This window comes from Tamandua tetradactyla, chromosome 8, assembly GCF_023851605.1.
Source record: "Tamandua tetradactyla isolate mTamTet1 chromosome 8, mTamTet1.pri, whole genome shotgun sequence".
Classification (NCBI taxonomy): Eukaryota; Metazoa; Chordata; class Mammalia; order Pilosa; family Myrmecophagidae; genus Tamandua; species Tamandua tetradactyla.
In genome coordinates this window covers 15,931,954-16,001,755 of record NC_135334.1, presented here as the reverse complement: position 1 = coordinate 16,001,755, position 69,802 = coordinate 15,931,954, and the positions used below count along the sequence as shown (strand labels likewise).

The 69,802-nt window shown below is 35.7% G+C and overlaps 2 protein-coding genes and 2 pseudogenes across 2 annotated transcripts; 1 reads left to right on the top strand and 3 right to left on the bottom strand.

Moving 5' to 3' along the window:
* Nucleotides 1–14,108: 14,108 nt before the first annotated feature.
* On the bottom strand, nucleotides 14,109–24,801 carry LOC143645011 (olfactory receptor 8B3-like; annotated as a pseudogene).
* A 1,154-nt stretch (nucleotides 24,802–25,955) lies between these two features.
* Nucleotides 25,956–26,901, bottom strand: LOC143645010 (olfactory receptor 8D2-like). The gene is given in 2 exon segments (XM_077114676.1): nucleotides 25,956–26,615; nucleotides 26,617–26,901. Coding segments are annotated over 2 exon segments (945 nt in total).
* A 4,636-nt stretch (nucleotides 26,902–31,537) lies between these two features.
* On the top strand, nucleotides 31,538–32,945 carry LOC143645009 (mortality factor 4-like protein 1 pseudogene; annotated as a pseudogene).
* A 31,602-nt stretch (nucleotides 32,946–64,547) lies between these two features.
* Nucleotides 64,548–65,480, bottom strand: LOC143643254 (olfactory receptor 10D1B-like). Its single transcript, XM_077112001.1, has one exon. It carries the CDS (start codon nucleotides 65,478–65,480, stop codon nucleotides 64,548–64,550), a length of 933 nt encoding a protein of 310 aa, XP_076968116.1.
* Between the last annotated feature and the right edge of the window lie 4,322 nt (nucleotides 65,481–69,802).

Sequence of the window (69,802 nt, the reverse complement as noted above, 5' to 3'; positions counted from 1 at the left end):
GCAAAACTAAAATGTCAATCTCATATCCCTACTATCTTCATCTCTGAAGGGAAGTCTGCTTATTTTATTCTTTTCTTTCTTTCTTTCTCCTTGCATTATTATGATTATTTCCACATGGATTCTGCCTACAGTCTTTTTTATTTCTTTATTAGAAAATTCTCAAGATTTCCAGTAAATATCTTCACATATTGTCTCTTTCTAGGATACTTACATATATGTTTAATGAACTGCTTCCTTCCAATGTATTTATTCCTAAACACTTTCAGAATATTTTCACATATTTATATGCTAAGGAATAGGATCTGACAGGACAATGTCCTCTACCCATTCCCACAGCCACTGCCCAAATTTAGGAACTTTTTAGGTTTTAGCTGACCCGTATTATTGACTTGTCAGTTGGCTTCTAACCATTATTCTAGAATTTCCCACATACTCTAATTCAGCTTTTGCACTGCTGCTAAAATAGCTTCTGAAAATACAATTCTGTCTCTTCTTAGTTCAAGATCGTTCAGTGTTTTTCCATCACCTACCAAATATTTGAAACTTATAAGTTTAAGTCTCCAAAGCTGTCATTCTGCCTTGATTAAATTTTAAGAAGAATTTGAGTTAGAGTAGAATCCATGACAGAAAAATTTTCATTAAGTGTTTCAGCAAATTAGGTATTGTGAAAATTTGAAAATTTTCAGAAAATATAAGAAACAGAATTTAGGAGAATATTTACATTTCAGAGAAAATATTAGTACAGTGAACAATGAACCCTAGCCAGGTAAAACAGGTGGTATTTCAATTTTAATTTTCAATCTGCATAAACTATACTTCTCATAATTAATTACAGATTTTCACATCAATGTTTATAGCATGTAGTAAGAAATTCCCCCTAGGCGTTTATCTACTAAAATAATGTAATTTTATAATTCTGTATCTTATGAATTACCCCAAATCTATGCTAGCACTTATAAGGTTTCTAGCATCAAGTACTGAATGTTCAATTAAAAACTCAATTAAATAGGAGCTTATTTTTCTCACATGACCAAATATCTGGAGGTAGAGTGTCATGGCATTGTTTCAATGATTCAACATTATCATCAAGGTACAAGTTTCTTCCTTTCCACTGTCCTCAATCTCTTGGACTTATACCTCAGGCTTTGGAAAATAGTCTAGCAATTCCTCAAAATTGTAGATATAGAACTTATATATATAAGCAGTAATTTCACTCCTAGGCATATGCCCAAGAAAAATGAAACAAAAACCCTTGAATAAAACTGGCATAAGAATATCCATAGTATATTTATTCATAAAATCACCAATAATCCATCAGAATATCATTCAGCAATAAAACAGAATGAACTACTGATGGATGCTGCAACATGAATGGACTTTGAAAATATTACTTTGATTGGGAAAAAAATACAGTTACAAAATACCACGTAATCCATTATCCCACTCAAATAAAATTCTGCAATAGACAAATCTGTAGATACTGAAAGTAGGTTGCTGGTTGCCTAGGGCTGAGTGGATGAAAGGATTGGGGATTAATAGCTATAGTATATGGGGTTTCTTTAGTAGATAATGAAAATATTCTAAAATTGTTTGTGGGAATGATTGTTCAACCCTAGGAATAAAGAAAAAAAACACTGAATTGTATACTTTAAATTAATGATCTGTAGGGCATTTGAATTGCATATCAACAAACTGTTGCTGGCTATTTCAAATGGTAGTAACATTCACATCACCACCAAAAAACACGAAATACTCATGTATAAATGTAATAAGATATGTACAAAATCTGTACACCACAGAGTGTAAAATGCTAATGAAAATAACCAAAGCCAACATAGAAATGGAAAGATAAACTATGTTTATGAACTGGAAGATTCACTACATGTCCATGCTCTTAACTGATGCACATTCCATGCATTACATTAAATTCCCAACAGGATGTTTCGTGGAATGCTGACCTCAAATTTATGTGTAAAGCCAAGGAATAAGAATAGCCAAAACTATTTTGCAAGAGAACAAAAATGAAGCACTCACATGGTCTGATTTCAAGACTTGCATTACATTAATGCTACAAAAATCAAGGCAATATGGTAGTGGCAAAAGGACAGAGAGAGGACAAGGCTGAATATCGAGTCCACAAATTGAACCCACACATATAGAGCCAACTGAGTTTGAAAAAAGTGTAAAAGCAATTTCATGGGGAATAGATAAACTTTTCAAACAGTGAGGTTGGAACAAATAGATATCCAGGCAAGATGAACAAGAAAGAAGCAAAAAGAGGAGGAGGAGGAAAGAAAAAGGAAGAAGAGAAGAATGGAGACCCCATTCATACTTAACATTAACAAAAATGAATCACAGATCTAAATGTAAAGCATAAAAGATTAATACATTTAGGAGAGAATAAAAGGGAAATGTTTTGTCAGATGCTGCTGTGATAAATGCCTAAAACTTTGGACTACATTTGGAATTTGGTAATAGGTAGAAGCTAGAAGATTTTGAATCATTTGATAGAAAAGTCTGATTAATCTTGAAGATACTGTCAAACACAGGGATCTGAAAGGCAATTCTGGTGTGTGCTCAGAAAGAAGTGAGAAGAGAGGTAAAGTTTCTGTCATTTGAAAAATAGACATTTCATAAACAGAAAGTCTGAAATATGAATGGCAAAGGTGCTATTGGTGAGGCCATAGAAGAAAAGGATGAATGTGTGATTACAAACTGAAGGAGAGGTGGTCCTTGTTGTAGAATAGAAGAGAATATTGTAGGATTGTATTCTGATGTCAGTTGAAAGGCAGAAGCTTGTAAGCAACGAATTTTATATTTAGTTAGTGCTTCACTCAGATTGAACTTAAATCCAGACCTCTTCACTTCTTAACTGTGGGATTTTGGACAAGTAACTTAACATCTCTGAATTTTCTATCATCACCTATAAAATGGGGCTAAGCTAAGATCCATCTCATAGGATTGCTGTGTAGATTAAATGAATTATTTCACACCAAGTACTAGTACTGGGCTGGGCAGGACAAAAAGTGCCTGAGAAGTATTAGAACTCTTTCCCTTTCTCCTCTTCCATACTCATATATATCTACATTTCTAAACCTTGGCACTACTGAAATCTGGCACTGTTTGACATTTCTAATTTAGGCAGGAAACTGCCTTGTGTATTATATATGCACAGTGTCCTGACCTCTATCGACTACATGTCAATACTACACCCCTGCCCCATTTATGGGAATAAAAATATTCTGCCCTAAATTAAACCATGGAATATAGTTAATAGTGCAATTATAAAAGTATGCTACATCAAATGTAACCAATGTTCTACACTAAATTAAGATGTTAGTAATAGGGTGGTGTGTGGGAATTTGGTGTTTTATGTATGATTGTTCTGTAAACCCATAACTTCTCTAATAAAGAAAAAAAAAATTCTAGACTATCAGGAACAATGTCAAATACTCCAGAGAGCCAAAATCACCTACATTAGAAAAGAGCTGGTCTCTATGGAGAGCCTGGAACTCGGCCCTACCTGCCTCTCAGACAGTTCTGTTTATCTCTTAACTGCTGCTTCAAGCTCAAATTGACCCTAACTAAATTGTGCATTTTCTCTGATTCCCAGCTCTGATTATCCTCTAGTCCTCTTTTTCTAAGTCCTTTTCACCTCCTTCAGGGCATCCTATCCTTAAACATAGGAGCACCGCCATTCTATGTTTTTCCTTTTCACTAACAATCCTCATTCAGTCTCCAGGTCTTGGAGAATCCATTTCCTTGAAATTCTGGTCTCTCTGTTCATCTCACTCGTATAGCATCTCAGGTTCATATTACTTCAATGGTTTTTCTACCTTAGAGTCCTACATAAAATGAAATTTTGGCTGTTTTGTCGTTCCCCTATCCTCCTATTGCATGAACATGTGCACACTCACACACCTTCTCTTTCTGGTCCACATTTACATTTCTACCAATATGGTTTTAATCATAAATTAATTTAGATCAATATTACTATGTTACAGTATAAAGTCTACTCTTAAAACCCAATAGGATATGCTCTCATTGGGTTGCTTCATAATATATGTCATCTATTGTGCAATTTTTTATACTTTCATTTGTTTGTTATCCCATAGACTTTCACTGATCCATCCCCAATTTCTACCCCATTATTCATAAATCTTCTCTCAGTACATCCAACCACTGCCATACAATCAATTTCATCTGTTTACATAAGTCATTCCAAGAGACTCCCGACCACTCCAGGATTGACACGTTGCTCCCTGGTTGTGATGCAAATCTGACATCTTAAGATCATTTACCATCATTCTAGGGATTCCCTCTCTTTTTTGTGCTGGGTCCTCTACTTCCTAGGTCACATCTCTGCCGACTTTTAAATTTCTTACCCATTTTGATGGCACATATATCACCTTCAATTCTTGAAAAAAAGTGCATGAGATGCTCATTTTACTGATCATGTATGCCTGAAACTGCCTTAATTGTACCTTAGGGTTTATTGGACATTTGCAAGGGAATAGACTACTAACTTGTAAGTCATTTTCACCTCAATACCTTGAAAACACAATCCATTAGGGAGCAGGTCAATGCCTTTCTCATTCTTGATACTTTTTAGGAGTATCACTAGTTGCTTACTTTTCTCCATTCTGAAAGCTTGTTTCTGAGTATATGCAATGCTTAGTATGTGCCCATTTTTATACATTTGGAAGATAATTAATTAGTTCCATTTTGGACATGTAAGTCTTTCAGTTCTGTAAAATGTTTTTAAAATTATACAAATTAAGATCATCCCCTCATTTTCCTTCCTGTTCTCATTCTCAACTATCCATTATTAAAATGTCAAATTCTGGAACTTCTTCTTTCTGTATTTCATTTTCAGTTCTATTTTCTCTTACTTAATCTCACCAGCACACAGTCTCAAATTTGCCTTCTAGGATGTTTATTGACTTTGGTGTTAGTATCATTTTTAATGTTTAACAGTATATTTTGTCTCTTTATGAAGCCTTTATCTTTTTTTATAAGTCAAGAACTTATTTTATTTGAAAATAAACATTGAACATCAACCCTATAAAACTTCTGAATGTGGAATGTGAAACCTTTATCTTGAGTTTTATTCTCCTTGCATTGTCTGTTTTCTTAAAATTGTTTTTCTTTGTTCAGTGTGTTTAATTTATGTAAGAGATTTCTTTGAATTTCTCAGCAGTTAGGGCATGCCTTAATATTAAGAAAGGATTCTGAATGAGACCACCATCTCCACGATGGGGCATATGCTTGGAAACTGTTACCCTCTCTGGCCAGTTCAGTATATGACCCTAGCAGCAATGCCATTAGATCTGTTATTGATTTGTTTGAAACGCTGCAAAGGGCTTTTCTGGATGGAAAATCCAATTTTCAGAAACCTGTTAGCAGTGCTGAGTAGAATAAGAAACCTAGGGGTATCAATATTCATTAGGTAAAACTGCAATTGAATTGCCCTACTTTCAGTGTGGGAAATCCTCTCCATATATGCTTATAGTCCATTTTGTCTCTGAACAGAAATCTGTCCATTGCATTGTTGCTTCCATCTTTTGATTGTGGGACTGGTTGTACAACTCCGTAAATATCCTAAAATCATTCCTTTATACATGTTCAATGAGTACATATTCAATTATATCTCAGTGAAATGGTTACCTGAAAATAATAAAATTATCTCTTTACAAAAAGATGAAACAGAGAGGAAAATAAGAAAGTATTTTAAAGTCAGTGAAACTGTAAATACAACGTATGAAAATGCATGTAGTATCATTATTTCACTGGGAAATTTATGGCTCCTAAGTACCTATACTGAAAAAGTAAAGAAGTCTCAAGTTAAATATATAAAGTAAGGTTTTTTATCAACATGTATAAATAAATGTGTTAAACCCAAAATAAGCAGAAAAGGAAATAAAAACAATGACAGCCAAAAGCGGTAACATGGGGTACAAAAACGTTACATAAAATGAAAAAAAAAGCTGTGATTTTAACATCAACAGCAGTGATAATGCTCTACATTGACTGATCAGGCAAAAAAGAAAAGACAGAAATGATCAAATATCAGAAATATTAGAGGACATTACTATAGATCCAAAGGCATTAAAATGAAATAAAGGTAATATTATAAACACATTTTTGTTAATTATCAGTCAATAAGTTATATGAATAAATTTTTTCAAAGGCACTAATCATCAAAGTTCAATTAAGAAGAAATGGCTGTGCAACTATTACAGAAATTAAAATTTTATTTTAAAAGCTTCTTAAAAAGAAAACTTCAGGCTCAGAATATTGCTGTTGAATTCTACCAAACATTTACAAAATAAAAAATTATCTATTTGGCACAAATTCCTTCAAAACATTAAAAAGAAGGGAAAATATCACAATTATATCCATGAAGCAAGCCTTATCCTGATATCAAAGGCAGGTAATGCATTTACAAGAATGAAGGAATGAAAACTCTTCATTAATGTAAATTCAAAAATTAACAGAATTTTACCAAAATGAATCTACCAATAACATTAATGCAAATTAAAGTGTATTTCAGAAATGAACACTTCATTTAATTTAGACATGTAAATCAGTGTTATTAACATCATAAAACAAATCTGGATATAATTTGACACTTAAAAGAGAAAGAATCATTTACACCAACTTCAAAAATATAGAAAGACTTTCTATTCCCACTACTTATATTTCGTTTTTTTGCCAGACAGTCCAATACGGCAAGGAAAAGTACCAAATGCCATAGAGGTTATAAAAGAAGAAATAAGATTATATTTATTAGCAAATAAAATGACTGTTCATGAAGAAAATCCCAAAAATTTTTCTCAAAAACGGAAAGTTCAGAATATTATATCAATCATATTTTATATATGAGTAGTGAAAATTTTGGAACTTAAATGTTTAAGAAGCAATACCATTAGAAAACCACCAAAACCATGAAGTACTTAGGTAAAATCTATTAAAGTATGTACATAAAATATCCACCGCAGGAGGAAAAATGCTTATAAAAATAATCGTAGAAGTTTATATAGATGGGCAGAAAACTATTACAACAGATTGAAAAATACGCTATTGTTAAATGACCATCTGTGGCATTTTGAATATATTATGGAGCCCAGAAAAGCCATGATTTAATCCTAATCCACTCTATTGGGGGCAGCTGTTACTTTTAATCCTGATTGAATATTGTAGGGTGGAAACCCTTTCGATTAGACTATCTCCAGAGAGATGATGTTGACAGTTGTGGGTGTGGCCTTCTGATTAGATTATCTCCACAAATATGTGGCCGATGGATATGTGACTCCGCCCATTCAAAGCAGGTCTTGATTACTTTACCGGAGTCCTTGAAAAGGGGAAAGATTTTGAAGAAACTTCAAAACAGTGTGACATTGGCAAAAAAAGATGGCTCGATTGATCAGATGGAACCTAGTGTCCATACAGGAACCTACAAACACAGAGTCAATATATTTATACTAATTATATAGGTAAATTCAAAGGAGAAATAATGCACCTCTAAGATAACGAGGCTGGAATAATAATAATTATAATAATGGATGTTCTTTTCAGACGTCCATGAAAAGAAGAAGGACAAAGAGGAGGACAAAGAGGAGGACGAGAACATAGACAGTAAGGAGAACGATGATAGAATAACAACCACCTCCACCAACAAAAATGAAATATAGACAAAAAGAATTGAAGTGAGATTTCACGAACAAACCTTCACATCGATGAACAATTTACTTTTGAGAAAGGTGTCAAGTCCATTCAATGGGGAAAGGTGCTGGGAAAGTGGTGCTGGGAAAACTCATTATCTCCATGCAAATAATAGAGATATCTCACCATATACAATAATTAACTCTGAAAATGGATCAAATACTTAAATATAAGAACAGAACTATAAAACTATAAGAAGAAAATGCAGGGAATCATCTTCAAGACCTTGGCTTAACAATATATTACTTAGATTTTACTCAAAAGCACAAGTAAAAACACACACAAAAACAGATAATGGGACTTATCAAAATTTAAAAGCATTTGCAAATGAAAGACTTCATTATGAAAGTAAAAAAACAACCTACAGATTGGGAGAAAATATTCGGAAATTGCATGCCCCATAAGTTTTTAATATCCAGAATATATAAAGAATTCCTATACTCAACAATTAAAAGACAAACACCCCCCCCCAAAATAATGGGCAAATGACTTGAATATTCATTGCTCAGAAGAAAATATACAAACTCCCATGAGCATATAAAAAGAGGCTCAACATCCTTAGCCATTAGGTAATGCAATTCAGAACCATTTCACACCCACTAAAATGACTACTATTAAAAAAAGACATAATTACAAGTGTTAGGGAGGAGGTGTAGGGAAAGGAACATTAGTTCATTGCTGGCGGGAATGTGAAATGTTGCAGATGCTGTGTAAAACCATTTGGCAGTTCCTCAGAAAGTTAAGTATGGAATTACACTTCAATGTATATACCCAAAAGAATTGAAAGTAGGGACTTGAACCAATATTGCACACAGTGTTCAGAGCAGCATCATTAGCCAAAAGGGGAAAACAGTAGAGAATTCCTAAACAAGCCTCTCTGGCCCCAATGCCTTAACAGTAATTTTTGAGAGCAGCCCTCACTCCAAGAAAAGCAAAAATTATTGGCCCTGTGGCCAAAATAAATAAATAAATAAATAAATAAATAAATAAATAAATAAATAAATCAATCGTGCCTTTCGGGTACTCACAACCCTAAAAAAAATCCACTAGGTGTTCAAAACAGTTGCCAGCCATCCCAAACCAGAACAATTTGGCAATATGTTTCTCAGGGAAATCCATATGTGGGATCTACAGCTGAGCTTCCCAGAGGTGAATCATGGCACCTCTACTGGCAGCAATGTCAAGGATGGCTTCTTAATTGGCTCATCTCTGACATCTCAGGACTCTCATTGATGCTGACATGATGCATCAGTGCAAAAAGGAGAAATACACTCCAAACCTTCAACCATGGCCTGACTGTTGCTTGACAGGGAGGTCCAATATCATTCCCAGGAACTCAAGGACAGAACAATTCCCTGTTCACCAAGCTCTTGTTATGTTGGGAATCCCCAAATCCACAAACTTTCATGACCTTATTAGACACTGGATTATGGGCCAATCTGATCCTTCCTTCACCAGTGCAATGTCCACCTCCACAGAGCGGTGGACTGAGAGGGGGCAACTCTGAGACACCGGGCATTGTCACCTTGAAAGAAATATCTACTTTTCTCCTATAACCAAATATTCCTGTTGCCCACCTCTCAGCTGACATTTTCTAATTTTGACAAGAATATTCTGACACTTCAGTTCTCTACATATGCTAAGCCCAAATTCTTTGAGATGATATCAAGTATGCCTCTGAGGACCAATAATGTGCCCCAAATCCTCCATGCAGTTAACACTGTACCCTATTGAGTCAAAGAGCAAGCTAAAAGTAATATGACCAGTTATATGCAACATGGTAGAAGCATGTATTCTAAAATGTGCCATCTTACCATTTCACTCACCAGCCTGATTTGTAATTTAGACACAGGTAAAAATGGAGGCTGATGATTAATTACACCAATCCCAACAAGGATATGCTTTACAAAGCCCTTCTACTAGAAAATCAAAATCCTTCCAATTAATTTTCCATAAATTAAAAGTTTAAATGCATCCCAATTAATTTGCTATTATTTATTTAGCCAACATGTTTTATTCCATGCCAAGCTACAAAGCAAATCAAGCTCAGTTTGCTTTCATTTTCAAATATGACATTCAAAGTGTCAGTATACTATTATGACACTCTCAATTGGCTACTTCAACAGGCCACCACTGACCCATGAAATCTGCCAACAAAATATGACATTCTCTGTCTGTTTTCTAATTTCCACCTGTAAATTGTAAATGACTCCCTTGGCTGCTAACCAAAGGATGAAGTAAGACAGGACCTCATATTAACCACAGACCACTCTACTCAGCAGAGATGTACACCTCACCCCTCACAAATACAGGTGCCCTTCACCTCCATCAAATTTCTGAAATATGATTAACACTAAAAAGAAGTCAAAAGACCTCACACTCATTCTTTCTTTGGGGAGAAGAACCTAAAATCATTTACATTAATAAGGCATTTTTGATGTTTTACAAAATCAAAGGCCCAATATTTTAGTTCCTTGGTTTTGGAATTTACTAGGTTAATTAACCAGCACCATTCCATAATCACCAATGTAATAGGTTACTGAAATTTCTAACCTCATGTTTTCCTTGAAAGTTCAACCTGCAGATCTTGCCCTTTTAAGTTAATGTTATTTAAACTTTTCAAAACAAAACTATAATTGATGTAATTAAGGGTATATGTAAAAAATACTTTATATGCTTTGGCATATGTTAATATGGGCTTGAATGTAAGTAAAACACAGTTTTTTCAACTTAAATTGTTTAGTGAGTATATATGATACAACAATGAGGATAAGAAATAGTCATACGACAATATTCATATATTGAAGGAACACACCAATTTACAGATAGAATATTTCCAAACATTCAATAGTTATAATTAAACTTACATATTCTGAATAATTTTACATCTTCTTTTCTTATTATATTAACTTTAGAAACATTAATATTGAATCCCATCAATTTTATTTATTAATATTATAAAATGTGATTTTAATTTAAAAACGGAAGTGATTAGATTTTCAAGGTCAATAAAGAATATAAACTCACTCTGTAAAATAAGCCTGTGGATTTCACAGGCGATCTGGACCCAAGCCAGGCGATATACTGACTCACATTTCATAGGGAATGCTAATGAATATGATCTAGTACTCAGATCACAAGATTTGTATAATATCTGCCACTCAAGAGACATTTGTGGTTAATTACCAAAATTTAAGAATTTGATGATACAACCCTTAGTTTATGTATTTATGAAAACATGTAAAATTTTAAAATATGTGCCATAGAGCAAAAACCAAATCAAACAATTTTAAGCTATTACCCAGACATTTTAATAGGTATAACAAAAAAACGAAGAGAAGTAGATACTATACATTCAGATTCTACTTGGAGAGAAACAGTTTTATAAAATTATAAAGAATAAATATTATAGTACATGTATATATCTGATGCTTTGCTCTTAGAGTAATAAATGTAATTTGAATTAAATTATGTTTTTAATTGTCATCACTATATCCTAAATCCATTTTCATACATCAGTGTTTTCAAACTTTTCAAAACTCATGATATCTTTGACAAACAAAGAAATTGCACACACACTGAAGTTGTGCTCTGACAGTTATATCCTGTGAGGGGAAACTTTCCCTAATCTCATTGAAAGTAGTGATGAACAATTTATTTTCTGTATATCACACAAAACAGGAAGATGGAGAAATAAAATGTGTATTTTGAAGGAATATATGCCCATAGGACAAGATAATTTTCATATTTTGGTTTGTTTTTTAAATGAGTAAACATTCTTCCTTTGCAAAGAGGAACACTTGATACTTGGCTGGGAAAGCAAAGAACCTTAATATTTTGTGTGACATTCTAGTCTGCAGCCAAGAATATCATTGTGCGATATTTTATGACACTCCTTATGAATTCCGGGAAACTTATAGAGAGGTAAATATTTCATGTAAAATAACACATCTTCCACAGATAGATGGAGAAGTTGATGAAATTTCAATTCTATATAGCAATGTATCATTTAAAGAATGCAATAAAATACATGCATTCACAAGAATTATCTGAATCTTTATCATTGCTGGGATTTTAAGAAGTTGGGCAGAGTGGTAACCTTCACCTGTTCTCATAAATGATGAAAATTAATGGAAAAAACACGAGTCCAAAAAGAGAGACCATTCTTTTACAGACATGAGGCTGAGAGTCTGGAACAAGAACCATTCCTAATAAAACCCTCACAAATTCTAGAAATTTTTACACGTGTATCATGTCCACAAATTTTTTGCCAATTACTTCTGTGTTTTAATGAAGTTACAAGTAATACAACACTTGAAGTAGAAAGGGCCTTTTGTAACTTTTTCAGAGAAAGAAAAGTAGAAATGAACTGGTCAGACAGAATCCCAATCTGCAGCTTACCTTGGATGGGAGAGAGTCAGGCACCCAAAAAAAAAAAAAAAAAAAATGGAAAGGAGAATTATCTTTAGACAGGTAACAAAATTAAAGCAGGATGTCCATCTGACAGAAAGGAAGAAGTCAGGTTGGGGCTCCTTGGGACTGAGGATGACTTTGGAACTCGGGAAAGGGCCTCCATGGTTACAATGAAAAGTGAGAAAGGGCATTACATTGAAAATTCTTCTAAGATATATTAGAAAGAAAGATGAAGAGATGTAAAAGGAGAACAGAATGAAGACAATGAGGGGTGGCAGGAAAAGCGATAGACACATAGCAGCAGAAGCAGGCACTATGACAATGCCCCCGGTTCTTCTCTTAACTGACTGAGTCCAAATTTCCTCTGATTATAAGGATGCCAGTCATGTAGATTAAAGCCCACCTCAATTCATCTTGGCTCCTCTAAATAGGATCTTCACAGACCCTATTCATAAATGAGTCCATACCATAGCTTATAATATCTTTAAAGGTCTTATTTACAAATCGGTTCATACCCACAGCAATGTTGAATGAGACTAGAATATGACTTTAATGGGGACAGAAATCAATCCCCAAAGGACCAGACTAAGAACCATTGGAGTAGTTATCTTTTGCCTTTATTCTTGAAATAAAAATAATCCACTATCCAATTCTGGAGAAGACTTTTGTGAAAATTGTGTTCAAAAATGCTTCTTTCGCATTATATTCCTATATCAGCTGCATTTGTGTCTTTATCACTTAAATACGTACAGGTAATAGATGGAAGCTGACAAAAGCAGGTGTTATTTAGTTTTCTTAGGTCCTCCAGCCCTGTGGGTTAAACATTTCCTTAACATCAAATAAACAAACCATCATCCTATTCAGAAAAACCCTGTGATCTCCATAATCATTCTAGGTGTTGCGATAAGGAAGATGGCATGAGTGAGGAGATTTTAATGTCCCATCATTTTACATTCTAAATTTTTAGTTACTTGTTGTTTACTACTTGCTATTTTATCTCCTCTAGTTACTATCCATTTCTACCTGATTCCTAAAAAGGTGATCACAACTTTTTCTCCTTCATTCTGTAAAACAGTACTAACAGTGTATACTCATTATAAATTATACATTTTATCAAAGCTTTATGAACAGTGGACACAAAGACAGCATGCTAGAGCACAGGATACAAATTCAAGTTAAAATGTAGTTTCTAATCCCTCTGACTGTTCCCACCCAAGGGCTTCTCATTATTGTCCATGCATCTCTTTGGGAACTAGCATAATTTCACGTTGCTTGTTAGCAATTTCCTCCAATCACCATATTCTCTGAATACAAGCACCAGGATACATTTCAAATTATTTTTATATTACTTTTTTAAAAAGTCAGTTTCTATGGGTTTCATCTTCCTGTTCTAGCAATATAAGCATATATTAACTATTGAATATGGACGTATATAGGTGTAAACAAATATCAATATTGAAGAAGAATTTACTGCATGGTTTTCCATCAGCAAAGGGGCTCATTGTTGATTGTCTATAAGGGATCTTCTATCTCTATGTAACATTGGCATTTGCAGGAGACATAATCCTGCTTAGTGAAGATGGAATGACAGGAATGCAAACATATTGATTCATGTTCCAAATGACACATTCCAACTTTTGGACAAGGATTGGCCCATTCAAGGACAAAATGTCACCTTAGTCTTACTTTACTCAACCATTGTGCAATAATTGTTCATCATATTTCAGCAGAAAGAAAAGTTTCAATGATAATGAAAAAACATACAGGCAAAGAGGTAGAAGATAAAGATATTGAAAAAATGGTGAGGAAAAGATGACAATATACTTTATCAGCACTGGAAATAACTGATTGAAAGAAGCCTCAAATTTACTTCCTCATAAAAATAAATGGAATGAGAGGCTTCCAACAAATATATGTAAATAAACACATTGAACCTTCTTGTCTGAAAGAGTCCACAGAGGAGATATTATTTATAACAAAAAATTTTTCCTATACAGTGTTTTCCTAAGGGCAAGTTTAACATCTTTATTCCTCAAGCTGTATATTAAGGGGTGCATCATGGGGACCACAATGGTATAAAATATGGAAGAGATTTTTCCCTCATTCATAGATGTGCCAGAAGATGGTTGGAGATACATAAATGAACATGATCCAAAGAACAGGGAAACAGCCATTATGTGAGAACTGCAGGTGCTGAAGGCTTTATATCTGACCTCAGTGGAATTCATATGAAGGATGCTGCAGAGAATGAAACCATAAGAGGAAAAGATGGTGAGACTGGGCATGAAGATGTTGATGTCCACCACAATGAAGACCACCAGCTCATTGACATAGGTACTTGTGCAGGAGAGCTGGAGCACAGGGAGGATGCCACAGAAATAATGGTTGATGGTGTTGGCATCACAGAAGGTCAGTCTCAGCATGCATCCAGTGTGGGCCATAGCACCAGAAAATGCCATCAGGTATGAACCAAAAATAAGGTTTGCACATACTTTAGGGGACATAGCAATGTTATACAAAAGTGGATTACAGATGGCCACATAGTGATCATAGGCCATTGATGTCAGCACGTAGCACTCTGAAATGACAAAAAACAGAAAAAGAAGAGCTGGGCCATGCATCCCTGGTAGGAGATAACATTCTTCTCTGATATGAAGTTGATCAGCATTTTGGATGTAAAAACAGAAGAATAAAAGAATAAAAGAGGCTTTATTCTTCTTTATTTCAAAAGAATTGAAAGACAAGTTAAAGAGGAAAAAGTACATGGGAGTGTGAAGGTGGGAATTCAGGAAAATTAAAGTTATCAAACCCAAGTTTCCCAACAAGGTAAATATATACATTGCTAGAAAAAGTAAGAACAGAGGGCATTGGAGATGTGGGTGTTCTGTTATTCCCACCAGAATAAATTCAGTCACAAAAGAGCCATTTCCAGAAGACATTCTCTTCTGGGGTATCTGTGGGATAAGGAAAAAAAGGGTTACATCAGAGGGCAACCAAGATATTCTCACAATATCCCTTCCCACAGGATGGTGTGTATAAGTAGGACTGAATGAGACTAGCTCAACCTGAACAATAGAATCTGCCTTTACCACTGTCAGGATATTGAGTGACAGTGAGTTCTTATTATATTATTAAGCCAAATATAGCCAAGAGCACCACCAGATTAGCCTGTAAATGAAAACCAGTTCTGCCAGACTAAAGATGAATGATAGATAAACCAAGGAATAGGGGAGAAGGACCAGACAGAATCACTCAATCTCATCTCAGCATCTCTTCCTTCACCTGAACCCATCCTCACCAGGAAAACTGGAGGTAGAGGCCCTAGCAATCTGGCTCTGGCCTCTCTTGCAGGTTAGAACCTGCCACAGCGTGAATCATAAGTAATGTCTCAGGATCCAAACTAAGGGACTAAAGCCTGGGAGAGGTTCAGTAGCTGCCCGAAATAACTGATTAAAAGCCATAAATCTATAAGAGTGAGAGTTACCTCCATGGAGAAGGAGAAAAAGGAAACTTGGCGCCTCTTATGACTACTAACATTCTCTGCTTACCCCAAACAGATCTTTTTTTTGCCATTTTCACTTGAATGACAAGATCGTAAAAATGGGGAAGAAAGCAGCATCCCTTAATCCCTGGATTGGATCATAATATGGAAAACACTTTATTTACTGATTTGGGTTTGTGTGGTTGCTTAGGGGAGTGTTCCTGTTTTGAGGAAATATACACTGGTGTATTTTGTGTTAAGGAGTAAATGTAGTAAAGCTATAACCATTGGGAATTTGAGCAGACCATGGGTTCTCTGTTATTACAAGATTGTATATATAAAATCTCTACATTCAATAATTATTTCAAAATATTATTAATTATCATGTCAATATTATTAATTACCATGTCAATACCATGCCATTAAGGGAGAACATGATTAAATCCTATTATAGAGACTAAGCTACATAAATCCATGCCAATCAAAGTAGGAACACTGAGTTTGAATTTAATTAAGGAGGTAATGAATGAATAGTATATGAATAGTATATGAATGGCCACTTTGTATTCAGTGTTATGAATGATTTTGCGATGCTGTGGTAACAGCACTATGTATGGATTCAATTTTGCACATGAGCTCCATCACCTGGGAAATCTGAAGACTGACTGTCCTTTAGCCAAGGCTGAATGCTACAGACAAAGGTACTTACTTGTTGTCTCTGGTTAAGATACTGAGGAAAGGCTTTCCCACATAGCTGGCCTTCCTAAGGTTTCACTACAGTGTGCATTCTCTTATGTTTTCTAAGTTTAGAATAAGGGAGAAGACTTTCTAACATAAATGACATTCATAAGATTTTCTCCAGTATGAATTCTCTCATGTGTTCTCAGGTTAGAACTTTGAATGAAGGTTTTCCCACATAAATGACATTCACACAGTTTCTCTCCAGTGTGAGTTCTCTCACATACTCTAAGATAAGAACAAAAACTGATGGTTTTCCCACATAGAAGACATTCATAGGGTTTCTCTCCAGTGTGAGTGTTCTCATGCTGCCTAGGGTTAGAATAACGGGTGAAAACTTTACCACACAGATGACATTCATAATATTTCTCTTCTGTGTGAATTCTTTCATGTTCTTTAAGGGTAGAACCTCAAGTGAAGACTTTTCCACATAAATGACATTCATAAGGTTTCTCTCCGGTGTGAATTCTCTCATGTACTCTAAGATAAGAACCAAGAGTGAAGGCTTTTCCACATAGATGGCCTTCATATGGTTTCTTTCCAATGTGAATTCTCTCATATTATCTAAGGCTAGAATAATGAGTGAAGGCTTTACCACATAGATGACATTCACCGGTTTTCTCTCCAATGTGCATTCTCTCATGTTCTCTAAGGGCAGAACACAGTGAAGGCTTTCACACGTAAATGGAATTCATATAGTTTCTTTCCAATATGAGTTCTCTCATGCTTTGTCAGTTCAGAATATTTAGTAAATGCTTTCCCACATAGATGATATTCAAAGGGTTTCTCTACAATATGAGTCCCATTGTAATATATATGGCCAGAATTTTGAACAAAGGTTTTCTCAATTACATGACATTCATTACTTACTTCTAGTGTAAAAATGCTTTTGTTGGTTAAAAGATGATTGGTCTTTTGGGGCTTGTCCAAACAGATTTCTGAGATAGGGTTTCCTTCCCCCTGTGAGTTAATACATGTTAAGTCACTATGGAGTGTAAGCACATTCTTCTGGCAATTCACTATATAGGATGCCATTCTTTTGAGTATGAGAATTCTGCTTAGGTAAGTGATTGTACTGAATTCTTAATGTATTCCACTCCCAGGTATCTATTTGGAAGACCAGGGTTACAGCCATGATGCTTACAAATGATATGATGGCAGATATGTCTTTCCTACCGATATGATGCATGGATAACATCTCTTGTTCTTTAAAACTACTTTCCTTGCTCATTGACAAGTTTCCTCCTTGTCCTGATGCACATGTCCCAAGAACTCACCTGAATTTTGGTTTTGGGACAATTCAATTCCTTCTTCCCACAGTTCCTTTCCTTGAACCAACTTTGAAGCTATATCTGATTTACAGACCTGATATCCCACTGAGAGAAGATGACTGGTATTCTCCAGCATCACATCTCTGAACAGCTTTCTCTGGAATGTATCCAGCATGGCTCACTCTTCCTGAGTGAATTCTATAACTACATCTTTCAAGTTCTCCAATGGCTGCATTGTTAACAGCTCATCTGACAACTGTCTTCTTCTGGGTTTACAATCACAACAAGACAAGCATGATGACACCGTCACCATATTCCAGTGCTCAATTTCTTTATCACACTAGAAAAAGTAGCGTTTTCTTGGAGGACTCTCCTTTATCACAGTTTACAGTGTCATCAGTCATAGATGTGGCCCAAGTACTCCCTGAGCTTTGGGTGCCTTCTCTTGGGAACCACTGGAAGAAATTGTTTTTCCTTCCTGTGGTTGGGGTGCCTGGTGGGGAGATACACCATAAGTTTTGATATATTATGTTTTCATTTTCATTCATCTTGAGATATTTACTGATGTCCTCTGCAATTTCTTCTTTGGCCCATTGTGCTGGTTTGAAAGGAAGCATGTGCCCTAAGAAAAGCCATGTTTTAATATAAATCCCATTTCATAAAGTTAGAATAATCTCTATTCAATACTGCATGTTTGAAAGTGTAATGAGATCATCTCCCTGATTGATGAGATTTAGTTAAGAACTGGATTAGGGGATGACATGTCTCCACCCATTTGAGTGGGTCTTGATTAGTTTCTGAAGTCCTACAAAAGAGGAAACATTTTGGAGAATGAGAGACTCAGAGAGGGCAGAGAATGCTGCCGCACCACGAAGCAGAGAGTCCACCAGCCAGTGACCTTTGGAGATGAAGAAGGAAGATGCCTCCCGGGGAGCTTCATGAAATAGGAAGCCAGGAGAGAAAGCTAGCAGATGATGCCATATTTGCCATTTGCCCTTCCAGTTGGGAGAGAAGCCCTGACTGTGTTTGCCATGTGCCATCTCAATTGAGAGAGAAACCCTGAACTTCATCGGTCTTCTTGAACCAAGGTATCTTTCCCTAGATGCCTTTGATTGGACATTTCTTTAGACTTGTTTTAATTGGGACATTTTCTCGGCCTTAGAACTGTAAACTAGCAACTCACTAAACTCCCCTTTTTAAAAATCATTCCATTTCTGGTATATTGCATTCCAGCAGCTAGCAAACTAGAACACCCATTGATAATGTTTAAGAGTATGTTTTTTCAACCTTCATATATTTGTGAATTTTCCAGTTGTCTGCCTCTTCTTGGTTTCTACCTTCATTCCATTATGGTCAGGGAAAATGTTTTGTATAATTTCAGTCTTTAAAAATATATCAAGAATGTTTTTTAACCCAATATGTGGCCTATCCTGGAGGACAATCTATGAGTACTTGAGAAGAATGTACATCAGCTGTTCTGTAGCACAATGCTCTGTATGTGTCTGTTATGTCTAGCTTATTTTACATATTATTCAAGATTCAATTTCTCTGTTTTATTATGGGTCTTAGGTCTAGATGTCCCATCTATTGATGAGAGTGATGGATTAAAGTCTCCAACTATTATGTAGAGACATTTATTTCTCCCTTAAGTTTTGTCAGTGTTTCCTCTGGAATTTTGGAGCATCGTGGTTAGGTGCATAAATATTTATGATAGTTATTCCTTCTTGGTGGATTACCTCTTTTATTAATATATAGTAGTTAGTCAGAATTCTCTAGAGAAACGGAACCAACAGGAAAGATCTGTGAATACAAGATTTATAAAGGTATCTCATGTAACTGCGAGGATGAAGAGTTCAATATCCATTGGGCAGGCTGTGAAGTCAGAGGCTCCAATGAAGGGTCTGGATGAACTCCACAGGAGAGGCTTGCTGGCTGAAGCAAAGAGTCTTTCTTCTTCCTTAAAAGCCTTCAAGTGGTTGGAGGCATGGGAGACACACCTTAGTTGACTGCAGATGTAATCTTCTACAGATGCAATCAACTGACTAATGACATAATACACCAGCCTTCCAGTTTATTAACCAGCCACAAAATAGCTTTGCAGCAATGGTGAGGCCAGTGCTTGCCTCACTGGACAACTGCTCATAATAACTTTGCCAAGTTGACACCAGAACCTAACCATCACATATACTGTCCTTCTTTGTCTCTTCTAAAACCTTTTGACATTAATTTTATTTTGTCTGATATTCTAAGCAAAATAGCAGCATAAACTATTTTATTTTAGAGATAGAGAGCCCATTTTCTCCTAAAGTCTGTACATCTAAAAAAAGGAAAGCTTTTATGGTCAGTTATCTGAGAAATATGTTCAGAACAGAGTGAGATTGAATGTGACTCAGAATTTTTCTGAGGGTTATGCTTAAAAAAAAAAAAGGTGAGTTGTGGACATGAACTTGAGAATCTGTCAAAAGAAAGAATTACACCGAGAACTTCATGACTTTCACAGGGAAAGAGGATATTTAAAGGCATATTTAATTTCTACCATTTCACTGATCCTCTCTTCCTACTCAGATCCCATTGTAATCTTGTCTTACTCTCCCCACACCTCTACTTTTGCCAGCTGCACCTGAGAAAATGTATTCCAGTCTTTCTGCTCCAATAATTCATAATAATCAGCTTTGCAAAACTGGTCTATCACCTGATCCGTGCCCTAAATTCTAGTAAATACAATTTTAATTCATTCAATATATATTAATTGAGGTAGGTGCAGGCATCCTCATGACACTGTGAAGACAGCAATGAACAAGAAATATGTAGTGTGAGCTTACATCTTAGCCAGATGAGACAAACACTAAAACAAAGTAACAAGAAAATGTGTGGTAGTAATACATGAAAAAATGAAAAGAAAACAGTAGGATATACTATGACAATGTGAGGTTTTTCAAATTGAATGATTGGGAAAGGGCTTTCTGAACATTTGCTATTTAAACTAGGATCTGAGTAGAAAGAAATGACTAGGCAAGTGAGGATCTTGGGGCAGAGTTTTATAAGAAATGAGGATGGTTGGTATAAAAGCTGGAAAGGTTTTGTGTCTGAGGAGCAGAAATTAGGTGTAGGGTTATATACCACCATGAATAGGGAAAGGGCATTGTCAAATGAGAGCAGAAAGATTGACAGCACCAGAAGAAGTGGTATCTAAGATGAAATGAAATGCTGATCATGAATTTCATCTGAAAAGGCTTGACATCTATACATATCAATAGAAAGGTAGTGATCATGAGCTGCAATTTGCATAGTAAGCATAGAGTAGTGGAAGGGTTTCTGGTCTTGATGACAGAAAATCTGGGTTTACATGGCTGGTTTTATGATCTGTCAGGTGCATGCATGCTGGTTTTACTCTATTAGGTAAAATGTTAACCCTTCTGAACCTCTGGTTTTATCATTAGGAAATAATAGGTTAGATTAGATACCCTTCACTAGTATTAAAGATCTTTATTAGTTTTCTAGAATGTTCTGTGTTTTAATAATTTAGGGCTTAGTTAAAAAGCAAGATAAAGAATCCTAATGTTTGAAGATATACCCTAAGTACAAAGAAAGCTTCTATTTCTTTTTTCCCCATGTAGCCTGAGTGAAGAAAATTAACAGTTTTATAGAGGTTCTTCCAAGTCTTAATCAAAACAGTGGTAAAAAGATTGGGCTTTAGAGTCCAAGATTACTAAGTTTGAGTCCTTTCCTGTTCTGCAGATATTAACTGCGAGATTTGGGGTAAGTCACTTATCCTCTCTGATTCTCAATTTTCCTACTATGTACTATAAAAAATGAGAAAAAGAACCACAATCTTAGGAATTTAATTTCTCTAAAATAACTGTGCAATGCATTAGCTACTCATGTTTAAAACTGAATTGTTAGGTGACAGAGTTTATCCTTTTCTTACAGTCTCCCCTTTGCAATGTGGCCAGGAATATTCACACATCTTTGTTCAACCAACTCCTTCACACTTCATTATTGAAGTAGGGATCCTCCCTCTCAGATATTATGGGATGGCTGAACACATGACATCCAAAACTGAACAGAAGAGATTGGCAGCAGTTTGTTGGCCACACATACTCACAACCCAGAGGAGGAGGACCCCACATGCAAGACCCCACAGGGGTTGTCCTAGGGATTAGAGTGAACCAACAGGGACTGTGGGTGTGGGCTTTGTGGTGAAAAGAAGATGAGGTGTCCCTTTGTTCCTGAAGGCATATGTGATTGACATGTTTAAATATTTTCCAGGCCTTCAGAGATGTGAAAGTCATTAGGTTGAGGACTGAGTGATGTACAGCTCTGACTGAGAGGGAAACCAGCCTGATGTAGACACTTTCCGTAGTGAAGGTGCATATCTGGTGAGAACAGAGGAACTCATGCTTAGTCCCTTAGGATCCTGTGAGCATATAAGATGTCAAGGCAGCACTTTAATCTTGCTTCTTAATTTCAGTCATGCGGGGGTGGGGGGGATAGTCTTTGGAGATGTATGAAGGCATGAGAATCAGAGTCATATCAGAGATATTCCCAGATGAGAGCCATACATGTATCTGGAAATTTGGATACATTCCCTAAGTTGTCTATGTTATTTTTTTGTTGTTGTTGCTTATAATTCTTATCTTTAGATATTCATTTATTGATTGATTCAATAAATATTGTTGAACAACCCTGTCATTTACTGTTCTAGGCTTTGGAGATTCAAGGGCATAGAAAGCAGACGTGGTTGCTCTTGTCACAGAGGAGTAAACAGGCATTATTCAACTTTGTCAGCATTGTGTTAACATACTTTTGCAACAAATGGCATGAAGGAGAAATTTGGACTTCCATGTATTTATGTCTGAGGGCCTCAAAGTTTTTGCTTCTAGGAACCTGGAGGCTGGAATGGAATTTACAGAAATTAAGGAAATTATATTCCAAAGATATACAGAAAATTTCCCGTGGTTAACGAGCTATTTTGAAGCTCTGTTGATGGCTTCTAAATCCCAAGACAGTGATTTTCTTCTGATTCCTTCCAGAGTGAAGAGCCAAAATACCTGAAAGTTAGTACATTATTTCAATTTTATCCTTTCCTCCTGTTTTCAACATCAGTTCATTTTTTATGTCTTTTGCTAGTTTTGGTCCCACTCTGTTTGGCAGCAGAAAAGCTGTGTTAAATGCAAAATCTACTTAAATAATATGTTTTTCTCAGAAGTGTCTATCTCTACAATTAGGACTCAGCCAATAACAGTTCCCCTTCTTAGTTTTCTTGATGATGTTTGATACTTTTTATGAAATCTAGACTCTTTCTGCTCTATTTCTCAGATATACATTTTTAAAATAATAAGTGACAGTATGGAAATGAAATATACTAAATTATTTCTGTCTCAAAAGGGTTTTTGGTTTAGTAAGGAAGGCGTGATCATCATGCATGCTATGGAAATATACACAACCAAACTGGCTCCTCTCACAACTTTTCTCATCTTGAAATTGCAACTCTGTACTTCCAGTAGCTAAGGCCAAAATCATCAGTCAGTTTTCCTTACTCTCTTCTCTAGCAACCTGCATCATAACCATGGACAAATATTAATGACTTGATCCTCATAATATATCCAGAATCTCACCTCTGCTCATTGCCTCCACTGTTCCTGCTCTGGTCCAATCTACTCTCATCTCACATTTGGATTAACATAATTGCCTCCTAACTGATCTCTCTTCTTCTTGCCACATCCTGAACAATTTAAAACTGATAGAAAATTTGCAAGAATTTTCAAAAATCATCCAGATATTTTTATGTGAATTAAACAATTGTTAACATATGCCACATTTGCTGTAGATTTCTCTTTTTCCACATCACACTGCACACATGCATGCGCACACATGCACATGCGCAATCACACATACCATGTACACATATGCTGTACCATTTGAGAGATGGTTACAGACATCATGCCACTTCCTCTTTAACTAATTCAGTTGCTGTCTCCAAAGAATTGGAAAATTCCCCTGCAGAACTACAATACAACTATTATATATCATGTCTCCTTGCTCTACATTAATCTTAGCCATTCCTAGCTTTTTTTCTATTTCCTTTTTTAACGCCACTGACACTTTTAAAGAATCATAGACAGTTATTTCACAGATTATACCTTAGTTTGGATTAAAATTATTGTTTCCTTATTATTGGATTCAGGTTGCAATTTTATTCCCCAGATAACTACATAGAAACTACATAGAAAATCATATCAGGAAGCACATAATGGAAATTGCTCCATCATTGGTGGTGAACTTTATTCAGTAAAAATAGTTTCCAGTGAATTCCACCATTGAAAAGATATCCCTCACCCTTTTTTATTAACTAATCTGTAGCATAATACTGTGAGACTGTATGCCTATTTTATCCTTGTTGGCTGATAATTTTTTACACTCTGATTTTAGTTTTCACTGATGATTCTTACCTAAATCAATCATTATTATGTTCCTTGCAATATAATGATGATCTAATGCTGTTGTTTCTTTCTTCTGTAAAGAAAGCTTTCCCTTCTCTAATACTTTTTACTTTATCATTGTCATTATTTTGGGATCAAAATGGATTCAAGGATCTTTATAAGCCATTCCTATTTTTTTTTTGCATGGACAGGCACTAGGAATTGAATGTGGGTCTCCAGCATGGACAGGTGAAAATTCTGCCACTGAGCCACCATCACAGCACCCCCTAACATTCATTTTGATTCTCAGATTTTTCTAAATTTGGCCAGTAAGAACTCCTTCAAGCTGGAATCACTGTCTTTTTGACATGATTCCATAATTACTGATTACTGTCTTAGTCTTTGGAATAATAAAGTGTTCCAGGCTTACCTTGAATTTATGTGACTGCCTTGAAATGGTATTTAGAATCCAAATAACATTGTCTGATAGGTACTGTTTTGTTTTGTTTCTGTTGTCCACTTGGATTTCATTATTTTAGATGCTTTCAATGGGCAGAGTACAAGTCATTCTTCTGTTCAAACCCTCTAGTGGTTTCCCATTTCACTCACAATGACAATCAACGCCTGAAACTTTCCCTTACTACCTTGCAGGTTCTATGCCAACTCCTGCAACCATCTCTTCGATGGCACCTCCTGTGTTCTTCCTTGTGTCTACCATTCTCAGAGTATATCTTCCAACTTGCTGTTCCATGATTGACTATACACAGGCCTGTTTCAGAGACTGAATTTACTGTCTCTGTACCTGAAATACTTTTCTTTCAGACATTCAATTAGCTTGATTCCTCTCCTTTAGGTTTCTACTCAAATATCAGCTTTTTTTAACCCCTCATATGAATATTTAATAGAGCAAGTCTCCTTCTATCATAGTACTCCAACCTCTACTACACTTTAGCTACCATATAGAACTTCTCACCATTGGCTGTATTACGTGTTTCCTTATTCATTTGTTCGTTATTTGCTTCTCATAAGGGTGAGGATTTTTCTCTGTTTATGTTCATTACTGTATTCAGAATATCTGGCATATAGTTGCTCAGTAAATATTTTTGTCTGTTTAGTTGAATGATTGTATGAATCAATGAATTACAATGAAGTACTAAGAATTAGGGATTATTCTGAATAGTTGGAAAATGGACAGCAAACAATTAAAGAACTTATCGTAGAGGAAGTGAGCTTTAGATCTAACATAGAGGAGTCAAAGTATGCAACACGTTAAAAAGAAAAGAGGTTAAATGAAACTACAATGAGAATTAAAATGACTTTATTTCTTTCTCCACCTTCCAGACCAATTTTAATCCATTTTAGACCTTCACAAGACAAATCTAATCTTCAAAAATAATAGCAGGAGCTGAAAGTTTCATGATGATACACTTTTACTAGGAATTATATTCCTTTAAAATTGTATTAAGAAATGTCAATTCCAGAACCTTATTAAGAGGCAAATATTACTGAGAATTTTCACAGTCAGCTATTATTAGACATTAAGACCTTAAAATAGATTTGGCCATGAGATTTTATTAGCAAGAACAATTAGCAGAATAAGGACTTTGAGGTAAAAACATGTGTGTGTGTGTGTGTGTGTGTGTGTGCGTGTGTACACTCACATATATATGTACTTGAAGAGTAGAGAACAGCACAGATAGACTGCTTCCTTAGTGGCTAGGAGGGTAGGGTGACAGAAAAGCCCTTGATTTTTGACTAAAAAAGGAAGTGAAGGCCATCAGAAATAAACCACTCATACAGTTTACTTTATTTTACTACAGCCCTTGACTTGAACCTAGTCACACTTACAAAAAGCAGAGATTAAAAAAAAAGAAAACATGACAGAAGCTTTGAGGGTGCGGTTGTCTACACAGATGTGGAGAGTATCCCACCCGTCAGAGCCTTCTTAAAGGCTTCTTTGACATCCTTGTTTCTAAGACTGTAGATAAGGGGGTTAAGCATGGGAATCACTGCTGTATAGAACACAGAGGCCACCTTCTCCTGGATGGTGCCACTGGGAGATGATGGTTTAAAGTACATAAAGATGATGGAACCATAAAATACCCCAACAGCAGCAAGATGGGAGCTGCAGGTATTGAAGGCTTTAGATCTACCTGCAGCTGAGTGGATGCACAGAATCCTGGAAAGGATGAAGGCATAAGAGATGAAGATGGCCAGAGCACATGCAAATACATTGACGCCCACCAAGATCATCACCAAAAGCTCCTTAGTATAGTCCCTTGAACAGGAGATACTCAGAAGAGGAAGGATATCACAGAAGTAATGCTGTATGACATTAGTTCCACAAAAGGAGCGACTAGATATGTAGCTGGTGTGAACCAAACCCCCTATAGCCCCTACTGTATACACACTGGAGACCAGCATAAAACAGACTCTATGGGACATTGTGGCATTGTAGAGCAAAGGGTTACAGATGGCAACATAGCGATCATATGCCATAACTGTGAGCATGTAGGAATCATCGATACCAAAGAAGCAGAAGAAAAAGAGCTGGAACATGCACTCAGGAAAAAAAGGTGAAATTCTTCTCTGTCACGAAGTTTACTAACATTTTGGGGAGTATGACAGAGGAGTAGCATAGATCTATGAAGGACAAGTTACTGAGGAAATAGTACATGGGGGTATGAAGCTGAGAACTGGTCCTGATTAAAAAGACCAAGCCCAAGTTTCCTGCCATGGAAGCGATGTAGATCAGTAGGAACAGGAGGAAGAGGGGGAGCTGGAGCAGCGGCTGCTCTGTCAGCCCTTCAAGTACAAACATAGCTACTGAAGAATGATTTCTATTATCCATTCTTCTCCCAGTTGTGATAGGTTGAGTGGTTTGAGGAAGAGAGTCTCATTAGACAAACATTGTCATCTGACAACCTTTTGTGAACCAAAATCTGGTAAATGGCATAATTTCCAACTTAGGCAAATTTCAGGAGTCTGAAACAAGAGAATAAAACATACTTTTAATTGAAGCCATTATCCAGAGAGTAATGTTTCATTTGGCTTCAGTTTTTATTATTCCTTGTGGTATTTAAAAGTGATAACCATTTTGTCTCCATAAATTGAGTTTTAGCTTCTGCTATAAAAGAAAGAAAGAATTCTTCAGTTATTCAGTCACCTTTATAGAAACTCTATATGGAGCAGTTATACCATTTTGTTGGTTTTCTATCTGCAACATGTTTTCTCTTGTTATCTTAGAAATTGACTTCGTCCTTAATGATGACCCGTGATTTTTCCATTTAAGCTTGGCATTTTGCATTTGCTCACTCAGTCCCCAACTCCAAATCACAGAGAGCCTTGGTTTCCTTCAAAGATTTTGATATCCCTCTGAGATACTGGTTTTAAATTTGTGTTTCCTTACTTACACCCTTATTATCATAGAGATATGAGAGGAATGAAACATGCTGAATGTCATAAGGTGAAGTAATGGTAGAAAGTAAGCTATTTTCATGTGTTGAAAGAAACTGAGGATAATAGCACATGCTGCTTGCGTGACTGAGCATCCATCATGGGCCAAGCATGATGTAATGATGTTATATATATGTTGTCATTTATTATTATTAAAAGCCTCATGAAAAGATACCACTATTGTCTCCATTTTGCAAATGGACTGATTGACACAGAAAGACAGAGAGAAAGGAGATTAAGTAAATGCTCTAAATTATAAAGCTTTTGTTTTACAAATGAACTTATGTAAATTTTCCAAGGTCACACAGCCACTAAGTATTAAAACCATTGTCTGTTCATTAAAAACTTCATGTGCCCTGTAAACCACTCTTTTTTTTTCCAATCATATTATGGTATCTTCTGTGCAGTATAAGTTATTATGTTGCTCTTATTAATGTTAAATCACTTCACTTAACATTTTCTCCATAATTTTATTGAGGATACTAAAATTGTAAAATGTAAAACTGAATAAATATTAACAAGTTTTTTCCTTGTATTTTAGTAAAATCTTATTGTCCTTTCAATCAACCTTAACACAGAAAAATAGGAAGGATAGATGTGCATGTGCATACTTACACCTACAAAGTTATCATGTGTAAAAGTGATTCCCTCTGCCCAATTCCTAAAATGCAAACTTGCTAGATAAAACTATAGCAATAACACAAAAAAATTGATTATGCAAGCTCTTCCTTTTAATTCTCCAATTTAGGAATATTATGTGAATGAAAACATTGCCTCTTTCAAGACAATAAGAAAAAGATTATTAAAATATACCTCAAGTGGCCAAGGCTTGCATGTAACAAGACTAAGGATACAATGACTAGATGGGGGCCAATGAAACATTGCAGGAAATGGGTAGAGGAACTATGAAATACCATATATTGTATATAGGTTTCTTGGATATTATGTGAACAGACTTACTCCCTACCATTTCTAAAACATTCCTCTGGTCAAATCAGATTTATCAGTGTATCTCAGACTCCCGAACATCCTCTTTAATTTTACTCATATTCTTAACCTAACTGCCATTCTATTACTGGGTAAAAACCCACCTATTCTCAAAGCCATTTATGAGTCTAATACTCCCTCAAATTTAAATTCCATGTGATTTATATTTCTTTGGCTTCTTCTCTCCCATCAAAGATACTTTGAAGCTCTGTTAGAGCATATAGCTTGTAATTTCTTATCTTATAGTTCTGTTTTAGTTTCTGTGAGTGGTAAAGACTGAGGATTTGAAGTCAAATGGAATCTTATTTATTTTCAGGCATGGCCACCTTCTGGCTCTATGACTCTGGATTGGTTACTTTTCCTGTATAAACCAGCTTCCTGGTACATAAATCAGAGGTAATGATTTCTATCTGTAATTCTCACCACAGTTCATTCATTTATTCTCTTACCAGATATCTAGTCTCACTGGTTTGAGAGTCTTCTGTGTGCCAATGATACAATACTGAATGAGACAAATTCTTGTTCTCGTAAAGTCTATATTCTGATGGGGGAAGCTCTTAATCACAGAGACAAATAGATATGGGATTTACTGTCAAACAGGGGAAGTACTGTGAAGTAAATTAATTTGTAAAGAAGTTGGTAATATGGGAGAGTACTCAAGGCTGACTCTCTAAAGAGGAGACAGTTGAGGTGAGTTCTAAATCAAGTAAGAGGAACTGCCAACAGTGTTCTGGTAATAGAGACCATCAAATGCAAAGGCTCAAAGACAGGCTATGCTTAACCTGTCTGAGAAACAGCCAGAAGACCAGTGTGGATGGAGCAGAGACTAAGGAAGAAAATGATAGGAGGGAAGGTTATCAGTTGAGCTTGATATCAGGTACAGACCTTGGTAACAACTATGAATTTTATGTTAATTGTGATGGGACTTTATTGAAGAGTTTGAAGTTGGTAAAATATTGTATGTTCTTATGTCTTTGAAAGGATCGCTCAGGGTTGGAGATGGATTCATGTCTAGATTTTCCTTGACAGATGTAAATAATTAGTACCACACATAGTGACAAAATGTAATTCAGTGCTATGTTCCCAGGTTGATAAACTTCAGAAAAAGATATTAAACATATTCTGTGTGGAATATGACTTTAACAACAGATCATTATTTCCTTGACAAAGTGTTAAGATCTCTTAATATGATAGCAGCTGTGGGTGATGGTGTTTCCAGGAGTGTGACTATTACTAAAGAAGTTTATTTAATATATTTAATAATATATTAAAGAAGTCTTTTTGAGGATCAGGATGTTCAAACCTCAAAAAATAAACATTAGTTGGTTTGGGTTGGAAGCAGCTGATTTAATGGAAATGCTGACTAGGTTTCTCATCCCAGAACCGCAACCAGGACAGAAGGGCAAACCCAAAAGCCAGTTTGTCGAAATGTAGGTTTTAGGGTTGGTCCCTTTCTTTTATTTTTAAGGGTAGGTTTGGGGACTTTTCTGAATCCACTTTTGGAAATGCATGAAGTAAAGAAAGATAGCATTTAAAATCTTCAATATACCTTTATGGAGTTTATGAAGTAGAATAAGATTCAAGAGCATGAGTTTGCTCATAGACTGATCCCTTACTCAATCAGAGCTGCGATACAAATAGGTTAGTTTCAGTGTCCTTTTAGTAAAAGAGACATTTATCTCTCTATAGCATTGTAATGCTATACTATTTAAGTCATGAGAATTGTTTAAACCTCAAAGTTCACTAGAAAGGAAAGACTTTATTAATTTGAATGGGCTTTACGTGGAGAAGAAAGGCAAGAGTGTGAGGCAAAGAATATATCTATGGAACCAGTGGAAGGAGAAAGGGGCCCCACGCATTGCACACTCTGTGCCCACATAACATGAAATGGATACTGTCTGCCTGTTCATTCCTGTCTACAGGGTATAAACAGTAGGTCCATCAGTGACCATCTTTCAAAATTCAGTTTCAACTGCAACGTCTTATCAAAGACAAGTGGAATTTTGTGACTTACTTGAATATTTTCATCAGAGAAAGTGCAGCAGTTTCTACATAATTGTATATCTTCGGCCTCACATAGTGCACACACACAGAATTACAAGAGAATTTTATCATCAAACAGTAACAGCCCTGCATTTTCCAATCCTGGTGGAATGCTGGAGATGATTCTGCTTAGGAATTCAGGGAACATTGATGAAGAATAGCAATCAAAGACCAACCAAGCAAAGTAAAAAAAGTAATCTTACTGACCTTCAGACCTCTAGTATTGAGAGGAAAAATTTTATTTACATCCATTTGAACCTGAATGAGATGATTATGAGCAAATGTTCCCCTTAGGGCTCTTCATCCCAGTAGTTTGAAACTATAGGGAAGGAACAATTACAGAGTACATATTTATTGGCAGTAGCTGCATTCATGTTGATCCCTGGGGTATTTAAAACAAACGTCACACATTTTCCCCTGATTGGTAGGGAGGTTAATAATGATTCCATAGCAAACAGCAAACTTTTGGCACCCTGTGAAAGGTCAAATTGTTTTATCAAAATAATGAAATAGTATAAAATATTTCTTTAGCATTTTCATTGTCTGTACATATAGGCCAAACCCATTTTACACCTCCGCATCCAGGAAACTTAAAAATGTATTTTTTAACACATCTGGAAGTTTTAGAGCATTATGCATGGAGAAGGAGAAGAAGGACATGCTTCCTTTCTTTGAGTCAAAAGTGTAACCTGGGTTCCAGGGCACCTTCTTTACCATATGTCTATGGGAAGCACACATCCATTCAATTTTCCAATTTGGTCCCAATTTCTTACTTAAAACCATTGTTATTTATCTGCTGATATCTTTATCAAGTTTTAACAGCTTTGCTGAAGTATAATTGGCTTATAATATGTAGCATATTTTAAAAATATACAACTAGGTGCTTGACATATGTATTCACTCATGAAACCTTCACCAATATCAAGAAAATTACCATGTACACTCTCCTCCAAATTTTTTCATGCTCCTCTCAGCCTTTTCCCACCCATTGCAAGACAACCATGGATATGCTTTTTGACACTGTGGATTATTTTGCAGTTTCTAGAATGGTATCTTTATAGATCTATGTACTACATACTCTTTTAGTCTAATTTCTTTTACTCAGCCTCTCTATTTTGAGACTCACTCATGGTTTTGTGTGTATTGATAGTTTTGTTTTACTTATGAGTAGTAATCCAGTGTTTGGATATGTCACAATTATTTATCCTCACCTATTCAAGGACATTTAAGTTGTTTCTTGGTTTGGTAGTTATTAATTATAAACAGAAGACGTTGTATGGAAAATGTTTTCATTTTTCTTGGGGTTGTATTGTAGGTGTAAAGTTAATTGTTTGAGACACTGCCAAACTATTTTCCAAAGAGGTTGCATCATTTTGCATTTCCTTCTACTGTGCATGAGAGTTTCAGTTCCTCTACATTTCACACGGGATGTTATTTCTGATGCTGAGTTGGGTGGGGTAGAAAGTAGGGGGTGGTAGTCAGGGTGGAGGGAGAAGGAGGTGGCAGCCAATTGCTTATAAATGGTGCCTAACCAGGATCCAAAGCCTAAATTCCAGGAGGGTTCTGTGCTTTCATGAGCCCTTGCTTTATGAAGCAAAGTGTGTAAAGATTTCCATAAAGGGTAAACATATTAAATAATTTATACATTACAGTGGTTGGAATAAAAACTGGATGAATGAGTTCTAGAAAGCAGAGTACTCAAATCTGTAGAAACAGAGAGAACTTCAAACACGCTAATCAGGAGCAGCATACAGGGGGAAGATGAGAGGGGCTGTCCCAGCAAAGAAGACATCTGGTCTGCTGCAGGAAAATGTTGACATGAAAACAACAACAAAAAGACAAATAGAACCCTCAGAAGAAAAGGGCCCACTGTTGAAAATGAGGAAACATTCATGAACAGAGTTGAAGTTAAAGATTCCTTAAAAACTAAGACCATGGCTTTTTGATTCCTGGAATTTAATCACCAGGCATAAACAGCTGTTTTATATTCCTGCCAAGAAGAATGTGGATTCCATTCTAGAGGAATATGCAAAATAAGAAATCTCAAGGAAACACAGATAATAAGGAATATGCTGTTAATGAAGTTATGGCAGGGATAAAAGAATTCTTCAGTGTAATGCTGGGCACTCAGCGATTCTACAAATTTGAGAGTCCATCATATGCTGAAATCTTTGCAGATCACCTGATGCACCTATGTACCAGGTGTGTGAAGTGCCACACCTACTGAGATTATTTGTATGAATTGAGCAATGTTGGCCTATTCCCCTCTGGATGAGAAGAGCCTTGCTTTATTTAATGCTGAATTGTCTTCATGATTTCCTAAAGCATCTGGCAAAGAATTCCATGACTTTGTTTAGTGCCAGTGATTATGAAGGGGCTCCTCCTGAGTATTATCAGAAAGCTGTGTGAGACTGCCGACACTCACTTATGTTCGAGTCTCTGTTAATGCATTGTGGCTCCTAGTCCTCTTGTACAAATGACGAAACTTTGAAAATGTTAGTGTATACCAGAATTGATGTATGTTTATTTTTGGTTTAATTTTAAACAGAAAATAAAAGAGGTTATACTCCTTTTTTCTTTTTCTTTTCTGCTTTTTTTTTCATTTCAAAATTGCTACCAATGTATTCAGTGATGGACAACAGAGAGACATGCTGTGAGGTGTTTTATGGCTTAATTGACAAAGTTGCTTTTGAATGATGGTCATTCTATTCCTGTGACTATATGCACTTTTATGATATGTGTTAATGCCATATGACAAAATGCTCTGATTGGTGCCAAAGGTTCAATGCCATGTATATAGCTGAACACAGTCACCCATTTGTGCTCTTTTAATTTTATTTTTAATGGTGTTTAAAGTAAAGAGACCATCCTTTGGAAGTTATCCATGTTGTTCCTTAAGCATTTTTATCTTTGCTCAGATTGTTGAAAAATGATGGCTCTCTCATGGTTTTTGTATTTGTGTCTAATGGACCTTTTAACATGATAGACATAATGCATTGTTTAGCTAGAATTTTATGAAAAAGTCAGTGTTTTAGGAATTTTTTTTCAATTTTCAATACATTTTTTCTTTAAATTTCAAAACGCAAAAAAAAATTAGTTTCTTTTTTGTTTCCTTAATATTGAATTTTGAGAAAACTTTTATTATATATTCATGGTATCATTCCTATATCAAATATTGTGTTTCAAATATTGTTTTGTAGACTGTAATTGGTGTTTTAATTCCATTAACATTGTCTTTCAAAGAGTAGAAAATTTGGTGAAATCTAATCAATCATTATTTTATTTTTGTGGATTATGCTTTCAGTGTTATATCTAAAAATTTTTGCCTAATGCAATGCCACAAAGACTTTTTCCTACAATGCCTCATGAAAATTTTATAGTTTTAGATCTACATTTAGGCATATAATCAATTTAAGTTATTTTTATATGGTGCAATATATGTATTATAGTTACCTTTTCCATAGGAATGTCCATTCTTTCCAGCGATTTTGCCAAGATCAACTGACCACCTATGTGAATGTCTACTTTTGGACTCTTTATTCTGTTCCACTGATCACTTTTGTCTATATTGTGTCTATACCACACTGTATTGATAATCATGGTATCTAATAAGTTTTAAAGTGTGAAGTGTAAATTCTTCACCATTGTTCTTTTTTTCAGTGTAGCACAAGAAACACAGCCTGATTTCAGACATTTCAACCCCTCAGCTTTCTCACTCTTTCTCACTGAGGAAATATTTTGTGAACTCCAACTATAGAATGTTTGCTTTTGGTCAGTTATTATGCATAGTTCTTTAAAATTGGGACTTTCTTTTTTTTCAGGTACATCGCAATGTGTATAAAATGCAGTTAAATTGAATTGACCTCAGAAAAGTCAGGAGACAGGCTGGGAGAGTGAAAAAGAGGAAACAAACCCACAGTGAAAGCACATGACAGCATTTTACAAGTAAAATTTTTTTCAAGGAATGCCTCATCCTTGACTAATGGGATTCTGGGCAAGAGTCAATCTTTCTGGGCCTCAATTCCCCACCTATAGACTGGAGATGAAGATAACTGCATGGTCTGAGTGGTATGCTAGAAAGCTTGGCTGGTCCTTGTCCTCAGTTCCAAGGGAAGCAACCTCTTAGTCTTTCAGATTTCTTGTGATAGGTGAGTCTTTTGCTATTCACAGGGGGCCCAGGACCACACCAAATAGTTCATGTACTAACCAGACTTCAGAGAGGTGCAAGAATTGCCTACAGTCTTAGTGTGAGGACCAATCCACCCAGAAAGCCCAACCAGGTGATTAGAGGGGTGGGGCTTTGAGCGACATCACATCAGCCCCACCTCTGGAGGTGGGGGATTGCAGAGTGAGCTCAACCACGTGGACACTGATTCTGCCAATCCCCATATAAATGTGGGATTCTCTAAGACAGGATGAACTTCCAGGGAGAAAATAAAAACATAACTGCACCCAGAGAGAACATGGAGTTTGCCTTTGAGACCTCCCAGACCTCACCCTGTGCATGTCTTCGTTTGCTTCTTCTTATTTGTATACTTTTACTATAATAAAACTATACTTGTATGTATAGTGTTTTCAGGGAGTTCTGTGAGGTTTTTTTTTTAACAAATTATCAAAACTCAGTGGGGTGGTAGGGACTCCCAAATTGAAGCCAATTGGTCAGAAGTGTGGGTGGTCTGGGCCCCTGAGCTGTGTCTGGTGCCTGAAGGAGAGTCTGGTAGAGGATTGCCCTTAACCTGTGGGGATTGCCCAATTCTGGGTAGTTACATTCAGCATTGAGTTAAATTGAAAAGCTGAATAATTTGCAGTTGCTGATTGAACTTGTGATATCCTATGCACTCAGGTGACTTTGGAGATTAGTGTTAAAACTTTTGATGCTATACAAATATTAGGTCAAAATAACCTGAGTCATTTTGTGTCCTGTGCTAACTCTACCACCTCTTTACAGGCAGAATTCAAAAGTAAATCTTCAAGGTCTATCTATTGGTTGATTGATTAACAAAAGATTTAGGCCTTGTAACCGTTGGCCCAAAAGGAAGGAAGGCTTTGGGCCACGGTAGGATCTACTCATTCTCTAATTCTAGAGTAGGTAGGCATGTAATGATCGTTAGGGGATTTATTTGGCCTGAATTAGGTCCTCTCATAACCTTTGGGCTAATTCAGTCCTTCACCTTTCCAGCCCTGACCTAATTAGTCCTGTTTCTAATATTATCGTACCTAATTCAGATGCCACCCCCACACTGCTGCCAGAGTGTTCCTATTAATACATGACTGATCCCTTACCTCCTTGAAATTGTCAAAATGGTTCCTAATTATTTTCAAAATAAAATAAGAACCCCCTTTACATAGTTTAGGACCCACATATAGCCCTTCCTCTTGTCATTGTCTCTTTTGCATGCTAAATTCTAGTTTATCTTCATCAATGTTGATTAGTCTTCCATGGTATTTTGTTCATGACTTGATCAGTGGGCACTTGACATTCTGACTTCTACTTATTTACTTCCCTTTCTCCCTGTGAGACTATGGAAAGCTTGAGAGTAGAGTATTTGTCTTTTATCTCAATGTAACTAGTACAGTTCCAGGTATATTGTAAATTTTCAGGAACTGCTTCTTGAAAGGGTACAGCATTGAATGAGTGACAGACAGACAATCCCTTGCTGCTGATAATGGGTAAGTGAACAGGGCTTCAGACTGAAGTTCACTGGATTCTCTGCAGCTTTCAGGGTCAAGGGCTTGGGGTGTGTTGATGGAGTTGCTCCATAGGGACCCTAGGGAGGAGATTTGCTTCTCATCAAGCCACCCTTTTTCTTTCTCTCCTTATTGGGCCTGGATCAGAAAACCCAACCTGACCTTGAACAAGTCAATTTCTGCTTATCCAAATAAAGAGAAAATAAAGGAGTTTAATCTTTTACTGTGTGAGGTATAATGTCCTATAATATATGAGGCATTATATGTCTCTAATTTATGGTTTATTTTTCACCATAATCTTATTTTTATTTTTTTGCCATTTTTAAGACGATGGAAAATCTATATTCTTCCCATGCGAAAGCTCAAATAAGCAAAAACTGTGACTAAAGACATTTTGCGTATCATCAGTTTCTACTTGATTTGATTTAAAGTAAAATTTATAATATTAGTTTGATTCATGAGTTTTTAATTGTACTGTATTAAACTACATGGTAGACCATAAAATAAACTGTTTGGCAAATACATATTTAAATTAAATATTATGTAGTGAATACTTAAGTATATAATTTCTTCCATCTGGGCCACCTCAATTTTCTCATTTCTAAATGGTGAACTTTGATCAAATAAACTTGAAGACCACTTCCAGCTCTAAAAGGCTATGATAATAAGAATAATTAGCATTCATTGACTGATAGCCAATTCATTTTTATCAGACATTTAGTTTTTTTCTCATTGTTTTTTATTACTGCATTGAGTATTCCAGTAACTAAGTCATTGTTCTCAACTTTTCCTTTAAGATGAGTTCTCAGGAAATTGGTTTCCAGTACAAGAATAAGAATATTTTGAAAGCTTTTGCTATATTTTGTCCTCCATAAAGTTTGTACTGATTTAAATTTCCTCTAGCAATTTAGTATTTAATATAAGTAATCGTATATGCATTTACATAAATTGTTGAAAAACATACAGGCATATATTACTTGTGATTATTTCTGAGGAATATACTATTCATCTTTTTGTTATGTATTTACGAATGATTTGTATTACTTGTGTAATCATTGCTAGTCCATATTTCCTATATTTAACATGGTTTATAAAACTTTTTGCACTTAATTTTGATTCTCATAGTGTGTCCATTAAACAGATAATGAAACCAAAGTAGAAAAAGGTTATGAAACTTATTCAAAGTCATATTGCTATTTAGTGCCACAGACTAGACTCGAAACTTGATCTTCAGCTCAAGTTCTTTTTCCAGTGCCCCATGTTGATTTTTTTTTTTTTTTCACATGGGCAGGGACTGAGAATTGAAGCCAGGTCCTCTGGCATGGCAGGCAAGCATTCTTGCCTGCTGAGCCACCGTGGCCTGTCTCCCATGTTGACTTCTAAAGAAAATATGATCAGAATCTTGACAATGAAGTTATGGAAGTTGGCTGGCTCCCACTTTACAGTTGCTTGCTACAGAGTCACAGGCTCTGATGATTGGCCTCCAGGATTTGTCTTAGTGGATCAGTGACAGAAAGTAGCATTCTGCCCAGTTATGGAGCACCACAGCCAAGCACTTAGTGGCAAAGTGTAGGCTGGGGAAAGCAGCCTGAACAAAATCCCTTGCTTTGGAAATTTGAGCTGATAATTTAAGCTCTCTGGAACTTAGATCTGTGAAATGTCTCTTCATATGTTTTTATCTACATTTTATTTTTGTCATTTTATTATTGAGTTGCAAAAATCTTGATATATTCTTGGAACAAGTCCTTTTACAGATGTACACAAACATTTTCTCCCAGTTTCAGTTTATCTATTCATTTTCTTAATGTTCTTTGACAAGCAGAAGTTTTTAATTTTGCTGAGGTTTAATTAATCATTTTTTAAAATTTAATGTTTACTGCTCTTTCTGTTCTAAAACTATTTGCCTGACTGAGCTTACACATCTATTCTTCAATGTGTTCTTCTACAACATTAATAGTTTTGGGAGGTGCAAGGGTAGTTCAGTGGTAGAATTGCCACCTGCTATGTGGGAGACCTGGGTTCAATTCCTGGACCATGCACTTCCCCCCTTAAAAAAATAGATAACAAGGAAAACAAACAAATTCAACAAATGGTGCTGCAATAACAGGATACTCACATGGAAAGAAAATAAAATATGACCCCACCATACCATACGGCATAGAAAAAAATTAACAGTTTTATTCTTTATATTTATTATCAATATCAAATTAATTTTTGTGCATGCTTGGAAATTTCATTTATGTCCACATTGTTCCAGGTATGTATTACTGCATCACAAACTACTGCAAAACTTGGTGAACTAAAATAACAACCATTTCATTATGCTCTCAGTTTTATAGGCTGTGAATTTTAAAAAGTCTCTAATAGGGTGACTCAAATGGCAAGAGATGGCTAGAAAAAAGTGGTATGCCTAGATCCTCAGTTCCAACTCTTGGCTGAGTGCCTTACTTTTTATCTAGATCACATCTACTGTGGCTGAAATATCTAGGATGCTTTTTTTTCTTATATGTATTGTATTTAAGTTTAGATGGTAAGAAGAGCTGTTGCTCTCAGAACAAAGAGTCAGCATCTCATTCACCTGAGGGCCTCTCCAGCTGGCTAGCTTTGGGGTCCTCACCTTAAAATAGTTGGATTTCTCACATGGAGCTTTAATTCTCCAAGAGGAAATATTTCAAGGAAGAGAAAGTAGTAGCTGCTAGTCTCCTAAGGTCTATGCCTGGAAAAAAGCACAGTAGTATCGCATCATATTCTATAGCCAAATCAGTCACAGAGTTCAAGAAGGGAACATAGATATACCCTGTCAGTGGAATCATGGATTAGTAAATGCTATCTATCTTGAATTCTCCATGTGTATGCATATATCTAGTTGTTCCAGGACTATTTCTTGAAAAATATGTTTCTTTCTTCATGGAATGGCTTTGACACATTTGTCAAAAATCAATTCCATTCTCTCAGTAAATAAACTTCTCAATTTTATTTTGCATAGTGATTTATGAATGCAACCTTATGCCAGTACCATACTATTTTGATGAGTATGGCTTTATAGTAAAACTTGAACACACCTTTGTTATTTCAGCAATATTTGGAATTTTCAGAGTTGGGGATTTGTTTACCTTTTATTAAATTTATTCCTATTTTTGTAATATCTTATACAAAACTATAAGGAAGTTTGATATTTTATTTTATATTAACTTTTAAAGTATAGAAATATAGTTTATTTTATTATTTATTTATTTATGTATTGCTTGAGCTAGCTCTGGGAATTGAACCTGGGTCTCTGGTGTGGCAGGCAAGAATTCTGTTACTGACCCGCCATTGCACTGCCCTATAGTCTATTTTTATGTATTGCTCTTTTATCCTGAAAATATTCTAAACAAAAATAGTGGTGGTGGTGATTACCATGAAGTGTCATTATTAACAATGCTGTAATCTTCAAAATGAGCTTTACATTTTTTATACTCTGTATGACACTCATTTCTTTTTTTCTATTTTATTTCACTGGCTCAGATCAGCAGCACCACAGCAGCATTGGACACTCAAACTAAGCTCCCCAAATCCCCAGTGACCACACTATGGTTGCTTTTTTTCCTTGCAAAAATTACAGCAAGATGATATAAGTGCAATTTAAATCAACACAGAAAATCACTTCATCCGGGATTCCTAAGGTTAAATTCGAAATTCATTATGTGGGCACTGTTAGGGTAAGAAACTATTTCTCATTTTTTAGAGGAGTCTCATCCATTAATAAAAGCTATAAAATAAATAATCCTCACAACCAAGTAGACTGACCTACGGGGAAAAAATTTCAAATCAGTAGTAAGCAACAGAAAATCCCATCTATCTTCACGTTTTATATTCTTAAGAAATTTGACTAAAGTTCATCTCTTTTCTTGAGAACGTGAAAAGAAGAATAACAGTCCCTCTTATTTACTTTTTATTTCTCTAATGTCAGTTCACATCAGTGGGACCATACAGTATTTGTTCTTTAGTTTTTGACTAGTCTCACTCAGCATAATGTTCTCTAGGTCCATCCATGTTATTACATGCTTCATAAGTTTATTCTGTCTTAAAGCTGCATAATATTCCATCGTATGTATATACCACATTTTGTTTAGCCACTCGTCTGTTGATGGACATTTTGGCTGTTTCCATCTCTTTGCAATTGTAAATAATGCTGCTATAAACATTGGTGTGCAAATGTCCATTTGTGTCTTTGCCCTTAAGTCCTCTGAGTAGATACCTAGCAATGGTATTGCTGGGTTGTATGGTAATTGTATATTCAGTTTTTTGAGGAACTGCCAAACTTCCTTCCACAGTGGTTGCACCATTCGACATTCCCACCAACAGTGGATAAGTGTGCCTCTTTCTCCACATCCTCTCCAGCACTTGTCATTTTTTGTTTTGTTGATAATGGCCATTCTGGTGGGTGTGAGATGATATCTCATTGTGGTTTTGATTTGCATTTCTCTAATGGCCAGGGACATTGAGCATCTCTTCATGTGTCTTTTGGCCATTTGTATTTCCTCTTCTGAGAGGTGTCTGTTCAAGTCTTTTTCCCATTTTGTAATTGGGTTGGCTGTCTTTTTGTTGTTGAGTTGAACAATCTCTTTATAAATTCTGGATACTAAAACTTTATCTGATATGTCATTTCCAAATATTGTCTCCCATTGTGTAGGCTGTCTTTCTACTTTCTTGATGAAGTTCTTTGATGCACAAAAGTGTTTAATTTTGAGAAGCTCCCATTTATTTCTTTCTTTCTTCAGTGCTCTTGCTTTAGGTGTAAGGTCCATAAAACCGCCTCCAATTGTAAGTTTCATAAGATATCTTCCTACATTTTCCTCTAACTGTTTTATGATCTTAGACCTAATGTTTAGATCTTTGATCCATTTTGAGTTAACTTTTGTATAGGGTGTGAGATACGGGTCCTCTTTCGTTCTTTTGCATATGGTTATCCAGTTCTCTAGGCACCATTTATTGAAGAGACTGTTCTGTCCCAGGTGAATTGGCTTGACTGCCTTATCAAAGATCAAATGTCCATAGATGAGAGGGTCTATATCTCAGCACGCTATTTGATTCCATTGGTCGATATATCTATCCTTATGCCAATACCATGCTGTTTTGACCACTGTGGCTTCATAATATGCCTTAAAGTCCGGCAGCGTGAGACCTCCAGCTTCGTTTTTTTTTTTCTCAAGATACTTTTAGCAATTCGGGACACCCTGCCCTTCTAGATAAATTTGCTTATTGGTTTTTCTATTTCCAAAGAATAAGTTGTTGGGATTTTGATTGGTATTGCATTGAATCTGTAAATCAATTTAGGTAGGATTGACATCTTAACTATATTTAGTCTTCCAATCCATGAACACAGTAAGTCCTTCCATCTATTTAGGTCTTCTGTGATTTCTTTTAACAGTTTTTTGTAGTTTTCTTTGTATAGATCTTCTGTCTCTTTAGTTAAATTTATTCCTAAGTATTTTATTCTTTTAGTTGCAATTGTAAATGGTATTCGTTTCTTGATTTCCCCCTCAGCTTGTTCGTTGCTAGTGTATAGAAACACTACCGATTTTTGAATGTTGATCTTGTAACCTGCTACTTTGCTGTATTCATTTATTAGCTCTAGTAGTTTTGTTGTGGATTTTTCTGGGTTTTCGATGTATAGTATCATATCATCTGCAAACAGTGATAGTTTTACTTCTTCCTTTCCAATTTTGATTCCTTATATTTCTTTTTCTTGCCTACTTGCTCTGGCTAGAACCTCCAACACAATGTTGAATAATAGTGGTGATAATGGACATCCTTGTCTTGTTCCTGGTCTTAGGGGGAAAGTTTTCAATTTTTCCCCATTGAGGATGATATTAGCTGTGGGTTTTTCATATATACCCTCTATCATTTTAAGGAAGTTCCCTTGTATTCCTATCTTTTGAAGTGTTTTCAACAGGAAAGGATGTTGAATCTTGTCAAATGCCTTCTCTGCATCAATTGAGATGATCATGTGATTTTTCTGCTTTGATTTGTTGATATGGTGCATTACATTAATTGATTTTCTTACGTTGAACCATCCTTGCATACCTGCGATGAATCCTACTTGGTCATGATGTATAATTCTTTTAATGTGTTGCTGGATTCGATTTGCTAGAATTTTGTTGAGGATTTTTGCATCTATATTCATTAGAGAGATTGGTCTGTAGTTTTCTTTTTTTGTAATATCTTTGCCTGGTTTTGGTATGAGGGTGATGTTGGCTTCATAGAATGAATTAGGTAGCTTTCCCTCCACTTCAATTTTTTTGAAGAGTTTGAGCAGAGTTGGTACTAATTCTTTCTGGAATGTTTGGTAGAATTCACATGTGAAGTCGTCTGGTCTTGGACTTTTCTTTTTAGGAAGCTTTTGAATGACTAATTCAATTTCTTTACTTGTGATTTGTTTGTTGAGGTCATCTATGTCTTCTTGAGTCAAAGTTGGTTGTTCATGCCTTTCCAGGAACCCATCCATTTCATCTACATTGTTGTATTTATTAGCATAAAGTTCTTTATAGTATCCTGTTATTACCTCCTTTATTTCTGTGAGGTCAGTGGTTATGTCTCCTCTTCCATTTCTGATCTTATTTATTTACGTCCTCTCTCTTCTTCTTTTTGTCAGTCTTGCTAGGGGCCCATCAATCTTGTTGATTTTCTCATAGAACCAATTTCTGGTCTTATTGATTTTCTCTATTGTTTTCATATCCTCAAATTCATTTATTTCTGCTCTAATCTTTGTTATTTCTTTCCTTTTGCTTGCTTTGAGGTTAGTTTGCAGTTCTTTCTCCAGTTCTTCCAAGTGGGCAGTTAATTCCTGAATTTTTGCCTTTTCTTCTTTTCTGATATAAGCATTTAGGGCAATAAATTTCCCTCTTAGCACTGCCTTTGCTGCGTCCCATAGGTTTTGATATATTGTGTTTTCATTTTCATTCACCTCGAGATATTTACTAATTTCTCTTGTAATTTTTTCCTTGACCCACTGGTTGTTTAAGAGTGTGTTGTTGAGCCTCCACGTATTTGTTAATTTTCTGGCACTCTGCCTATTATTGATTTCCAACTTCATTCCTTTATGATCCGAGAAAGTGTTGTGTATGATTTCAATCTTTTTAAATTTGTTGAGACTTGCTTTGTGACCCAGCATATGGTCTATCTTTGAGAATGATCCATGAGCACTTGAGAAAAAGGTGTATCCTGCTGTTGTGGGGTGTAATGTCCTATAAATGTCTGTTAAGTCTAGCTCATTTATTGCAATATTCAAATTTTCTGTTTCTTTATTGATCCTCTGTCTAGATGTCCTGTCCATTGATGAGAGTGGCGAATTGAAGTCTCCAACTATTATGGTAGATGTGTCTATTTCCCTTTTCAGTGATTGCAGTGTATTCCTCATGTATTTTGGGGCATTCTGATTTGGTGCATACTTTTTATTTCAAAGCAAATAATTTTTAGGTGATTAGATATGAAATAAGATAGTCTAGCTCTCATTTTATAGATGAGAGAATCAAGGCCAGAAGTGAAGGGATTTGCCCAAAGTCACCAAAAGATGTGCAATTAGAATTTAGGTCAGTGTTATACTAGAAGCTCTAGGGGAAGGATTTTATATCAATAGCCAGGAAGTTCTTTGGAAATTTCATCAACATTTTCTGAAGAGTGTATTTATCAATGCACTCTTATCTGGGAAGAGGATCCATTTTTGTCTATTACATTATCTAAGAGATTTATGACATCAAAAATATAAAGGATCCTGTTCTATAGAATGTGTTGGGGGAAAAGTCATTTTACTGCTAAAACATTGAGCAATATTTATAACTAAAACTTAAAAAATGAAACTGTCTTCAGTTTTCTTAAAGTAGGTGTGATGGGTAGTTCTAGTGTCAACTTGGCCAAGTGATGAAGCTCAGTTCTCTGGTCAGGCAAGCACTGGCCTGACCTTTTCTGCAAAGGTATTTTGCGGCTGGTTGGTAAATTGGAAGGCTAGTCAGTCAGTTGATTGCATCTATGGCTGATTACATCTGGGATCAATTAAAGTATATCTCCCACCAATGAGAGAATTCAGTCAGTTGGAGTCTTTTAAGGGAGAAGAAAGACTTTCACTGCTTCTTCAGCCAAGGAGCCTCTCCTGTAGAGTTCAGACAGAACCTTCATCAGAGCTGCCAGTTTCACAGCATGCCCTATGGATTTTTGACTCTTCCATTCCCATGGTTGCATGCGATACCTTTAAAAATCTCCTATTTACTCCTCCTGTTGGTTTGTTTCTCTAGAGAACCATGTCTGTACCCTGTCAGCAATTCAGTGTTATTTTATCACAAACAGAAAATAACAGAAGAAAAAAATAGAGAGGATGAGAGAGAAAATAAAGAGTAGGAGAGAAAAAAGTAAAGCCAAGTAATTATAAAGCGATATGCTTACACCGTTCAGGAGCACAGTGTGTAAAGCCCAAGTCAAATAAAGACATTCTCCTAGGCTTTCCTGTTGCCACTTGCAGATGATCTTCTGGTTCACTTAATTAAAAAAGACTGTTGTTGCAGTCTTTCCGCAACCCCTGTGAAATAAAAAACATGGACGCGGACACTTCCTGCGGAATGAGTCACACAGACACACACAGAAGACAGACAAGATGACTGCAGCCCCAAAGAGCTCCAGCTGCTTTATTTTATATCATTTCTCATAGCTCTTTTGCTGACACAAGCCTGTTTTTTCAGTATATTACTCCCTTGTTCTCTTGTTACTTTCAATCTAGCCTCCTGGATATCTGGGTAGCAAAAAGGGAACATTCCATACTTCGTGTGCGAAAGTAAATACAAAACAAGTCTGTTTGCAGACCATGTTCTTCCCCTTCGTCCCCAGATAAGGCTCATGGCTGGAAGCTCGCTGTTTGCAGCAGACCTCCTCAAGGCCACTTTGAAGCCAGTCACTCCCAATAAATTCCGCAGGTTTTCTGTTAACCCTTTGGCTCCTACAACTGTCAAATAACTTCATCTTAAAGCTGACCAGTTTGCAGTGTTTTTGTACCATTAGTCTTAACTCCTGCATTAGGTCCCAGTAATTCATGGATCACATCTATAGGTTCTAATACCAAACCAATAATGTGTGCTCAGAGTATATATCAAAGACGTAAATGAGACATACATAGGGCTGACATTAGTAAGAGGCCAGATCACCAGGAACATGCTTTGAAGCTCAAAGGCTTAGAGTGTTTCTCTCTCTTTCATTTAACACTGAAGAAGAACTAAGGATCCAAATAACGAGGGGCTTTGCATAATATACAGGTGTTAATTCCTCAAGAAAACATAAAAAGCCTACATGTGTGTTCAGCTAACAACAGAGTGTCCAAACATAAAACTGGTAGAAATAAAAGGAAAAATTTATAAATCTACTATAAAAATTGGAGATGTCAATACTTCACCCACAGTGATTGATAAACAAAATGATGAAAAATCAGGAAAGATAGAAGACTAGAAAAACAATATCACTTGACTTGTCCTAATGACCATTGATACAATATTTAATACAATTCATGTTCCTTTCAGAAGAACAAGGAATATTCGGCATGATAGATGGTATATATTCGGGGCCATAAAATCAACTTGATACATTTAAAATATTAAATTGTCAGTGACATTTTCTGAACTTTAATATTCCTAAATGAAAAATACACTTACATCTATTTTTGATACATACACTTCTTACCATTCTTGGTAAAAATAAATATTATGATTTCTGTGTCAGTCAGAGTAGGTTAGTTTATGCTGAGGAAACAAATAACTCTACTATCAAGGGCTTAAAACAAAGTTGTTGTTTTCTTACCCATGCTACCCGAAGTTTCTGGGAAACACCATGTATATTCAAACAGCTCAGTATCTTAGAATTTAGAATTAACAGTTACACATTCAGAATATATGTGACTACTGGAAGTGCTTACAATATACTACCCTTTACAGTGGTCTCCAAGTTAATAACCCAGGCTTGCAACTTCAGTTCACTGAGATTTATATTAGTGAGTCCATATGAGCCAGGAGTGATAATATTTGTTTTTTTGTTTCTGACATTTCATTCAACACACAGCCCTAAAAGTTCATTCACCTAGTTGTATGCCTCACAACTTCTTTCCTTCCTGTGGCTACTCAAGTAGTCCTTTGTATGTACACACCACAGCTCCCCCTGCCTTTCCTCACTGGTTGTACTCTTAGACCACCTCCATCCATTGTGAATCAGGAACACTTCCACCATAAACACCAGTGTGCTAATGTCCATTTCTGTCCCCACACTCAGTTCCTCCAGCTACATACTGAGCAACGGGTTTCAGGGTCATTTGGCAACCCCACCCCTAGCCTGCTGTGGGACCACCACACTGCCCTCCAAGGGGCTGCACCTCTCAGTTTCCCTACCAACAGTGAATAGATAGATTTCTTTTCCCTGCGTTTTCTCTAGCACTTATTTCATTCTGTTCATTTTTAAACAATTTTATTAACACACCATACAATCCAAGCTAAGAAAATAGAATGCCTTTGCCACCATAATCTATATAAAGACATTTTCTTTACTTCTACAAAGAATCCATACCCCTGCCCCATGTCCCCCACTTGTTGACATTTAGTTTTGGCATAATGCCTTTGTTACATTCAGTGGAAGCATATTACAATGTTATCATTGACTATAGACCCTAGCTTGCATTAACTGTAATTTTTCCTGTATACCATCCATTTCCAAAACCTCGTAATGTTGACCTTCATTTATTCTCTCTCATGCAAAAACATTTTTACATTTATACCATCATTCTCCACTATATGCATTCTTAAGTTATACCATCTCAGTCTTTATCCTCTAATTTTCCTTCTGATTTCATACATGACCCCAGCCCTTCTCCCTCAACCACACTCACATCCAGCTTCATTCAGCATACTGATACTATCATGCTACCATCAGAGAGTATTGTGCTATCCATTTCTGAATCTTTATAATGAGTCCTGCTGCAAATCTGAACTCTTTTAGCACCAAATGCCCAATCTCGACCCTCTATCTCCTGACAACCCATGCTCTTAACTCTCAAAGTTCACTCATTAATGTTAGTTCATATTAGTGAGATCAGACTGTATTTGTTCTTTTGTTTCTGGCTAATTTCACTCAGCATAATGTTCTCAGGGTCCATACACATTATTACATGCTTCATGACTTTATCCTGTCTTACAGCTGTGTAATATTTCATTGTATGTAGATACCACAGCTTGTTTAGCCACTCATCTATTGATGGACATTTTGACTATTTCCATTTCTTGACAATAGTGAATATGCCACTATAAACATCAGTGTGCAAATGTCTGTTTGCATCCTTGCCTTCTCTTCCTCTGAATATTTACCTAGTAATGCAATTGCTGGATCATATGGCAATTCTATACTTAACCTCTTAAGGAACCACCACGCTGCCTTCCAGAGTGGTTACACCATTCTACATTCACACCAACAATGAATTAGTGTGCCAATTTCTCCAAATCTTCTCCAGCAGTTGTTTTATATTTTCTTTTATAATGTCCATTCTAATGGATGTGAGATGATATCTCAATGTGGCTTTGATTTGCATGTCCCTAATAGTCAGTGTAGTTGAATATCTTTTCAAGTATCTTTTAGCCATTTCTATGTCCTTTACCCATTTCTTTAATTAGATTTTGTGTCTTTTTGTTGCTGAGTTGAAGAATCTCTTTATATATTCTGGATTCTAAAGCATTTTCTGATATGTGGTTTCCAAATATTGTCTTCCATGGCGTAGGCTGACTTTTTGCTTTCCTGGAAAATTTCTTTGATGCACAAAGGTGTTTAATTTTAAGGAGATCCCATTTATCCATTTATTTACTCATTAAATTTTAAGGAGATCCCATTTATCCATTTATTTTCTCATTGCTAACACTTTGTATGTAAACTGTAGGAAACTGCCTCCTATTACAAGATTTGTATGTTATTTCCCTATATTTTCTTCAAAAAGATTTATGGTCTTAGCTCTAACATTTAAGTCCTTGATTCATTTTGAGTTAATTTTTGTTACAGTTTAAGATATGGATCCTCTTTCATTCTTTTGCATATGGATATCCAGTTCTCCAAACACCATTTATTGAAGAGGCTGCTCTGTCTCAGGTGAGTGGGCTTGACGCCTTATCGAAGATCAATTGCCCATAGAGGAGAGAGTCTATTTCTGAACACAACATTGAATTCTATTGGTCAGTATATCTATCTTTATGCCAGTACCATGCTGTTTTGACCACTGGAGCTTCATAATATCCTTTAAAGTCAGGTAGTGTGAAACTTTACACTTCATGTTTCTTTCTCAAGATGTTTTAGCTATTCAGGGTATGCTACCCTTCCAAAAAAATTGTTCATTGTTTTTTCTATTTCTACACAGTAAGTTGTTGGGATTTTAATTGGTACTGTATTGAATCTATAAATCAATTTGGGTAGAATTGACATCTTAACTATATTTAGACTTCCAATCCATGAACACAGTATGTCCTTTCATTTATTTAGGACTTTGCTGATTTCTTTTAGCAATCTGTTATAGTTTTCTGTGTATAGGTCATTTGTACCCTTAGTTAAGTTTACTCCTGGATATTTGATTCTTTTGGTTGCTGCTGTAAATGGAATTTTTTTCTTGATTTCCTCCTCAGATTGCTCATCAATAGTGTATATAAATCCTACTGCTTATTGCACATTGATCTTGTATCCTACCACTTTGCTGTACTCATTTATTAGATTTAGTAGCTTTCCTATAGATTTTCTGGATTTTCAACATATCATGTCATGTCATCTGTAAACAGTGAAAGTTTTACTTCTTCCTTTCCAGTTTGTATGTCTATTATTTGTTTTTCTTGTCTAATTGCTCTGGCTAGAACTTCCAGCACACTGTTGAATTATGAGGGTGACAATGGGCATCCTTATCTTATTCCTGATCTTAAAGGAAATCTTTCATTTTTTCCCCATTCAGAATGATGTTAACATGTGTTTTTCATACATTCCCTTCATTGTGTTGAGGAAGTTTACTTCTACTCCTATCCTTCGAAGTGTTTCCATCAAGAAATGATGTTGATATATTTCATTTTTGTCTCATATATTCAACTTGATTCTCTCTTCAAGGTTAAAATAGACTATTTATTCTTTCTAGTCTCTTTCTCTCTATTTCTTTACATATTTTCACAAGTTCTGAAATTTTATTCCACTTACAATACTACTGTATGCATGGCTTAAAGTAAGGAAACTATACTCCCGGTTAATTTTTTCCACTTACCAAAATTGTACAAATATCTTCAAATAGAGAGAAAATGGTTAATTTGGGGAAAGATGGTATAATGACAATTTCAAACATTGTAAAATATGCAAAAAATTGTAAACTATCAAAACCGTACAAAGCGCGCTAGGGAAAAATACATTCATTGCTTTTCATTGCAACAAAAAAAAAAAAGAAATGATGTTGAATTTTGTCAAACGTCCTTTCTGCATCAATCGAGATGATCATGTGGTTTTTCTGATGTGATATGCCTATATAGTATATGACATTAATTGATTTTCTTATGTTTAACCAGCCTTACATACCTGGTCCCACTTGATCATGGTAGATAATACTTTTAATGTGTTACTGGATTCAATTTATTGTACTTTGTTAGTGGCTTTGTATCTATATTCATAAAAGATATTTGTCCATAATTTTCTTTTCTTGTAGTATCTTTATCTGGCTTTCATATTAAGGTGATATTGGCTTCATAGAATAATTTAGGTAACCTTTCCTCCTCTTCAGTTTGTTAGTAGTGTTTGAGCAGAATTGGTACTAATTTCTTCTTGAATGCTTGGTAAAATTTCACCTGTGAAGCCATCTGGTCCTGATCTTTTCTTTTCTTGGGCACTTCTTGATGACTGATTCAATCTCTTTACATTTATTGGTCTGTTGAGATTATCTATTTCTTCAAGAGTCAGTATTGGTTATTCATGCCTTATAGGATATTGTTTCTTTCAGCTACATTGTTTAGTTTATTAGCATTTAGTTGCTTATAACATGATTACCTCCTTTATTTCTGCAGGGTCTGTGATTATGTCTTCTCTTCCATTTCTGATTTTATTTATTTGCATCCTCTCTCCTTTTTGTCAACCTTGCTAGGGGTCCATCAATCTTATTGATTTTCTTATGGAACCAATTTCTGGTTTTGCTGATTTTCTTGGTTGTTTCATGTTCTCAATTTCATTTATTTCTGCTCTAATCTTCATTACTTCTTTCCTTTTGCTTGCTTTGGGGCTAGTTTGCTGTTCTTTCTCTAATTCTTCCAAATGAACAGTTAATTCCTCAATTTTTGCCTTTCTTCTTTTTTAGTATTGGCATTTAAGATGTTAAAATTCCTTCTCAGCACTGCCTTTACTGCACCCTATTTAATTTTGACATGCTGTGTTTTCATTTTCATTTGCCTCAAGATATTTACTGGTATCTCTTGTAATTGCTCCCTTGACTTACTGGTTGTTTAAGAGTGTGTTATTTAGCTTCCATGTATTTGTGGATTTTCTGGCCCTCTCCCTGTTATTGATCTTCAATTTCATTCCATTATGATCCAAGAAAGTTTTTTGTATTATTTAACCATTTTTAAATGTATTGATATTTCCTTTGTGACCCAGCATATGGTCTATCCTTGAGAATGACCTATAAGCACTTATGAAAAATGTGTGTCCTGCTGTGGTGGGTATAATATTCTGTAAATGTCTGTTAAGTCTAGTTCATTTATTATGCTTCTCAAATCTGTTTCCTTACTGATCCTCTGTCTAGTTGTTCTATGCATTGATGAGAGCAGGGAATTGAAGTTTCCAACTATTAGGATAGTGGTGTCTACTTCTCCCATCAGTGTTGTCAGTGTTTGTCTCATAGATTTTGTATCACCCTGCTTGGTGCATAAATATGTATGATTGTTATGTCTTGTTGTTGAATTGTTCCTTTTATTAATAATTATTGCCGCGGTCCAGCCGCAGCAGAGGGAACGGGCTTGAAGGTGTGGAGGGTCGTCGGCGCGAAAAGAACACCAAGAGACAGCTTAGAGAATTTTTCTCTGAGAAGAGTTGTTTAGATTTATTTTTGCTTAACTGATTTTATACTCTTATTCTTGGCAAGGAAACAGGTATCACAGAATCATGGTTGTGTCATGGCTTACGTTTTAGGTAAAGTTACAGGTTCAGGGAAGCAAAGCGAAAGTACATGTTCTGATTTTCTTAGGAACACCTACACAAGATTTTAATAGCAGCAAGATATTGGCTTAAACCGCAGACATTGTGTTTGTAGTTTTCTGAGTTTAGACTTTCTTTTACTATTATTCTACAGGTGAGGCAATATGTCAAGACTTATTTTAATCTGGTTAAAGGTTAGCTTGTTTTGATTAAAAGGTTACATTGTTTACTTAGATTTTTTATTGTTTTATAGCAATGGACCGGTGCCGTGGTGGGGGAGTAAATTTCCAGGATGGCTCAATGCAGGGTTTTTTAATTGTAAGTGTTTACTTTCTATGGGGTACTTTTCTGTGACTTGTTCTAAAAGCACTTCTGCCTGCTGTATCTGCAGCATGACTTGCTTAATGGGGGCGTCCCAACCTAATTTTTTCCAAATAGTCATTAACAAGGTTTTGCAATTTGTACAATTTGTATCATTTTTTCCAATTCTTTTGCTTTCTGATTCGTTTTGATATAATGCTTGGAGCACAACCAGCAACAAGAAACACACAATTAGTGTCGTTAATCCCAGTATTTTTCTATTACACCATTTTATGCCTCGTCCTCTTTTGGGGCATTGAAGGCCTTGCCACTGCCCTTCCTTCCAGGGAACCGTGTCAAACTGGGGAGGAAAAAGAGGACACGGCAAATTATGTCCTTCTTTGTCTCTTTTAATTGTTTTACATTAAAGCCTAATTTGTCAGCTTTAGTATAGCTACTCCTGCTTTTTCCTGATTATTGTTTGCATGTAATATCTTTTCCCATCCTTTCACTTTCAACCTATTTTTTGGCCTTGTGTTTATAATGAGTCTCCTGTAGACAGTACATACATGGGTTCTATTTTTTAATTCATGCTGCCGGTCTATATCTTTTGATTGGGTAGTTTAATCCATTAACATTTAATGCTATTTCTGTAAAGACAGTACTTTCTTCTACCATTTTTCCTTTTGGGTTTTATATATCATATCCAATTATTTTTCCCCTTTTACCTTTACTGATAGTCTTCATTTCTACACTTTTCTCCAGCCTTCTCTCTCCTGCCTTTTTCTATCTGCCTGTAGTGCACCACTTACTATTTCTTGCAGAGCCAGTCTTAGTCATAAATTCTCTCAGTGATTGTTTGTCTGAAAATTCTTTAATCTTCCCCTCATTTTTGAAGGGCAGTTTTGCTGGGAATAGAATTCTTGGCTAGCAGTTTTTCTCTTTTAGAATCTGAAATATATAATACCACTGCCTTCTTGCCTTGATAACATAGTCTTATTAAGCTTCCCTCATATTTGATGGATTGCTTTTCTCTTGCTGATTTCAGATTTCTCTTTGTCTTTGATGTTTGATAATCTAATTAATAAGTGTCTTCAAGTATGTCTATTTGAATTTATTCTGTTTCAGGTATGCTGCATTTCTTGGATCCATAATTTTATATTTTTCAAAAGAGATGGGAAATTTTCACTAATTATTTCCTCCATTAGTCTTTCTCCTCCTTTTTCATTGTCTTTTCCTTCTGGGACACCCACAACATGTGTATTCTTGCACTTGATTTTGTCATTCAATCCCCTGAAACCCTGCTGATATTTTTCCATTCTTTCACGTATGTTCTGTTTGTTTCTCAGATTTCAGATATATAGTCCTCTAGTTCACTAATCCTTTCTGCTGTCTCTTCAAATGTATTGTTGTAGGTTTCCATTGTTCTTTTTTCATTTCTTTTTTTGTGCCTTCCATTCCCATTAGTTCTGTGATTTGTTTTTTCAAACTTTTGAATTCTTCTTTTTGTTCACCCAATGTCTTCTTTATAGTTTCTCAACTTGTTGATTTGGTTTTTGATGAGATTTTCCAGGTATGTTTGAGCATCTTGAATTAGTTATTCAAACTCTTATATCTCATTTGAAGTGTTGGTTTGTTCTTTTGTCTGGGCTATGTATTCAATTTTCCTAGTATGAGTCATTATTTTTTAATGGTGTGTAGGCATTTGATTTCCTCAATTCTTTTATTCTGGATGTTGTTTTCACTCATTCACCTATGGTTTTCTTGATTCATGGCTTTGTTCTCTAGTTTTCCTTTGGCATTCAGTTCAGCTTATTCTAGACGTCTAGCATAGGTTCTGTTTAACTGATCAGAATTTTTCAGTTCTTGTTTTTCTATTTCTTACCCTACCTGTATGGAGCCTTTTTATTTATGTATGTATGTATTTATGTATGTATGTATGTATGTATGTGTGTATGTATGTATGTATGTATGTATTTATCATTTATTTATTTATTTATTTTGAGAAAGGTCTCATCAGGTATTACAGACCTCAGTCAGATTTTCCTTAACCTGACAGGCCCAGTCTCTGAAGGAAAAAGTAGTCAGCATTGGTTTTCCTCAAAGATGAGACCCAACAGGTTGTCAGACTTTCCTATGAAAGTCTAGACTTTGTACTTTTCATGTCCTGCTCAGCACATGGCTCTTTTCTGCCTGTTTTCTTTTCCGCAGTATAAAGTGATATGGTGCCTTTAGTTTCAGCAGACTCTCCCTGCAAGGGACATGGGTGAGATGAGATGATGTAGTCAGATGGCTTTAATTGCTTCTGTTTTCCAGTCCCTGGTGCCTGAATTCCTGGAAGGAGGGATTCCAATTGACCTGGGCCCTGCTCCCTTTTTTAGACAGAAGACCCACCCTTTAGGGAATTAACACCTTTCACCTGACTATTTAAATTACTTCTCAGAAAATCTTAATTCCACTCTTGGCTGGGGAGTGCTGGAGCCTGACAGTGTTCCAGTTCTATCTAGTGAGTTGTTTAAGGAGTAAAAAAGAGCAAAAAACCCCACATTTTTAGAGCTAGACCCCTGCTCTTCAGGTTTGCCAATCAAGAGGTTGAGTTATTATGTGTCTCAGTGTATCTCCAGGCTCTATGTGTCCCCTTGTTGGGGGGTCCAACCCTTTTCATGTATTTTGTGCTGTCCAGCTGAAAAAGTTTCCATGTTTTTTTGGTTTTTTTTTCATCAGCCCCACCTCCTTTCTGCTAGGGCAAAAACTCCTAGTTCTTTTATTGCTTATTCCAGGCTGATCTATGCTGGGGGACCTGTTATCAGTTGTCAGAATTTGTTAATTAATTCTGTAACTGGAGCTCGATTGAGCTTGCAGCTAGTAAACTTTGTTTCCTTTCCCCTCAGGAAACTAGCCTATGTTGCCCATAGGAGAGGGACACTGGCCTCAATGGCTTGGGTGAATTACATTTCTGTAAGTTTCAGCCATTCCACCTGGTCCAGACAGTGTATGCTGTGGGTACAGTCACTGATGTTCCCCTAGCAGCCGGTCAGGAGTTTCTGGCTATTTACTAGCTGCTCTGGAAGAGGAACTAAATTTCACACCACACTATGGTGCCATCTTGCCCCACCTCCCAGGTACTGAATGTTAAAGGCATTAACTCAGAAGCAGCTCACAGCAGTTTTACTCAAGAGAAAGTCAACAGGCAGAAAGACTCAGGTGCTTGTAATAGGATGATGTTAGTGTGTATAGAATGTTGAGTTACTGGGGGTATATGGCTGGAATTCTTATAGGTTCTGCTATACAAATAAAAATACAATGCATGGCAGTATTTTATAATGGATAATTTATTTAAGCTTGGACGACATCATTTAATTAAATACTCAATCCTCCAAACACAGAATATGTCATAATAATCCTGTATAATTGTCTGACCTTTCAATATCATCAGAATTAAAATAATTGTAGCAGAATGATGCATTCAATCAACTCTAATTCATAAGTGGTAGGAAAGTGGCAATTATTTTAATAATAACTCATCTGGTCATTCTCTATACTCTCCATCTGTTACTTAGCTGAGAAAAAAATAAGATAAACCAAAACAAAATATTACAAAAAAAACTAGATAAATGAACTCTATTTAAATCTTTGTCCAGAAATTTGAACCAGGGTTTGGCAAGCTACATCCTACAGGCCAAATTGACCTGCTGCCTATTTTTGTAAATAATTTTATGAGAACAGTCATGCTCATTTCCCCACAATGGTAGAACTGAATAGTTGCAACAGGGACTAAATGTCTTGCCAAGTCTAAGATATTTACACTCTGATCCTTTGCAAAATGTTTACTGATCTCTGCTGTAAATAAGTCTTTTGGTTAATAGTATCTCTTTGTGAAAAAAATTAATCCTGTATATTCTTCAATCTTTTCCTAAGTCCCTTTCTTTCCTGGCAATTCTCCAAGATGACATCTGTGTGCATGAGTCTTGTGTAACTTGAGGTGTCTCTTCATGGAAAAAAGTCCCCAAGGGTAGTATCCTGACTCCTCTAGTCACAGGAGCTATCCAGCCAGCTACTCTTTGGCAGCCAGTGCGTCAATTCTATAAGCATGTGTCCATTGTTCTACTTCATTTTCTGTAAAATATGTCCTGGAATTGCTGGCAATATTTTGTGGGATATTGTGGAAATGCAGTAATCATCCTATAAGCCTGTGAGTGTTAATGCTAGCAGAGGAGATTTGAGTGGGAAAATTAAATACACACCTAGAACTCACATTTGTCCTTATAAGTACAAAGTCCTCTCCCTTCCAATATGAAAGCTACCACGTATGGCTGATTTCACTTGTGAAATGGTTCATATTTGTGGTTTAATGAAACCTGTTGTTGGTCATTTGTTCATCCAGCAATAGCAGTAACCAGATCAATTTTATGAAAGGAAACTCCATGTTGTAGAACCCATGTGTACATGAGCCCATTAAGAAGCAAAGGTGGATGGAAAATGAGATTGACTAAAATCTACAGGATGAGTCAACACATCCACTTGATTATTAAACTCCTGGTCTGCAGTAGATGCCTTCTTATAAGAACTTACATCAGATATGAATATCTTTATACTCTTCTGCTGTTCATACAGTCCCATTCTTCTCCCTCAAACAAACTCATCAACAATTTTCCAGCCTTGTTCTTTCTATGTCTCTGAACACAGACAACACATTATCCTCTGTCTGTGTATCAGGGTAGATGTGCACTTCAAATATCTCCTTTTTACTGCTGGAAGTTCTGCTCCCTAGAAAGATTTTCTTTTGCCACAGTCTCAGGAACACCTCTGAGTAAGTTTATAATGCAGCAGATAGCCATGTTTATGCTGCATATTTGGGTCATGCAATTGTTTGCAATCCTATGGTAGAGTAAGTAAAATAATGGCTACCCTAAGGCATCAATTCCAATCCCTAGAATTTATAAATGCTATCATATTTGGAAAAGGTTCTTTGAAGATATAATTAAGGATCTTGAAATGATATTATCCTAGATTATTTACGTGGAGCCTAAATGCCATCACAATTGTCCTTATAAGAGAGTGTGCCAGTTTGAAACTGTTGTGTACCCCAGAAAAGCCATGCTCTTTAATTCTGATTTAATAGTATAGAGTGGGACCTTTTTGATTAAGTTGTTTCCATGGAGATGTATCTCTATCTATTCAAAGTAGGGTTGCTTCACTGGAGTCCTTTAAGAGGGAACCATTTTGTAAAAAAGGAGATGCAGAAGAAAAATACCCCTATGGAAGCAATTCTGAAAAGAGAAGTCAGGAGAGAAAGCTAGCAGATACTGCTATGTGTCTTCCCAACTGAAAGAGAAACCCCAACCATCATCAGCTCTTTCTTGAGTCAAGATTTCTGTCTCTGAATGCTTTAGTTTGGACATTTTTATGACCTTAGAACTGTAAACTTTCAAGTTAATAAATTCCTCTTTTCCATTTCTGGAATAAAAGCCATTCCATTTCCGATATATTGCAGTCCGGCAACAGTAGCAAACTAAAACAGAAAGATGAAATGAGAAATAATGCAGACACAGAGGAAATGGAGATATGTATGAAGATGGAGGCAGGGATTGGTGTGATGTAGGCACAAACCCAGGAATTCTTAAGCTGAAAGAGGTAAGGACCAGATTCTCTCCTAGAACTCCTGGATGGAGCATGACAGGCTGAATTTTGGACTTCTAGTCTCCAAAATTGTGAAAGAATGCATTTATGTTGTTTTGAGCTACCAAGTTTTTGGTAATTTGTTATAGCAGGCACAGAATATGAATACACAAGGTCAGGCATTCAATCTTTACCAAGGCCCAGTAGCTAGTTTTCAAAAAGAAAATAATTAGCCTAAGTGTCCAGAAAGCTTTCATCACAGTCTAGAAATTCAGTAGAGCCTTTTTTACACTTTTGCTTTTATGTCCTTTCAAATAATGCAGGCTTATGGATTTCTTATAAATGGGTTGAAGTAATACAACCAAATTTTCACTACATATTACCTGAAAAATCTATAGAAATCTTCTGCTGATTGCTATTCATTCTTTGATGTACATGGTATAAAGTACAGAAATTCATCTCTTAATTTAAATAGGATATACCTACACCAAACCATAGCATCTCTATATACTTCACGGACTTCACAGCCCCCTAAGCTTTCATGAGCTTTATCTCTTCTTTCCTTTAATACATTTTACAAAGTCATCTTCCTGATCACCAAGTCCAATGTTCATAAGATGATCAGTATATTAGAGAACCATGTGAATTTCAGTGTGATATGAAAATACAAGAGATCTTTCCATTTATATTATTAAGTGAAAAAAATCCTTTCCCAGAGTTTAGGTTAATCTATTGTCATCCCCAAATTTGCTTCTGAATTTAAGAAGTGAATTAAAGGGGTATGTTGTAGGAATCACAACCTCTGGATCTTTCAAATCTTCGATGGTATAAATAATCTCTGTCATAACTCTGATGATGCAGTATTGCTTTTGGTTTACTATTGTGGCAACGGGGACAGTACCAGGGTCCTCTGCTTGACTTTTCTTGTTACCATAGCTCTAATTTCCCATTTCAAGTAAACAGTGTGGGGATTATTCCAACTGCTATCATTCCAATATACGTTATTTAACTGGGAATATAATCAAAGATAGTTTCTTGCTCTCCTTGGACCCATTGTGATTTAGACTCCAGGAGTATATCCAGACTAGTGGAGCATGGTAACATTTCATATTTTCAGAGGTTGCTATGATTCAGAGCCAACATCTAATCATCTGCAGAAGTATCAGGTGCTTTTCACAAAGAAAAGGCTATGTGTCTCATAAAAGATCACAGATACTTCTGGGAATGCTTGGGGTTAAATTCTGAGAATTTATCTGTGGAATGGCTTAGGTCTAAGAACTTCATATGGCTTCATAAACCCCCAATTTGTCAAATTATGTTTCTGCTCAAATTGTTTACCCTGGATCTGTTACTCAGGTTGACTTCCTAGGTATTAATTCTCCCCTTCATTGTTGTGTTAGTTCTGAGTGCAGAGAATGCTGAATTGAAAAGCGGCTGGCAGATTTCAATCTTGCTTCTTTGTTACAGCTGAAGAAGTTGAGCACAAAGAGGTCATAAATGACAAATACTGAGCTGGAATTTGAACTTAGATCTGACTGACTGCCAAGCTCTGAATGTTCTCATGAAGTTTTCTTCTCAGTGGGTCCTTTCAAATGTATATGTGAAGCAAAATGATATGAAAGAAATACTGCTGTTATATTGCATTTTAAACAAAGAGAAATGTCTCTCAAAAGATAAAGAGGAAAAAGGGAATATAGCATAATTTTTCTAGTCATTAAACTGTGCCAGTTAATTTTCTAGTTGCTTTACATGATCTTTTTATCTTGATAAAAACCCTGATAGGTTTAATATATTTATATTTTATCAAAGAAAGTTTAGCAACTTAAATAAGTTTGAGGACTTGTTCAGTATCACAGTTTAAACCATGTGTGTTGTTTTCATTTCTCTCTGCATAAATTGCTGCTATTCTTCTTGAAGTAATTCTGCCACATTGGATTATTGTCCTTACTGTCTTCCCTCATCCTTATTTCAAATCCATCTTTATTGAGGCATAAAAACTATCCAATAAAATGCTCCCCTATGAAGGGTACAATTAGATGAGTTTTAACAAACATATATAATTATTTAACTACTGAAAATATCAATAAATGGAATATTTCAGTAATAGCAAAAATGTGCTCCTGTCCTTTGCAGTCAATCCCCAAACCCATGGCCCAGACAACCACTGATCTGCTTTCTTTCACTGTTTCTTAGGATTTCATATGGATAGTTTCTACCAGGTAAATTATTTGGTGCCTGGATTCTATCACTTAGCATAAAGCTTTTGGCATTTTCCATGTTTTGGTATGTATTTGAATTCCATTCCTTTTTAATGTTGAGACACACTTCATAGCGTGGAAATAACACAAGCTGTTTATCTGTTCACCTGTTGATAAATATTTCAATTGTGTTCAGTTTTTTACTGTTCTGAATAAAGCTGTCATGAACATTTATGTACAGGTTTGTGTGGAGATGCATACTTTCATTTTATTTGGGTAAATACATAGGCGTGGGATTCGGGTGTCATATGGAAATATATGCAAAACTTTGGAAAAGTACTCAACTATTTTCCATAGTGGTCCTACTATTTTACATTTTACCCAGAAATGTGTCAGATTTCCAGTTGCATAGTAGCAGATGGAATTTTCAGTCTTTTAGAAAAATTTTATTTTAGACTTTAATGGGTATAGCTGTTCTCACATTGTAATTAGATTCTCATTTTCCTGATGAATAATTGTAGTGCCATCTTTTCATTTCTTTATTGGTCACTCCAATGTCATGTGCATACGGGTAGGTATGTGTTTGTGTGTTTATGTGTTTGAACTGTGTACTCAAATATTTTGCCAATTATAGAATTTTTTATTTCCTTATTGTAGAACTTGAGATATTTTTATGTGTTCTGAATACAAACTCTTGTCAGATATACATATTCTCCTAGCATTGGCTTGTGTTTTTATTGCAGTGTTGTTCAAAAAACAGACCTTTTTTATTTTGATGAATTCTAACTTGGGCAGTGTAAGGCTGCCACCATTTTTCTTTCTTTCTTTCTTTCTTTTTTGTTACTGTTCTAAACCTTTTTCATGTCCATAAACATTTTAGAATCTGGCTGTCAATTCTAAAACAATGCCTACTGCCATGGAATGGGGTTTCATTGAATCTACTGATTAATTTAGGGGGAATGAGCATGTTAAAAAGATTGAATCTAAGCATCCAAGAACAAGACATTCCCTCCATTTATTTTAGTTCTGCATTCATTTCTTTCATTAATATTTTTCAGTAATCAGACCTTTCACATATATTGTTAAAATTATCAGCTAAGTATTTGGTGGGTTTTGATGCTATCATAATTGATTGTTGCTAATATGTAGAAATATGTTGACTTTTGATATTCTCACACAGCCATGTGCCTTGTAATGTGACAGAGGAACCAAAGATTACTGGCAGCTGATCTTCAAGAAGAAAGCTTCAAGTTAATGATGCCTTGATTTGGATGTTGTCCTGACTTCAAAACTGTTAACTAATAAATTCCCATTGTATAAGCCAACTCATTTCATGGTATTTGTTGAAGCAGCCTAGGAAACTAAATCACCACACTTCACAGATTGTTATTCTACTTCCATGACAACTTCACTGCACTGTGTTTGGTTTAACTGAGTGCTCCATAAATATTTATGGAATGAATGGAAAACACAATTGCTGCCATATTTCTTCTATTTGATAAAAGATCTTTAAAAGACAAGTACTGTGATTATCCTTGAAGTTTCATCCTAAGGGCTCAAAGATGAATTTGGTCTCAAGACTTTGGAAATCCTTAATAGGTACAAAATTACTGTGAGATGTACAGATGGAGGTTCCTGCTAATAAACCACAAAAGAAAAGTCATCTTGAATTCAGATCTTCATTTGTTTGAAAAAAAAAAAAAACTATGAATTTGTATTGTTTGTTTCCAGCTGGTTCTTTTTCCTTTTTACCCTCTTGAATCTATATAACCTATACTCCCAGTAAGTGCTTTGACAAAACTTACTCTGACACAATGGATTGATGACTTTATAAATTCTAATTCAAATCATAAGACATAAGAATCTGACTTCTTGAGATAAAGAATTTGTCACAGGGAAAAATAACATTTTTACTGAGTCTTGAATGATAAAAATGAGTTTGTCCTGCTAGAGACTTTGGAAAGAACTTTCTAGGTTGAGAAAAAAAAGACAGAGAATTGGAAAGGAGCTTTAAAATGGTACTCTAATCATTTATGCCAAGAAACTACTTTTTAATTTACTGTTTGAGAATAATTTTATTTGAGCTTTTGAGAATCATTCTCATATTAAGTTGGAACTTACATGAAAAAATGCTATGATTAACCACATGAGTAAAATAAGGATAAATATTGGTATGAGAATCAGACATTTTAGAACCTTCCATTGAGCATAGAAGGAGTTTGGAAAGAATAATATTTACATAAATCATAATGCTTACCAGTATTTCTCATCCTTAACAAAATGAAGAGGTCCAGATGTAAATAATTCCAACACTGAGGAAAGTAAATACTGAATGTATGACTTAAATTTACCATCGACAGAGGAAAAAGAAAACCTTAACCTTATTCCAGAGCACCTTTCTTCTCCATCACTTGCCTCCAAGTTACCATGAGGACTTTCACATACTCAAAGTGCTCATAAAACTTGGGTTTCCAGGACAATTGTGAATTTAAATTCATATTGTTTTTTCATGAATAAAGAATTGTTGAAATGATAAAATGATCTACTCACTAATTCTAAAAAGGTGATCATAATAATTATAGAATCATGGTTCCAAACTTAGCTTGAGTCATGTGATTAATAATTCATGAATTCTGATTTTCCCTCCTGTTTATGAACAGACAATTCATCTATGGTGAACTTTTATAAAAAAAAACAGTTGTGATGATGGTGGGGGCGGGGTCAACATTATTAGGACAATGAGAAAGGGAAAGGCAAAGAGAAATGCCATTTCTCCCTCTCCATAAGTCTTTAGACATGTGGACTCTCTAGACAATAGCATCACAAACTTTTAAATGTGCTGTCTATTGCATATGCTATTTTTCTTTTTAACATGGGAAGGCACTGGGAATCGAACCTAGGTCTCCGACATGGCAGGTGAGAACTCTGCCTTCTGAGCTACCGTGGCCCGCCAACATATGCTATTTTTTAGAATGATTTTCCAGGCCCAAAAACTGACATTGTGTTATTTACTCAATTAGAAGTCTATAATACCTTGTGGCACTGCACGCTCTTGTGATACTTAAATACTTAATGTTAAGTATATTAAATAATAATATTCAATATTAAATGTTTAAATAATTAAAGTCTCTTATATTTGGACATTTCACTAGCTATCCCCCTTGGCTAGAAATTATATTTAGCAAAGGTGAGAAATCTTTCTGAAGTGCCCATATTGATAATCTCTTCCCTACTACAGGGGAATTTTGAAAGGAGCTTGGATAGGTATTTTGGTGATATGTCTAAATATTCAATGGGTTTATAACCCAACTATGGTGGCTGATTTATTAGCAGAATCTTGCCTGGGAAATCTAGAATATAGACCCTTCTTTTCCTGTTACTCTAAGCCCTCACTCGGGATGAATTGATGAAAACAAATGACTTGATTTAGCATTGGTATTCCTCCAGTACAGGAGCAAAGGGGAAAATGTAAAGGAAGAATCCTGAACAATTAGTGATACAATGAACTTACATATTCCTGCAAGGTCATGTTTAATATATCCCTGCTCAAGTAGAGCTCTTTAATCCAGAATAAAAGAAAAATAAGAGGGCCATAGTGGCTCAGCAGGCAGAGTTCTTGCCTGCCATGCCAGAGATCTGGGTTTGATTCTCAGTGCCTGCCTATGCAAAAAAGAAAAATAAGAGATGAGAAAATGAGAGTCTTGGTCCATTCATTTTCTTTGGAAAACCTTAACTTGTTCTTTATCATCTTGTTTATCGTCAAGACCCATAACAATGTCACATCTTCCACATAAGCAAGGGATATTCCTTCATAATTATTTTACAATATCTTGTATATAGGATTTATCATGTTGTATTTATAGAGTATATATGTCAATGTATATAATATTTGTCCTTCAAGAGATTATGAACTTCACTTAGGCTGGGAGCATGATTTATTTATATTTTTATTCTCTACCTCTAAAACAGTAATAATAATCAAATATCAGCTGATTACTTGAAAATGAAAATAAATGCTATTCCAGTGTTTTCTTATAATTTGTCTCATTTAAGCAGCATAGGAACAGCAGTAATTAGGGAACAACACTAGAAATGCAGAATCAAAAGAGATGATCAGAGAGGTTGGGAGAAGTTTTGGGATCTGACCATGTCTGAAATAACTTGATATGCATTTCCAGCTTCCAACTTACACTTTTTATTTACTATGGTGGAAAGAGGGAGGTAGAGGGATGAATGAAGGTGTGGGGAATTTTTCCTTCAGAAGAATACATTGACTTACCACTTTGGTATGAAACCAAAGCACAATGCTGTATTACCTGGTTCAATCTGGCACATTTCCTTACTGCTCTGGAAATAACCGAGAGGGAAGAAGAATTGCTTCTGCCTCTACCCCTTCTTTTTTCATCACCCCTTTCCCTTCCCATCTCCTCCTTCCTTTTCCATTATCCCATTTTTTTTCCCATCACCCCCTCCTTATCATCTTTTTCCTTCAAATTGTAGCCTGAATTTAAATAGCACAGTTATCATGCTAAATGCAAACTTTAGACTAAAGAACAAAGGAATGTAATGGGGGAAGGACTAATGTCAAAGCCAAGGCATGAGGAGAGTATCCCAAACTACGAAACTATAGTGGCTTGGATTCAGTATTGACCCCTGGCTGTGTTGGGGAATACAAAGTCAAGCTGAGGTTTTCTAACACTGAAAAACAACAGAGTCAGTTACTATTCCACAGTGTCTTCCCATCTACTCTCCCCATATTCTCTTTCTCTCATGGCTTCAACTCCCAACCAAGCCCTTTTTCCAGGCCTAAGACCAATAGACATTCTGAGCATGATGACATATTAGCTATGCTATATTGGGCAAGTCATTTTATTCAAGTTTTATCTTCTTAATTTGCAAAAAGTAACCATGTTAATGTGTGTCTTCTATCACTCAAAGATTTTATGAAAAACACCCAAGTGCCTATTTAAAGTAGTACAGTGCCATCAAAGTGTTGTCTACTGATGTCTTTCTGTCACTTCTCAGGAAGGAAGGCCAGCTGCTGTAGTAATTTTCTCAGGGAATATTTCACCTCCTTATTTCTCAGGCTGTATATCAAGGGGTTCAGCATGGGAGTAACGAGGTTATTCAGGATCTGAACAGTTGCATTAAGCCAGGGATTGGGGGTCGGCTGCAAATAGATGAGAACCACTGGCACAAAGGAGAGGAGGATGGCACTGAGGTGGGCACTGCAGGTGGAGAAGGCACGGCGTCGGCCCTCTGTAGATCGGATTCGAAGAATGGAACATATAATGCAGCTGTAGGAAATGAGAATGAGACTGAAGCAGCTGAGGGGCATAAGTCCCACACTGATGAACCCCACCATCTCCAGGGCTGAGGTATCTGCACAAGCCAACTTCAGCATCACTGGGATATCATAAAAGTAATAGTCCACCTCACTGGAGCTGCAGTAGGGCAACTGGAAGGTGAGAGTGGTTAGAAAGGTGGCCTGAATACAGCCAAAAACTGAGGTTCCCATAGCTAGGACAGCACATACTCTGTGGCTCATGATAATTGTGTAGCGCAGAGGATAACATATGGCAAGAAAGCGGTCATAGGCCATCACCGTGTATAGGAAACACTCAGTGCAGCCCAGAAAATGGTAGAAGAAGAGCTGGGAAACACACCCTGCATAGGAGATGGCTCGGCTATTCCCTGAGAGGTAAAACAGCATCTTGGGGGAGCTCACGGAAGGGAAAAATATGTCACACACAGACAGCTTGCATAGGAAGAAGTACATGGGAGTGTGAAGGCGACTGGAGGAGACAATTGCTAGTAGGATGAGCAGATTCCCCATCAGGGTGAAGATGTAGAAGAACAAAAACAGGACAAGGAGCATGTTCTCCAGACCGTCTGTGTGCGGGATGCCCAGCAAGATAAACTCAGTCACCCCTGAGGCATTCCTCATCTTTGACAGAATGTTGTGCTTCAAAAAGGAGTGCACAATTCCAACCTCTGAATTCTGGTCTCAAACCAAGAAGTTCTCTGATGGATGTATTGGCTTCATTCTCTGACAATCAACAATCAACTTTTTATGTAGGGACATATCTATGTAAAAACAAAAGTATAATACAAATTCTTGATTACATTCTGGAACTTATAGTTTTGACCAGGTTGAATTAGGCTCGCTCCAGCCTATCTTCCCCACAGATTACAATTTAAAATTCTAGATAAAATACACACACACACAAATATTCCCAAGTACTCTGACATGTAAACAAAAGGAAGACTGGGGAGAGTATTAAAACCTGGAGAATAAATAACCCATGCAGGTGTGAGTTTCCACTTTTTCCCCCCTTTTCTTTTGTGGTTTTGAACTGAGGGCAAACCCCTGTTACAGAATGGTGTGGCAGCTGCTCAAGAAGTTGAAATGTCAGTGACCATTAGAGCTGAAATAACAGGTATTTTTACGACAGAAAATATAAAGGAATTTCTGTTTTTCCCTCTTTCTCTTTTTTTTTTCTACTGTCTTAGCACAAAGGGCTGTTCTAGTTCTGCAACTGTGTGACAGCAGCATGAGTAGTAAAAACTTTGAGAGAAACTCCATTTTAGTAGATAAATCACCAGAAAAAAGGGGCCCCAGATTGGAGGAGTATTTTTGTGGTTGTTGTGGGTGAATCCCTGTTGACAAGAGCACAGGAATATGATTTAGTTGGGCCTAAGTTGCATGGGATGGACCCAAAGAAGCAAAGCAAAGACTGAAAAATGAAGTACAGTTCAAAACATCTCCCAATTCTCAAACTAATCCTTGAGACCTGAGCTACAACTAAAAACACTACTCAAGACTTGTACTAACCTTGAGAATTGAACTAAAATCTAAAATGCCACCCAAGTCTCAGATTAACTCTTGAATGGCCCATTTGAAGGATAAACACAATGCAGCATATTGAAATATTGAAAATTGAACTGCCATTGGCAACACTGCTCACAGAAGACAGAGGACTACTTGTTTGATGTTATTTGCATTGATAACCTTTTTAAACTACACACAGACAGGCACAAAAACAGTATTCTCCAGAGAATTTTACAAGATCCATAATTTAAATAATATAATATTAAAGCATTTCAAAGATGCAATCTAAAATTATTCAACATGCAAAACCAAGAAAATGTAAGCAATTCTCAAGAGAAAAGACATCAACTGATACCAACCGTGACATGATTCAGACATTAGAATTATCATACAAAAATACGAAAACACCTATTATAACTATGCTCCATAAACTGCAGTTAAATGCACCTAAAATGAATGAAAAGAAGAATTTCTCAGCAGTGGAAACTAAAGTATTAAAGAGAACCAGATGGGAATTTTAGAACTGAATATACATAATGATTTCTTGAGAAATTAGAAACAGAAGAGCAAAATAAACCCAAAGAAAGTAGAAGGAAATGAATTATAAAGACCAGAGCAGAAATCAGTGAAACTGAAAACATAAAATCAATTTAAAAAAATCAGTGGATCCAGAAGCTGGTTCTTTGGAAAGATTGACTAAATCAATAAATCACTACCTAGACTGACCAATAAAAAAGAAAATACAGGGCGGGCCACAGTGGTTCAGCAGGTAGAGTTCTCGTCTGCCACACCAGAGACCTGGGTTCATCTCCCGGTGCCTGCTCATGTGAAAAAAAAAAGGAAATGCAAAGTGTCCCTATGGACACTCGAAAACTTAAATGAAATAAACCAATACTTGGAGAGATACAAACAATCAAAGTTCAGTATACAGACGGCCTGAACATTCCTTTATCCATTAAACAAATTAAATAACTTGTTAGAATCTTCCAGCAAAAGTCTGGATGGTATTAGTAGCAAATTCTTGCAAACTTTTATAAAGAAAATAGTATCAATTCTACATAATCTCTTCCAGAAGCTAAAAAAAAAGACCAATTCACATTATATGATGTGAACTTTACCTTGATAACAAAATCAGACACAGGTATCTTAAGAATATGACAAACAAATATCTCCCATGAACATAAATGCAATAATATTCAACAGTATATTAGCAAATCAAGTCCATCAGTATATTAAATATATGCATATATATATATATATAACCAAATTAAGTTTGTGTCTGGAATGTAAGACTGGTTCAACATTTAAAACTCAGTTGGTAATTAGATCAATAGATTAAATGAAAAGCTCATGATTATTTATGATTATCATATGATCATTTCATATATTATTTTTAATAGATATAAAAAAGCATTTAAAAAACAGTTATAGATGGTAAAAACTACTCATCAAATAAAGAAGAGAACTTTCTTAAAGTACATCTATAAACAATCTACAGCTAACATGATACTTAAAGATAAAAGACAGAATGCCATCCCAATAAGACTGAGAACAAGACAAGGATGTCTGCTGTCAGCATTCCTTTTTAACATCGTACTGAAAACCCTAGCCAGTGCAATAAATAAAGACAAAGAAATAAAAGCAAGAAAATAAAAATAAACAAAGCTGTTTCTGTTCATAGATGATATTTTTATATAAAAAACCCAAGGAATCTATAATAAAAGCTGCTAAAACAAATAATTGAATTTATTGAAGTCACTGATACTGAGCCAATATTAAAGAATAGTTCAGCATGATGGTGACTCAGCAGGCAGAATTCTCACCTGCCATGCTAGAGATCTGGGTTCAATTCCCGGTGCTTGCCCATTCAAAAAAAAATTTTTTTAAAATTTGTGGGAGGACACAGGTCATTCAGTGGTAGAATTTTGCGAGTGCGTGGGTAGCTCAATGGTTGAATTTCATCCTGCCATGAGGCAGACTGGGTTCCATTCCTGGCCCAAGGACTTACCAAAACAAAAAAAAGCAAGCAAACAAACAAGCAAAAATTCAACAAATGGTGCTGCAATAAGGGCATATTCACATGGAAAAAGAAAGAAATGTGGCCCCCACCATACAGCATACAAAAATACATAAATAAATAATAAATAAATTGTAATAAATAGTTCTGAAACAATTGAACTTCCAAACAAAACATAAAACAACAATGATTCTAGACCCATATCTAGCATTTTAAACAACATATACTCAAATGGAGCATAGACTCAAATGTGAAACTTAAAATTACAGTACTTCTAGAAGCAAGCAAAAGAATATTTTGTGAGATCTTGGTTTAGGCAGGGATTTTTTTTTATGACACCATACTAAAATTTTCTGTGTCAAGGTCATAAAGATAGAGAAAGAACAAAGAACTGTTATGGATTGTTGGTGACTAAAGAAATTTAAGAACCAATTACAAGATTCTGAAGCATCCTGCACAGAAAAAAGGATATTAGTTGACAATATAGTGAAACTCAAACTAGGTCTTTATTAGTTAAAAATAAATGTACCAGGGAGGGTCATGGTGGCTCAGCAGGCAGAGTTCTCTCCTGCCATGCCAGAAACCTGGGTTCGATTCCTGGTGCCTGTCCATGCAAGAAATAAAATAAAATAAAATAAATAAATGTAACAAGGTTAATTTCCTGACTCTGATAAAAGAACTAAGGTTATATAAAATATCATTATTAGGGGATGCTGGGTAAGGGATATATGGAAAATCTCTGTAGTCTTTATGTAGACTTTCTCTAAGTCAAAATTTAATTGAAAATGAAAAGTTAAAAATAATAAAGCTTCTGTTCTGTGAAAGCCTTGATGAAAGAATGAAAAGATAACCCACAAACTGAGGAAAAATATTTAAAAGTTGTAAATCCAGAATATTTAAAATGAAACCAAAATCTCTGAAAATAAAATCACTTAACTCCAGCCCCCTAAGATAAATGGGCAAAAGATTTAACTAGACATTACAGCAAAGACAATATACAAATGGCAAATAAACACATGAAAACATAATGTCAGGGTCACAGAATATGCAAATTAAAACCGAAAGGATACACTACTATTCATTTAAAACAAACTAACAAAACCAAGTATCATAAGGATGTATAGAACGCTCATTAACAACACTTCTATGCATTTACTCAAGAGAAAAGCAAACATGCTTACATAAAAACTCATATGCAAATATTTACAGTGGCTTTATTCATAACTGAGAGAAACAGATACAAACCAAATGTTCTTCAACTGGTAAATTGATAAACAAATTGTGGTATATCCATACAAGGGAATGCTTCCCAACAATAAAAGAATGAGCTATTGATTCATGCAACAAAATGGATGAATCTCAGATCGATATTACTAACTTAAAGATACCAGACCCAAAAGGCTACATAGTATATTATTCT

Coding starts and splice junctions, on each gene's coding strand:
- LOC143643254 (XM_077112001.1), bottom strand. CDS start 65,480: ATGAGGAATGCCTCAGGGGTGACTGAGTTTATCTTGCTGGGCATCCCG.